Consider the following 71,216-nt stretch of genomic DNA (forward strand, 5'->3'; position numbering starts at 1 on the left):
GTCTGGGCTCTGACCCAACTCGGGAGGGAGTGTCCCCGGAACCCAGTGGGCTAATTTAAAGTATCACCTGGAAGGAAATAAACGTCGTGGCCGCAACATCAGAAAGAGGAGAGGGGCCTGGAGTGTGAGGATTAGTTTCAGAGGACGTGACCCCTTCACAGACGGGGCGGAGCCAGACCCCGGAAAAGAAGAGTCAATCAAAGTCAGAATGTCACCCCCAACAGGTCCCCGCTGGATTCTAACAAAAATGGCTTCTCACTTCGTGTTTGGCTCACGTAGGAAGACACACACAGGCTCGCTGGCGGGCGTCCCCGGGGAGGCCGGTCCCGAGCAGATCGAGCGCCAGGCCCTCCCCTGGGAGCCTCCTGCCTTCGGCTTCCCTTGTCCCCCGAGAGCGGGCATTTCCACCATCGCCGGTTTTCAGTCTCACCGGCTGTGTTTCTTCGAGGTCCTCCAGGAGCGGCTGCGGGGGGCCGTTTAGCCGACACTATCTTAAACTGGGAGCCGCACCCAAGTTTCGCTCCGTCCCATCATTCCGCTTCATCCGCGGGGGCGCCAGGAGCACTGTGCACCCCAAGCGCGTCCCCAGCACGGGCGGCTTGGGCGGGGAGCCTGCCATCATTTCTTGGGAAGGAGTCACATGTTTTCCAGGATTTCCAACAAGTTTTGAGAAAAGAGCTGTTCTTTTCGGTGAGTCGTCTCTGTTTGCACCCAATTTCAGGGGCTCACCTTTCTGGGGTCTGTTCACCCCTGGTTTCAAAACAAAGGAGATGCAGGGAACTAAGGCAAAGTGGAAATCCTGTGTTCCCGGCACCCGAGAGTTTACCAACAGCGTGCATGGCTGTTGCCCAGCCCCAAGCCCGGCTCCCCAAGGTTACTCTATCTCAGGGCAGCGCTAGAAAAGGCTTCATCTGATCCATTTTAATTATTTTCCAGAAATGATCCATTTCCCGTGAAAATGCGTGTAGGGTTTATTTCATTCCTGGAAGTCATTACTTTGTCATGAAAAATTCCAAGTATCCTGGCGCTCGAGGGGATAAAATTAGCCCTGACTCTAATCACAGAGCAAAGGCTAATATCACCTCCGTTCGTGCGTGTGAGCATTTGAGCTATCGGCCCGTGGAAAGCCTGTCTCAACGTCCTGGTACGAGGTCCCAGAGTCGGGGTCTGCCTGGAGAGACTTGGGGCACAGCCTGCTGTCCCTCGAAGAGTGAGAGCGCTTGGGGCCTGGAGGGTAGTCACGGCGCAGGGATCACGTCTCGGGAGCACCCGCCCAGCCTGCAGAGCCCTGGAGATACCCAGTCGCACACAGAGACTCAGGGAACTGGGGGTCTTGATTTCACCCGATTCTGCAATGTGAGTCCCCCTCCCCTGTCTCTCAATTCTCCGGCCCACGTGGAAAGGTCTTTATTTCATGCACTCAGGGAATATTAACTGGGCATTTGCCAGGCACTGAGCACTGGGCAGTGGACACAGCAAAGACAAGACGGGCGTAGTTTCTGCCCTCGCTCAGAGCCAGCAGCCTGTGACTATTTTAAATGTCACTGAAAATCCGTAATGTTCCTAAGTGGATTGTCAGTGACTCATGCACAATACCACGTGCCCATGCCACGTGACGCGAGCATCCACAGTGGCCCTGCCAGCCCCCCAGGACTTGCACCGTGTGTTACGCTGCGGAGGCACGTGCTCACCTCGGTGAGGACACGGCTTCAAGCCTTCGCGCGGGTGCAGGAAGGGATCGTCGGGATAACGGTTTTTCACCTCTATTAACAACTCACTCCGTGAAGACAGCGTCAGGGGGAATCCGGAGTGAGGACGGAGTGTGCTAGAGCAGATGCACAGGAATCCTCTCTGAAGCCCCAGATGCTGCTCCGGGAACACAGCACCGGGTCCCGGAAAAGCACAGAGCAAAGTGACACTTACGAGAATTGATGACAGACCTCGGAAACACCCACGCGCAATCACGGGCCGCGAGCGACAGCCCGGCCCAGGGGCTCGGAGGTCTGGCCTCCCCACCTCACCCGCCACTTGCCATCAGCCTGGCCGTGACTTCCCAGGGAACCGCTGCTCAGGACTTGGGAGACCCCGCAGAGGGACTGCCGGAGCCCGGCGTTCATTCACTCACTCATTCATTCAGCTCACGCGCGGCTCCCTCCGTGTCCAACACGCTTCTGTGTGCGGAACCCTCAGCAAACACCCCGAACAGAGCCAGTGTCCTGCTTTCACTCAACTTGCAGTCTTGTTGGGGAGACGCAGACACTGAGAATATTTTAAAACCTACAGAACGTGCCAGAAGGATGAAGACATTGAAGGAGAGCCGACTGGCCTCCCGCCCCCTTCTGGGGCACGGGGCCAGGCTGGGGGTGGCCGCGGGGGAGGGGGGAGTGAGGGCGTGGCCTGGTCTGTGCATGAAGAGCAGGTACAGAGGCCCAGGGGCAAGTGGGAAGCCCGAGGGAGGCCGGCCAGGTGGAGCCGGGGCATTTGAACCCCAGCGGAAGTGGGAGCCCATGAGAAGGCTCGGGCCCAAGAGGTTTCGGGGTAGAGTCTCCTGTGTTCTTGACCAGCTGAACATGAGCTCGGACACATGGGAGACAAGAAGGCCCCCTTGTCTGTGACTTGCAGGGAACGGACGGTCACTCTGTAGGTGTCGACGGTCCTGCCTGAAGCACTTCAGACCCGGCAGATACCGGGACGGACGGAAATGTCCCGCATCAAGGGCGCAGGAGGCCCCGAGGAGACGGAGGCCCTCGGGGTTGTGTTCAAGAACCGCTCTGTGACTTTCCCCTGTAAATGCGGGACGCCCCGTGGGCTCCAGCCCGTTTGCTCGGATGGAATTAAAGAGAACGATGTGCCCTCGGTTCCGCCTTGGCTTAGGAATTAGCTCACAGCACAATCACGAACAGATTCGGGTTAAATAGCAGGGACGCGAAGTTATGTTTATTGTTTTAATCCCAAGATTGAACTCTGCACTTTTCATTCTCCGAATTTACCAGGACGTGGGGACAAATCTGCGTGGGCTCATGAAAACACTCCTTCCGGTCATCAGGTTTCCCTCGTCCTGCGCACCGGCTGGGAGACACCCTACATGCAGTTAACCGAAATCGGCATTCAATGCTTATCTGTTTCCTGGGCCCTGGAATGACCCTGACCCTGAAGACACAGGAAAGCGTGAGACGAATGGCAAATAGCTGACATCCAGGTGCCCTCACCCCAGAGAATCGCCTTCCTTCACCTCCTCCTTCCCAACCCAGAGCTGCAGGTGGCCGTGGGCCAGGGGAGCCGCCTGTAAGGTGGCCCCAGCTCCCACGTGTGTCTCTCCCCAGCTTGGCCATCTCAGGGGACACCGCTCCCCGTCTCCCCGATAGCCTCCAGGGTGACGAGGACCAGAGTCTGTCCGAGATGCCCCCTTCTCCAGGTACCTGCTTCCTGCCTGATGAACACTCCTGTCCTCCCCTTGTCTGGCCTTGGTCAGTCTCCCACAGAGTCCCCTCTACATAACAGATGAGAAAACTGTGGTCCTGACTGGTGTTGCCACTGACCTAAAGGAAGAAAACAATGTGGGGCAAGAATAGGAATAAGACTGGACCGTTCTGGAACATTCCAGAACAATCCAAACCATTGCCACAGCCTCGTCTCTGTAGGACACGACTCTTCCAAGGACAGAAAGGGGGGACGTGGTTTCTCAGGTTCCACGGGCAGCCGCATTTCTAGCAATTCAGATGCCCGCGGACAAAATTCTGACTTAGAAATGGCTTCACTACAAACGTCTTTGGACGTTGCACCTGTGTCTCCACCAGCATTGCCAGCCACATGGCCCACGGAGCATGGTGGCTTGAGAAAGTCACCACGGCTGCTTGTTTTCTCTTTAAACTGTTGTGCTTTGGGGTAACTGTAGATTCACATGCAGCCACAGAAAACAATATGGAGAGACCACATACCCAAGTCCCCCTGGGTGGTGCCATCTTGCAAAGCCACAGCCGAGACCACAGCCACCACGGCCACCACGGCCACCACAGCGCGGAGGCCAGAACAGTGAGGAAGACGCCGCCGTCCTACCTGAACTTGCGGAACATGAACCCACTGTCCACTGCACAGCCGTGTCATGTTTCTCCCTCCGCGGGACCCAGGGAACAGGTGGGGGTTCAGTGGCCCCTGGGGCACCACTGGGACTGTGTCCCAGGCCAGGGCCCGAGGGCTGCGGACAGGTGGGGGCCGGGGGACGGGACACATCACAGCTTATTGCAAATACCACCCACGAGGCACGCGTCCTACCAGGAGGAGGCTGCTCAAGGCGGAAGCTTCCGGAACTACCGAGGGCGGATGAGACTGACTCTCGTGTTTACAGAAAATCGCCTCGTTGATCTGAGGAGGTATTTTCCAGGGTCTTGGTTTTTCTTTTTCTCTCTCTCTCACCTCAGCTCAGGCCCCAGGTTTGAGTTCCACAGCCGCCCGCACGCGTGCCACATGGGAGGGATGGGGCCTTGGAGGCATCTGGGGGTCTTAGGAGGGTCCCTGGGCACGAGGAAGGGGGTCTGGGCAAGGGGGACGAGGGAGGGATGGAGGAGGCCCAGGGAGAGAGAGTGGGAGGGGTTTAGGGGAGATTAGTGCTTATGTCGTGAAGTCACGTATCACCTTTGGCCAAAGACGTTTGTAGTGAAGCCATTTCTAAGTCAGATTTTCTCCGCAGGCATTTGAATTGCTGGAAATGCAGTTGCCCATGGAGCCTGAGAAACCACATCCCCCCTTTCCGTCCTTGGATGAGGTGTGTCCTACAGAGACAGGGCGGGGTGTGGGTCACAGGGCAGGTCCCTGCCAGACACGGGTGCAGGATCTGGTTCCGACTTCCAGGTGCGGGGAAGCGGGGTGGCCACAGGAAGGGGCGTGAAGCTCGTGCACCTGTGTGTCGGGCCCCCACCTGGCCTTGGCAGGCAGAGCGCAGTCTCAGGACCCAAGCCAGGCTCTCAGGACACAACGCCCAGCAGAGGACAAAGCGGCCGGCACCCCTCCCGTCAGCGAGGCCAGCTGGAGCATACGCCGTGCACCCGTGACCTGCCCCACGGTCCCCTCGTATGACCGCACGGTGCAGAGTTAACAGGTACAGCAGCACACGGCCTGAGGAGGAACAGCGTCATCCCATCAGGGACACCAAACACACACAGCCAAGGCGCTCAGCACAAGGATGGGGGTGGGGGCTGGTGCTGACCCCCCTCGTGGGCACAGAGCAGACCGCATCCCAGAAGGGTCCCCTGGAAGAAAACAGGGGCCACCAAGTGAGAAGAAACAGACTTGCACTCGGGCTTATGGTGCTGAGGGGCTCAGCCACCTCACTGTGCAAGCTGAGATCTGAGAGCTCCATGCTGGGATGTGGGGGGCACGGGGATGGCTGGGGGAGCAGGGGGACAGCTAGGGAGCATGGGGACAGCTGGCAGAGTACAGGGACAGCCGGGGAGCACGGGGATGGCTAGGGAGCACAGGAACAACTGAGGGAGCATGGGGATGGCCGGGGGAGGACGGCCAGGGCCACCCTGATGATCCTGCTGGCCGGGCCCTCACAGGAAGCAGGTGTCCCATAAGATGAATGCATTTGGGGCTTCCTCTGGTGGGTCCCGGGCTGGGAGCAGGGACACAGCCCTGGGCAGCTGCCGTCACTGGGCAGTGACGTTCCGGGCCGACGGCAGTTCTTCGGGCAGATGTAGTCCGTTCCCTCGCCCGCAACAACATCAGCTCTATTTATTATACGTCGTTTCTTAAATTGTGTTCCGTCTTTATAAGCAGGCGTACTTTCCACTTTATGAGACTCTCTGAATTCCGCGTCGCGAATCGGGGGTTTGCGAACGAGTCTGATGTGATACTTGGGTTGTTCCTAATTTCCTTTATTATAAACAACGCTGTGAGGAACATTCTCACACACCCTTATGGCTGCACGATCCATTAGTAGGCCCATCAATATCCCCTCGGAATAAAATTTCTCCTGCGTAACACAAGCGAAACCAGAATGGCGTGAGCCTTTCCGGGGCTTTCGTTGCATGTTTTCAAACCTCTTCTGTGAAAAAAAGTGCAAATCTGAACAGCACTCTAGGAGTTTGCTACTTTTCGAAAAGCCACGCTGTCACGGAGTTTAAAAACAAAGTGTTAGGAAACTGGCAGGTTACTGTGGTTACTGTGGCTGCTGGGACTGGGGACATCACAGCCCTGGCGCTCTTAGACCAGACTCCGCCACGGAGCACAGAGCAAGCCACCCTCCGGGAGCCTCTCCTCCCAGCCGGAAAAACACACGCCCTCCTCTCTGCCCCCACCCGTCCTCGCCCCTTCGGGGTCGTTGCACCGAGCCCTCCCACGCCCGTGCCGGGACCCCCACGTCCCCTCCTGTCACCTGCGCAGATCTGCGAGCCAAAGGGACAGCCGCCCCATGCACACACGTCCAAGAGGGTCTCCCTCGCCCTCCAAACCACTATTCCTGCAGATTTTTGTCCTTGACGTCCATCAAAGCCAAATGTTTTACGCTTGTCTACGTCCAAACCCCTGCCCGAGCCACCCCCCTGCTCCCGTGGAGGGCGCTCCGTCAACACCGGAAGCCACGGGGCCAATGTATGTGCCCCAAAGCCAGCACCAGGCAGGTGGGAGCTCGCGGGTGAATGGATGAGGAGGGGAGGGAGGGAGGGAGGAAGGAAGGAAGGAAGGAAGGAAGGAAGGAGGGAGGGACGCTTCGCTCACTTTCCTCTTAGAGCATCGACGTGCTGCCCCCTCTTGTCAGCCTCGAGGGCCCCTCAGGGGTCCAGTCACACACGTTCTCGGGCGGTGCGGCTTCCTCGTTATTTCCTAGACCTGTTATTCTAGGGCTTTTTGTTTTTTGTCTACTTGCTGTGCCAGAGTCAAATTCACCGGGAGCTGCGCCGTTCTCGGCCTTTGCTCTCTTTCTCCACGCACAGCCACCGCCCAGCTGTACCAGCACACGCGTACGTGCTTCTGTCAGAGTCGTTAAGCATCCCGGGATTTACTCTGGAGGCAGAGTAAGCGTGGACCTTGCCGTCTCGGTGCCGTCTTCCCCAGGATTCCCGTACCGGTCTTTGGGGGTTTCCTGCACCCGCCTAAGCAAAGCAGGTGCCACGAGCGAGCAGCCTGGGCCCAGCAGGATGGCTCCCGCTGCCTCTTCCTCCCCGCGCAGGCGTCTCCACGCACAGCGGCCTCACGTCCCGCAGCGGCCGCGTCTGTCTCCCTGGGACGCTGCGGGGCTTCGTGGGCGGCAATCCCCTTATCTGAGCAAAGGTGACAGCCTGTCTGCGAGCTGCCACATCCTTCTGGAGACCGGAAGCCCACGGCCTCCTGGGTGGCATTTTCCTCTTAAATGACAAACCACGTGGAAAACTTGAAACACGACAGCCAACCTGATAAAGTACCGGCCCACTCTTCACAGAGACCTCATGACCTTTGGGAAGAATCTTCCCTGAACAGCCTGGGGGGGTGGCTTCTCCAAGCACCTGGGGGGGTCTCCCCAAACACTGGGAGATTTTCCCCGAGCACTTGGGGGGTCTTTCCCAAACATCTGGGGGGGATCTTCCCCGAGCACCTGGGGCCCCCTTGCTACCCTTACATGCTGGGCCCAAACACTTTGCAACGGGCTTCGACAACTTCTGTTTTCCAGACCGTTAGATTTTCCTCATTTAAGTAAAACGTTGCACCCTCTTCGAAGATGGTTTGGGACCCACTTTGTTGAATTAATCGTCTTGAGGTCAAGCCCTAACACTTTTAAAACCTGCTGCATGGTAGTTCCCTCTTTTCTAGGGAAGTTTCCGGAAGATCTTGACACACACACGTCGACCAAACCCCCAGTGGAGACACCCCTGTTGGCCTCCGCAGGTCACCGGGGCCCGGGGTCAGCCAGTGGACAGAGGGTGCAGGCCTTAGAACGGAATCAGCGGGACACAGGCAGAGGGTTAGCTGTGGAGGAGGCTAAGGAGTCAGGCCCCTCGGGTCCGTGTCGCCCGTGTCTCGTGGCCAGGACCGCCCGGACGTGTCTTTGTGCCCTGCCACGTGAAGGCCCACCACGGCATTGACTGACCCCGCCTGTTGAGAAAGGGCAGAGGTGGGCCTTCACTTCTCTACGTGACCCAACTCTTTCTGAATAGACAAGTTTGGGAGCACTGTTTATACACCTCTTTCATAAACTGATGAACAGATGACTCATATTTGAGCCATTCTGTGTGTCCTAAGGGAGACCGTGAGAACATTCTAAGTCGGAAATATGTGTACAATGTGAGCGTCACCCAGCTCCTGCCACGGGCTTAGCAAACGTTCTGGACCGAGCCAGATCGACAGCGACAGAGCCGCATTAATAATAACCTGTCGTCGTTACTGTCACAAAGACCAAGCAGGACTGTCAGCCGAGTCCGGGGACGGTGAGGGCGCCCTGGGCTCGCGGGCTGAGCAGGGCAGGGCCGTCTGCGGCCAAGCACCTGCTGAGGAGACGACACCCCTAACTTTCCTCCGGGCTGGCACAGGTGAGGACCCCTCATCCCACGTAAGGCTGAAGCCCTTCCTGGCCCCCGAGATCAGGGCCACGACCTGGGAGGGGCACCCCATGGCCTGGGCGTCTTCAGTTCCCACCAGCTGGATTTCCACGTGCACAGAACACCACAGCCACGGCCTCACAGCCACCCCACTCCCGTGGGAGGGACATGCACGCTCCGGTCCCGGGTGAACAGACCCGCTGCCCCTCGCGGACCGATGCCCCAGGGCTTCACGGTGCGGCTGGACATCTCCCCACCACGGGTGGTGTTTCCACGGAAGGTTCTCCATCAGCCCATGGAGAGAACCCCACAGCAGATCTAGCCAGAGACCTAGCGAGGCCGGTGTCAGTGCATCAGTCAGGGGCTGCCATGACGATGCCGGGTGACAAGTTACCCCCAAACCCAGCACCGGCTCCCCTCACTCAGTGGGCACCGGCAGCCGCAGGGCAAGGTCCAGATAGACTGAGGCGGGAAAGCGCGTGCCGGGCCCAGCAGCTGAGAGGCGGGTCACAGACCTGCTGAGTAACAGTCACGTCCACGCCTCAGAAGAGTCAGGTCCGAAACGCCTGCACGAGGAGGCTTAGGTTAAAGAAACAATTACAGTTCAGAATCCGCGTCAGATGCCGGGCGTGCGCCCTTGGGACTCTTGGGGGCGGAGACGCTGGGGTCTGCGACCCGCTGAAATCTGCAGGGGTCATCAACTTCCTCCCGTCCGCACCTTCAAAGCCACGCGGCTGTACCCACGAAACAAACCTCTGTGAAAATGTGAAATGTTCATACAAACGGGAAGTGTTTGCTGTTGCTGTCGTCGATCAGAGGTTTGTTTTCCAGCGTGCACAAGAGTGTTGAGGTTATTGTTAATAATCTCACTTCAGTACCACCCGGGGTGTCACTATGACTTTTTCCACTTACAAACTACAGTGCAAATCAGGGGACAGTTGACCTCTAAGCAGGATAACAGTCAGCGTTGTTGGGGGGAAAATAGCTCAAAATCAATGACCGGCCACGGAAACGTTCTGGCAGAACGAAATCGGGCGTCAGCCCCTCCTTGATGGTCAGTAAACGCCAGGGCAGAGCACGGAGCCCCCAGCGCCTTGTGAACTGCACCAACTCGGTAACAAGGTTTGATTGTCACGAACAATCTCGTCGCTGTCAGAAAATGAAGGTCCGAGTTCAATTATTCTAAACCCAAAGCAGACATTTTTTGGTGTGAATCCTTCAGTATTTAATTGGACTGGGTCCGGCAACCCCATGTGGAAGGTCGCGGCCAGCTCCCGTAGAGCGACGTGCCCCACAGTGGCACTCACACCGCTGTGCCCCCTTCCTACCCTTGATGTTTACCGTTTCTCTCTCAGCAGACTCATTATTTGCCTCGGTCACTTTTGGAAGGGAACCTTGTATCATTATGAAGCTACAAACGTGATGACCTGGTTATGATCTTTATAATACTTGTGGAAATTAAGTTATTCAATTATCTCTTTAAATTGTCCCTGTGCCACCGAAGCCATCCCCCACCCCTCCAAGGGAGGGCTTTGGGTTCTCCGAGACCCCCAGCCGAGGAACAGAAGTCACGCCTTAAATACCCACCACCTCCTTGGGTATCCGTGTTCGTGGACGGAGTCAGGGGTTTCACCCAAGGAAGCCACGTGTCGGTCTCCCAGAGAATTGCTCTCCGTGTTGGTGTGGGGACCCCGCATGGGTACCGTAGGCTGGAGAAGGGGGTCTCCACTCTGTCCCCCAGCCTGGCCCACGGGGGAAACGCCTGCCGTGGCCCCTGCCCGGCTCCCCGCACGGGTGCGGGGACACTTCTGTGAGGCGTCAGAGACAGGACCACGGTGCTTCCCAACAGCTGTGCAGTCTGCCCTCGGGACTCACTGTTGGCGGTTCCTTTCTCGCCTCCGGTTTCCCTTCGGAAACTTCGACCCAGCGAGGGTCCCGCTCTGTCTGTTGACCTCCTTCCCTGTGACTCGGTATTTGCGACTCTTGCACAACACGTTCTCCAGGAAACATGTCCAATCCAGGGGAAGCACAAAGAAACAAGCCAACTGAAGGACAAGACGCAGAGTACAGGAGGAGGGGCCCTCAGGTTGCAGAGTTCATCTTTCACGTCTGACGGCCCATTTTCCGTTTACATGATGCCAGTTATCGATTTATCTGTCACGTAAAAGGTGAGACTTCCTGTGGGGGGGGGGGGGAGCTGTTCAATTTTATTTAATCCTGGAGGCTTGGGATTCAACCTCCAAAAACTTCACCCATTCGATCGCCACTGTCCCGAGCCGTCTCTGAGCTCCGCCGGGGGCCTCCCCCGTCCGTCTGCGGGGGATGGTGGCCATGCAGACAGAGCCCCCTCGTGCTCCCCAGGCTGCAGGAAGCAGACACAGGTGGGGAGGAAGCTTCTGGAAACACAGAACTTGCAGCGGGTGGCAGGGGATGAGCGGGGTTCTCATCCTTGACATCGGACGTGTGCGGGGACAGCGGTGAACAGGTGCTCCCAAGGAACAACCCCCAGAGTTGGCGTCACTCCTGGAGGCCGCCCACAGAGTCCGAAAGCCCAGGATCCGCCGAGCTCCGCGAGGGTCTGCTCGGAGAGCGGGTCCGGCCCCACACTCGGGGGTGACGCCCGCACGCGACTGGCCACAGCCTGGCCGTGACAGCCGCTGCGGGACATGCTTGCCAACACGAAGACCGCAGCCTCACGCTGTGCGGTGAAAGCAGAAAGCCCGACACCACCGGACGGGGCGCCTACCTGGCCCAGCTGGGGTCACCTGCCTTGGAACCTCTCACCGGGGTCGCTTCACGTCGGGGACGTGGCTCACGTAGCACCTGTGTCCCAAAGACGCCTGCCTCCCCGCGTCCCAGAGGACGAAACCCTAGGGATGAGCTCCTGTCCCCCGCGTCCCTCCGTGCCCCTCCGTGCCCCTCCACACCCCTCCACGCCTCCCGCACCTGGCCAAAGGAGAGAACAGGAGAACCTCATCTCCCCCGGTCAGCACACAACTGGCCACGAGGCAGCCGGCGAGGCGCCCGCGGGAGGAGAGGCCTCAGCATCTGGACCAGAGGACCTGGGGGGGGGGCACCAGCCCCCCAACCCCCTGTCCCGAAACGGGCCTCCGAGCCCTCGCCTGCCAGCCTGCGGAGCTGACGGTCGGGGAGACCCCGTCCTGGCGTCTGCCGCCCTTCCCACCGCCTGTGCACAGACCCGTCTGCGTGCCTGCCTCCGCCCTGCGGCTGGGCTGAAGACAGGCAGGTCCTGCCCGCGTAGGGACGCGGGGCCTGGCTCGCCCTGACCTGTGACGTGGCCACCGTCACAGGGCACAGCTAACCTGGGTCCAGCACACCTGGGGGTGCGGTGAGGCCCTCCCCTCGCGTTTGCTCCGCGTGAGGACACTGAAGGGCGCGGAGGGCACGGGGCTCCTGCAGGTGCCAGAGCCCCACGGTGAGGGAGCCCGGGAAACCCGCACCGGACGGGTGAGCTGGCGTCCTCTCACCCCTCGGAAACTGACACTTGGGGGCGCCGGGGGGGCTCAGCGAGGTCAGAGTCCACCTTCAGACCAGGTCACGATCTCACGGTTTGTGGGTTCAAGCCCCGCGTCAGGGTATCTGCTGTCCGCACAGAGCCTGCTTCAGACCCTCTGTCCCCGCCTCTCTCTGCCCCTCCCCTGCTTGCGCGTCCTCTCTCTCTCTCCCCATAATAAATAAATATTTAGAATTTTTTTTTAAAAAAAGAAAGCCGACTCGGGAAAGGAGGCGCAAAACCAGCAGCGTTTTTATGAAATTTGCGGATTCGTTGTCACCTGTCCTTGAAGTCACTGTCCCCTGGGACCTCCGTCTTCTGCATTAAGCCCGTTTCCCGTCTGGGGTCATGAGGGGGCGGGGGTGAGGGGGGATGGGTGAAGCCTCTCTTCACACGCTGGTCGGAGAGGATTTGGGGAGGAGGGAGAAACGCGGCCGACGGCGAGCGGACGAGCTCAGGCTTCACCCCTGCCGGCCCGGGTCTGAGCTTCCCCTGCAGCCCCTTCCTGTTTACCTGGAACACGGCTGGCTGGCCCCCTCGGCTCCGCTGGCTTCCTGCTGCCGTGGGGACGCCTGCTGTGTCCCCTGATCCGCGCCCCCCTCCCCACGGGTAACCCACCGTGTGCCGAAATCCTCACGCGGGATCCGGAGCGTGCCCTCCGTGGGTTTTCCACGTACGCTTCCGTGGCTCCACACTGAGCGTGGCTTACACACCTGCCTGCAGCTGACTCCGCCCATCACTTCATGGCACAGCCCGTCCCCTTGGACTCGTGCGGGGTCCTCTGGAACGGGTCCCAGGAGAGGCCCCGCTGGGCTCCCCGTTGCCGCGCTCCCGTGGCAGCCCGGCCCGACCCAGGCCCCCCCCAGCGCCAGCAGGGCCGTCCAGGGCGGGGTCGCGGCTTCCCATCCGCGGGTCCCGAGCGCGCCCGCATTTCTCTGATGGCGAACGTGCCCCACAAGGGGTGGTGTTGGGTGGACGGAGGCCCCTGACTTCTTCTGTCTCACGTCTGTCTCCGTCTTCTGACCATCCAGATACCATTGCAGGTGCCGGGTACGCCGTCCGCGGCCAGAGCACCGCGCACCGAGGGGCCGGAATACCCACCGCTCTCCCCGCTAGTGGCCGTGGGTCCTTCCGTGTCCCCAGGCCACACGGCCCCCCCTCTGGCTCCACGTGACCAGGCACCTTTCTCACTCAGGTCACACACGGGATGACACAGGGACCCAGCTTCCTCTTCTCCGCTCGGCAAGTCCAGATTCCCCACGGTGTTAACGGAGATGCCCCAGCTGTGACGTGGCCACCTGCTTGTGACAGACAGCACTTGCAGTGGCCGGTCCTCGTGGCCCGAGCAGTGTGTGGGCCAGTCGGGGGGGGGGGCATCAGAGAGGTGGGCGTTGGGGGCAGATGACGGAAGGAGCAGAGATCAGTCCATTCGCTTCATAAAACTATCCTGGGCAGCCAGGAAGCTGTGCACCAGGAAGACCAAAGCATATTAAAGATGAGAACCGTGCCCTCTGTGGGCGTGCCTTTGGTCCCACAGGGAGGCCGGGGTCCAGAAGTCACAGGTGCCTGGGGAGGGGACTGTCCCGTCTTGGAGATGCTTCCATAGACCTTCCAATTCCTTTCCAGGTTCCAGGAAGCTCCCTGTGCTAGATCTCCACAATTATTTATTTGTGGCTCTGACATTGTCGCTGGTCCGAACGCCTCCCTGGGGCAGGTGGCCGACTCCGTTTCCCGGGGCTGCGTGCTGTGGCCCTGCCTCATCAATAAGCGTTTTAAATGGCTTCTAAGCTGCTTCATTTATTAAATATTTGCCGTGAGAACTGAAAATAGGGTAATTCATTTTAGTGGGAGGGCTTTTCCTGTTCCTGGAAACTTTGCAGAAAAACAGCCCATAGGCACTGTGGACCTCACCACCGTCCGATGGGAAAAGGGAGAGATCTTTGCAAGATATAACGAGGTGCTCTCCAGACACGGAGAAAAGAGGGCGAGGAGGCATAATTGTTCGTTAACGAGCGGTCCCCGGGCCAAGGCCGTGCAGGAGCGGGGGTGGGGGCCGAACTGTCGCCCGCCTCCCGGCAGGATGAGTGTTCAGCAACAATCCATCAACTGCTCACCAGCCAGCGTGACGGGCCGCGTTCGCCGTCGGCTGCCAGGGACCCAGTTCCTGTCGGGGGGGCCTATTATGTACACGAGCTGCCGGGGCCCTGCGTGTCCTCTCTAGGGAGCATGTGGAAATAGAGTGGCCAGCGCTTAATTGCTGCTTCCGAGCTTCTGAACACGAGATTTATTAGCTGTGTGTCTGCAGCCTTCATTAGGAGTTTGAAAAAGGAAACACACCTACGGTGAAGTAATAGAAAACATACATGTTGGTCTCTGCCCCCAATTCCCGGCACAGAGCTCCTGACACCCTCCCGGGGGCCTGGAGTGTCTTCTGTTCTTTAAAAAAAAAAAAAAAAATTTAACATTTATTTATTTTTGAGAGACAGAGAGGGAGCATGAGTGGGGGAGGGGCAGAGAAAGAGGGAGACACAGGATCCAAAGCAGGCTCCGGGCTCCGAGCTGTCGGCACAGAGCCCCACGAGGGACCTGAACTCTCGAATCACGAGATCATGACCTAGGCCGAAGTCAGACACCTAACCGACCCAGCTACCCAGGCGCCCCAGAGTGTCTTCTGTTTTTTTTTTTTTAATTTTTTTAAAATTTATTTTTGAAGGAGAGAGAGAGAGAGCATGAGTGGGGGAGGAGCAGAGAGAAAGGGAGACACAGAATTCGAAGCAGGCTCCAGTCTCCAAGCTGTCAGCACAGAGCCCTACGCGGGGCTCGAACTCACGGACCGTGAGATCATGACCTGAGCCAAAGTCGGATGCTCAACCAAACGAGCCACCCAGGTGCCCCGAGTGTCTTCTGTTCTAATGAGGCGACTCTGGGTGGGCTCCCGGGTGGGCACTGGTCACCAGAAAGACCACGCCATGATTAGAAGCTGGGATTTTCACCCCTGCTCCCCATTCTCCAGAGAGGGGGATGGGCTGGGGGATCCAGTTAATAACTGATCACGCCGATGTGATAAAACCTCCATAAAAATCTCCAGAGTGTGGGCTCCAAGGAACTTGTCGGTTGGTGAGCACGTCCGTGTGCCGGGAGGGTGACACGCCCCAAGTCCACAAGGACAGAAGCTCCAGTGCGTGGGACCCTCCCCGCACGCACCCTGCACCTCTCTGTCTGCTGTTCGTCTGTATCCTTCGTCTAACCCTTCCCTACATGATCGACGGACGAATGGCACAAGCGTTCCCCTGAGTTCTGTGAGCTGCTCGAGCAGGTTATCAAACCCCAGAAGGGGCTCACGGGAATGTCATCTGGAGCCGAGTCGGACAGAAGTTGTGGGCAACCCGGGAACCTGCCAGTTGGGAATGGCGTCTGAAGAGGGGGGCAGTCTTGTGGGACTGAGCCGCTCCCTGGGGGATGGGACGCTGACTCCGGGCAGACGGTGTCAGAACGGAGTTCAGCTGTAGGACACCCCGTGGGGTCACGGAATTGCCTGGAGGGAACCCCCCGACACTGTCCGAATGTGACACTGCGAGACAGCAAAGTCAGTGCACAGGAGGAACACGGCATCCGGGTTTGCCCTCAACTACCAGGCAGAAATAACTGCTGTAATCATTGCCCCTGACTTTCATTTTAAATTCAAAACCGTGCACCAGCCCAGCTGTGTCTGGAAGCTGGGACAGTGAGGCTTCTCCCAGGTGTAGACAGGATGTGCCCAAACCCAGATGCTTGCTTGCCAAAGCCGTTGGAATGACTCACTGTGTTCCCGTGTGCAAGCATGATGCTTAAATGTTCACATGTCAAAAATGCCAACCAACTTGAGTTGGGGTTTTTTTGCAAAATATAATTCACACACCATAAAATTCACCCTTTTCATAAAGTGTGTAGTTCAGTGGTTTTTAGTCTACACTACTACAGTTTTGTAATACATTTAAAAAATGGGAACATTTGTTGGGGCGCCTGGTGGCTCAGTCCGTTAAATGTCCAACTTTGGCTCAGGTCATGATCTCGCAGTTCGTGGGTTTGAGCCCCGTGTCGGGTTCTGGGCTGACAGCTCAGAGCCTGGAGCCTGCTTCGGATTCTGTGTCTCCCTCTCTCTCTGCCCCTCCCCTGCTTGTGGTCTGTCTTTCTCTCTCTCTCTTTCAAAAATACATAAACATTAGGAAAAAAAATTTTTTTAATGGGGACATTTGAGTCTTTCAACTTTGTTCTTTGTGAGGATTGACTGGGTTCCTCTGATCACTTGATCTTTTTATAGGAATTTCTGGAATCAGCAGGCCTGTTTCCTCAAAGTGGGCAGCAAAGGCTTGGCAAGAATTGCATTGATCTATTGCTGGCTGTAGATCAACTGGGCAGATTTAGTTTCATTGATTTTCTTCATTGTTTTTTATTCCTTATTTCATAGTTTTCCTTTCCAATATGATTTCCTTCTTTCTGCTTATCTTGGCTACAACCTAATCTTTCAAAAAAATTTTTTTTAGTTTATTTATTTTCAGAGAGACAGAGAGAGTGAGTGGGGGAGGGGGGGGGGGGGGGGGAGAGAGAATCCCAAGCAGGCTCCGCACTGTCAGCACAAGGCCCAATGTGGGGCTCAATCCCACGAACCATGAGATCATGACCTGAGCCGAAACCAAGAGTCAGATGCAGCCACCTGAGCCACCCAGGCGCCCCTACAACATAATATCAAAGTGGAAGTTTGGCTCATTGATTGGGGGTCCTTCTCCGTTTCCTGGAAGACACTTGCAGCTGTACATTTCCCTTCAAACGCCACTGTGGCTATCAGCTGCTTTGAACACATGGACAAGCTTGTGTCCCCGGGCGTCAGTATGTGCAGCTTTTGCTTTCATTCATCTTGAAATAGTTTCTGATTTCATTTGGGATTCTGTCCTTGAACAATTGATTATGTAGGAATATGTCATTCAGTTTCCATGTATTTGTGAATTTCCTCATTTTCCCCACCTTGTTCATTTCTAGTTTTATTCCGTGCTGGTCAGAGAACACACTTTGTGTGACGCCAGCCTTACCCTCATGCTGAGACTTGTTTGTGGCCCGGCATGCAGGATGCCCCAGAGAATGTCTCCTGTGCTCTTGTGAGAGTTGGTGTGTGCTCTGCAGCTGCGTGGTGCTCTGTGGTGTCTACTAGATCTTCTTGTTTTATACAGGTGCTCAAGTCTGCCATTTCCTTGGTGACCCTCTGCTTAGTCGTTCTGTCCTTTATTGACAAGGGGCATTGGCGTCTGCAGCTGCTACAGGGAATTGCCTATTTCTTCCTTCAATTTTTGCTTCACGTATTTTGGGCTCTTTTTAGGCGCATATATGCCGGAAGCTGTTACATCTTTCCAATGGGTTTACTCTTTCAGACTTAGAAAGCGTCCTTTTTTATGTCTAGAAACAAACTTTCCTTTAAAGTGTACTATGATGCTAATATCGCCGGTCCAGCTGTCTTGGTTCTTGGCGCATGGTGTCATTTATTCTCTCCTGCTTTCAATCTGCTTGTTTCTCTGCATAGAAACAGTGTCTCCTGTAAACATAGAGGTGTCATGTTACTGTTTGCTTCTGTGTGTCTAATGTAATTTTTGTTCTTTATATACTGCTCTCTTTTGTGTTAAATATTTCTAGCATATCATTTTAATTTCCCTGTCATCTCTGTCTATGTTGTTCTGAGTTATTTTCTTAGTGGTTGCCCTGAGGATTACTGTTAATATCTTGACTTGTATGAATCTGGTTCAGAATGACACCAGTTTAATTTCAGTGGTATTAAGAGGTCTTTGCTCCTGGGGCGCCTGGGTGGCTCTGCCGGTTGAGCGTCTAACCTCGGCTCAGGTCACGATCTCGAGGTTCGTGAGTTCAAGCCCCGCGTCGGGCTCTGTGCTGACAGCTCGGAGCCTGGAGCCTGGAGCCTGTTTCGGATCCTGTGTCTCCCTCTCTCTCTGCCCCTCCCCTGCTCGCACTCTCTCTCTCAAAAATAAATAAATGTTAAAAAAAATTTTTTAATGAGGTCTTTGCTCCTATAAGGCACTATCCTTCCCCACACCTTTGTGGTGCTTTTTAGTCACACACGTTACATCGCAGGACATCTATGATATTGCTGCACGGAGTTGTCTTTTGAACCAGCTAAAAGAACAAGAGCTACAAACAAAACAATTACATTTATACTGTCTTCTATATTTATCTACATACCTCCTTTACTGTTATTCTTTATTTCTTCACATGGATTTGAGTCACTGTCGAGTGACCTTTTACTCCAGCGTGAAAAACTCCCTTCAGTATTTATTTTAGGAATGTTCCTCTGGGGATGGTCTGGTAGCAATGAGCTTTGTTTTGTTCTGCTTTCTATTCATCTTGGAATGTCTTAATTTCTCAATTATTTTTGTTTTTTTTTATGTTTGTTAATGTTTATTCATTTTTGAGAGAGAGACAGAGAGACAGAGAGCGAACAGGGGAGGGGCAGAGAGAGAGGGAGACACAGAATCCGAAGCAGGCTCCAGACTCCATGCTGTCAGCACAGAGCCCGACATGGGGCTGGAACCCACGAACCGTGAGATCATGACCTGAACCGAAGTCGGACGCTTAAATGGCGGAGCCACCCAGGCGCCCCATATTCTCCCTTATGTTTGAAGGATAGTTCCTCTATAGAATTCTTGGTCGACAGTTTTGTTCTTTGAGCACTCGGAAGATGTCCTCCAACGGCCTTCTGGCCTCCACGACTTCCGATGCGAAGCCAGCATATCATCCACTGAGGGTCTCTGACCCTGATCACTAAGGGTCCCTTCTCTCTTGCTGTTTCCAACACTCTCTCTTTGCAACTTTTGACAGGTTGGCGATGCTGTTTCTTGGTGTGGATCTCTTAGAGTTTATCTGCATTGGGGTTTTCTGAACTTTTTGGTTCTAGTGATCATTTTTTCATCAAATTCGAGACACTTTCAGCCATTACTTATCTGCATATTCTTTCTGACCCTCTATCCCTCCCTCTCCTTCCGGGACTCCCATTACTTCTCGGTGGTGTGCCACACATCTCCGAGTCTTCGTTTATTTCTCTTCCTTCATTTGTTCCCTTCCTTTCCTCAGACTGGATGCTTTCAATCGACCTACCTTGAAGTTTGCTGTTTCCTCTGCCTGCTCAAATATGCCATCGTGCCCCTTAGTGAATGTTTCACCGCTTGCACTTTTCACCTCCAGAATTTGTATCTGGCTCTTTGCATAGTCTCTATACCCGTATTGGTATTGTCCATTTGGTGAGACAAAGCTCTCATATTTCCCTTCAGTTTATAGACATGACTACGTTTGATCTTTAAAGTAGCTGATTTAAAGTCTCTGCCTCTGTCTGGGTTTCCTCAGGGATTATTTCTGTTGATTGTTTTTCTCCCTGTGCACGGGCCATGCTTGTCACTTGCATGCCTCAAAATTTCTGTTGAAAACTGAACATTTTAAATACTACAGTGTGGCAATTCTGGAAATCTGATTCTTCCTCCTCCCCAGAGTTTTTTGGCCATCGCTGTTTTTTCCTATTATTGCCGTCGTCACTGTTTATGTAGTGACTTTTCTTTTTTTTTTTTAATTTTTTTTTCAACGTTTTTTATTTATTTTTGGGACAGAGAGAGACAGAGAATGAACAGGGGAGGGGCAGAGAGAGAGGGAGACACAGAATCGGAAACAGGCTCCAGGCTCTGAGCCATCAGCCCAGAGCCCGACGCGGGGCTCGAACTCACGGACCGCGAGATCGTGACCTGGCTGAAGTCGGACACTTAACCGACGGCGCCACCCAGGCGCCCCTATTTAGTGACTTTTCTTAACGACTTCTGTGATGTCTGTATTCCTTGTCATGCTTAGCCACTAAAGTCTATGCTTGGCGAGCTTCACGATCAGCTAATGATTGGACAGATACTTCTTAAATGCTAAGAATCTATAAGTCTTCCAGTCTTTGCCAAAGGGTTCTATATGAATGTTGGCCATGTCTTCAACACTCAGCCAGAGGGTTGACCGCTCTGCCTTAGCCTTCACTTCCTGCATATACAGCCTTCACATCCTGCGTGTACAGCCTTCACTTCCTATGTGTACAGCCTTCACTGCCTGCATGTACAGCCTTCACATCCTTCGTGTACAGCCTTCACTTCCTGCGTGTACAGCCTTCACATCCTGCGTGTACAGCCTTCACTTCCTGCGTGTACAGCCTTCACTTCCTGCGTGTACAGCCTTCACTTCCTGCGTGTACAGCCTTCACTGCCTGCATGTACAGCCTTCACATCCTGCGTGTACAGCCTTCACTTCCTGCGTGTACAGCCTTCACTTCCTGCGTGTACAGCCTTCACTTCCTGCGTGTACAGCCTTCACTTCCTGAGTGTACAGCCTTCACATCCTGCATGTACAGCCTTCACTTCCTGCGTGTACAGCCTTCACTTCCTGCGTGCACAGCCTTCACATCCTGCGTGTACAGCCTTCACTTCCTGCGTGCACAGCCTTCACATCCTGCGTGTACAGCCTTCACTTCCTGCGTGTACAGCCTTCACTTCCTGCGTGCACAGCTTTCACTTCCTGAGTGTACAGCCTTCACTTCCTGCGTGTACAGCCTTCACTTCCTGCGTGTACAGCCTTCACTTCCTGCGTGTACAGCCTTCACTTCCTGCGTGTACAGCCTTCACTTCCTGAGTGTACAGCCTTCACATCCTGCATGTACAGCCTTCACTTCCTGCGTGTACAGCCTTCACTTCCTGCGTGCACAGCCTTCACATCCTGCGTGTACAGCCTTCACTTCCTGCGTGCACAGCCTTCACATCCTGCGTGTACAGCCTTCACTTCCTGCGTGCACAGCCTTCACATCCTGCGTGTACAGCCTTCACTTCCTGCGTGTACAGCCTTCACTTCCTGCGTGCACAGCTTTCACTTCCTGAGTGTACAGCCTTCACTTCCTGCGTGTACAGCCTTCACTTCCTGCGTGTACAGCCTTCACTTCCTGAGTGTACAGCCTTCACATCCTGCGTGTACAGCCTTCACTTCCTGCGTGTACAGCCTTCAATTCCTGCGTGTACAGCCTTCACTTCCTGCGTGCACAGCCTTCACATCCTGCGTGTACAGCCTTCACTTCCTGCATGCACAGCCTTCACTTCCTGCGTGTACAGCCTTCACTTCCTGCGTGTACAGCCTTCAATTCCTGCGTGCACAGCCTTCACTTCCTGCGTGCACAGCCTTCACATCCTGCGTGTACAGCCTTCACTTCCTGCGTGCACAGCCTTCACTTCCTGCGTGCACAGCCTTCACATCCTGCGTGCACAGCCTTCACTTCCTGCGTGTACAGCTTTCACTTCCTGAGTGTACAGCCTTCACTTCCTGCGTGTACAGCCTTCACTTCCTGCGTGTACAGCTTTCACTTCCTGAGTGTACAGCCTTCACTTCCTGCGTGTACAGCCTTCACTTTCTGCGTGTACAGCCTTCACTTCCTGTATGTACAGCCTTCACTTCCTGCATGTACAAAGCTCCAAGAGCAGTCAGAAATGGAAGCTGGGAGCCTCCTCAGTCTTTCCTGAGCATGCACGCTACCCAGGACATACACCCAGCCCCACACACACACGTACCTTCTAGCTTCCCAGGGATACCTCGCAGGTTTTCAAAACTCTGGTGGACGTCTCATCCCCCAGATTTTCCTTTTATACCTTTCAGGTACCCTACTGCTTGCCTCAAGTCTTATCTACCAACTCCCACAGCTGCAAAGCTAAACAACTCTCTGTAACTGTTTTTGACAAACACTTCCAGGGAAAAAAGGCTTTTTGCATCGTGCAAACTCCGAGTCGGGTGAAAGACAGTCTTGCACGGGGCGCCCTCCAGGCAGATCAAATCATTACATCCCACTTCTGCCCAACCCTGTTCTGCCCCTTCCGGTGAGTGCTGGACTTCTGGGTTTTGCTGTAACCGGAGGCTGTTGTGTTTTTAAGGCTACTGTGGAGCCGCAGAAAGGCGTAGGAGAACAGGCAAGATAAAATGCCTTAAAGCTTACTATCCTGACCGAGATTCAGCTGTTTTTATGAAATAAAGTTCTCCAGATGGCTGCCAATATTTGGTTAATTGCCAGGTTCTGAAAAAGTTGATTCTGATCAGGTTTCCTGTTTTTCTCATTGCTTTATGGGGAAGTTTGGGAGGTCCATCCTCCACCGTTTTTCATGGACCTCACTCAGCTTGACTTTTAGCATCCCTGCCCTGTCAAGGTGAGGCCCATCTCACAGGGAGGCCAGGAGCAAACATTCATGGACAACCTGAGTCCCCAGCTTGGGCGAGCCTTGGGGATGGTCCCCCCCATCTGCAGGAGATCTCTACTAGCTGTGGCTCCCAGGGGTCTTCTTCCTTCACCCCTTGTGTTGCACTTAATGACACGGGCCAGAGATAAAGCCCTGTTTGCAGCATGAGGAACTCTCTTCTAGAAGAAGACACGAACCCGGCCACATTGGCACGTGATCTTGCACATCCACCCTCCAGAACCGTGAGAAGGAAATTTTTGTTGTTTATACACCATCCGGTCTACAGTATTTTGTAGAAGCCCAGGCTGAATAACACAGGGGGATAGATGCAGCCTGCCCTGTAGGTTTGGGATTCGCCATTCCTCACAACGACCTGAGGTTCTTGGAAACAAATCTCTTTTGTACATGAATATCCTCCTGGTCTGCTCTGGGGAGCCCTGCTAGGCCGGGTGTGATGAATCCCTTCCCGGTTGTCCCCCTCAGGCTGCCTCTGGACTCGGTCAAGTAACGGAGGTGAAAGTCGGTGCAAATCGCGGAGAAAGGGCCAGAAGTTAGGGGTGATTTTCTTCACTTAGGGTTTGGCTGTCTTCTGTTCTCCATTTGCTTCCAGTTGTCGCACTGGTCTTTACCTGCCGCCGTCCTCACGCAAAGGGTGAGAGGCTCCAAGTCCGTCCCGGGAGCCTGTGCCTCGGGAGGGCCAGGGTCTCCGGCTCACACCCGGCTCCGGATCATAGAAACGGCACACGTGAAGAGGCGTGTGCTCTCCCTGGTCAGCGTGGGTGCGGAAAGTGAGGCCCCGAGAGCCCACCGCCGGGGCGTCAGGCAGAACGCCCTCCCCGCCACAAAGAAGCCTGTGCGTTTGTAGAAAAAAGAAGTGGGGACCGAAATTACAACTGACGACTCCCTGGTCTCTATCGAATCACGGGCTCGCCTGCCTCTAGAAAACTCTGAACGTGTGTAAGCACCACGGATCTGGAAACACCAAATCTGTGGAAGTGCAAATTAAAACAGCAATGAGATACCTGCTACACACCCGTCAGAACGGCCAAAGTCCAGAAGACTAACGCCCGATGCCGGAGTGGACGTGGACCCCCAGGAGCCCGCGGGACGGTGCAGCCCCTGTGGGGGTTTCCTCACGACACTAACCACACTCCAATTGCACAACTGAGCACGTGTGCTCCTCAGCGTCCACACCAAAGCTTGCACACGGATGTTTATGGCAGCTTTACTCGTAATTGCCAAAACCTGAAACCAACCAAGACGCCCTTCAGCAGGTGATGGATAGACTGTGCTCCATCCAGATGATGGAAATGAGCTGAGAGGGAATGAGCTATGGAGCCATGAACAGACAAGGATGAGCCTTAAATGCGCATCAGTGAGCAAAAGACGCCCACGAAAAGGCTATACGCCGTCTGATTCCTGCTCCACGTCACGTTCCGGAAAGGGCACGACCGTGGAGACAGTGGAAGAACCAGTGGTCGACAGGGGTTTGGAGGAGGGAGGGGTGAACGGGGAGCACAGAGGATGTTCAGGGCAGCGAGACTTCTCTGTGTGACATTAACAGCATTGGACGTGTGTCACTGTTTGTTCGTCCAAACCCATGGGACGTACAACACCCAGCGTGAACCCTCATGTGGGACTGCAGACTCTGGGTGGCCGTGATGTGTGGCTGTGGGGCCATCGGTTACGACAGCTACGCCCTCAAGGTGGGGGATGTTGATGGTGAGGGAGGCTTTGGGGGGGGGGCATATGGGAAATCTCTGGACTGCCACTCAATTTTCTTGTGAACCTAAAATTCCTCTGAAAAAATAAAGTCTGTTTTAAAAAGGAGGGATGATGGGGTGCCTGGATGGCTCAATCAGTTAAGCGTCTGACTCTTGATTTCGGCTCAGGTCATGGTCTCACGGTTCGGGGGATCCAGCCCCCCCCCCCACCGGGCTCTGTGCCGACAGCGTGGAGCCTGCTTGGGACTCTCTCTCCCCTGTCTCTGCCCCTCCCCCAATCACATGTGCTCTCTCTATCTCTCTCTCTCTCAAATAAGTAAACTTTAAAAGAAACAAAAAGGAGGGAAGAGGGCTGGAGAAGAGGAAGCTGGAGAAAGCCCTTTCCGGCTCTGACGATGGAGGGACCCGGAGCCCCGATGCCGGACGAGCCAAGGGAAGGACCCACGTCCAGAACCTCGGGGGAGGGCCCAGCCCCGCCCGCGCCTTGGTGTTGGCCCGGAGTGCCCCTCCCTCCAAGTGAAAGATAATGAGCTCGCGTTCACATCACTGAAGTCTCCGAGATGGCTGTGAACCGTGAGCCGGCAGCCACGTGTCACAAATGCCGTTTCACGGTTGGTGGCCACCACTTTGCTGAAGATTCCTACTTTTTTTTTTCCTTAACAATGTATCTTGGGGATTATTCCTGAACTCATTCTTCATCACGGCTCGGAGCCTCAGCACTTAATTTATTTCCCGTGTTCCTACAGGTGGACAGTCGGGCGGCCTGCGGTGTGTTCTTTAATTGCAAACGATGCTGAGCTCACACCGGGCGTGTCGGCCGCTCCCTTCCTCCCTGTCAATTCGTTTGGCACCGTAGCTGCCTCTCCCAGCGCTGTGGCGGGGTGGACTCTCACCCTGTAACTCTGGGACACTGCATACGATTCCGGAAAACTCCCATCAGGAAACCAAGTCTCAGTGTGACCTTGTTTGGGATTCTGTCCGTCACCTCATTTAAATTTGGATCCTTCCCTCCCAGCCCCGTCCCCCCCATCCCCGGGGTTGACAGGTGCACTATGGGAATGACTCTGGCTGCAGCCCCTCCCTCATGCTGCTCCCCCAGGTCAGTGTGACCTCTGGCCTCTGCAGCCCCCCCCACCCCCCCACCCCGAGACACCGGGGACCAGGTGTCCAGGAGTCACATCTGCAGAAGCAGCAACCCAATCTCAATCGAGGAAGAAAAACACACATTTCTCGGTCTCTGCCGATTCGGAGAGTGGAGAAAGTTGATTTCAAGGGGGCCTTTGGGAAATAAGAAGAAACAGGTTTTGGAATAAGTGAGGGAGGGAGGGAGGACGTACGCCCAAGACGACAGCTTCCTCAGGGGGAGGGGGGGGTGCGGAGGGGTGGGGGCTGCAGACCCGGGCGGGGGGGGGGGGGCGTGAGGGGCCAAAAGTGCCCCTCGGAGCAGGAAGGTCTGCCCGGGAGGCTGGTGGGAGGGAGGAGGGTCCACCATTTCCCTTCGCGGTCGCCAGGAGCCCTTGCCGGACCGGCGGAAACGTCAGCTTTCATCACTCCCGAATCCCAGGCAGCACCGGGCGTAAGGGACCTGCGGCTGCTCTGGTCACTGCTCGTGTGCACACTTTCCGGGGGGGGGGGGGGGCAGGCATAGGGGGAGGGTCCTGATGCTTTGTGCAGGGACCTGATGGCTTCAAGGACTTCGATGTCCCAGCTCCTTACCTGGGCCAAACCGTTCAGAAAAACCAACATTGTCAGAAAAGGAAGCCAGGTGGACGCTGAGAGCCGTCAGACCAAGATGCCACCGTCGTGACCTGAAAATTGTGTCCCCGGATGAGCCACAGAATGACCTCGGCTCACGCGCCCCGCCCCCCCCCCCCAGACTGCCCTACCCCTACGGTGTGCAGGACCCTCGTCCGATTCCGCACGGTCTGGTCGCGCTGTTCTCATTTAGCGCCAGAAAGTCCCCGAATCTTTCAGACAAAACTTCCAGATACGTGGGGCAGATCCTCGTTGGGTTTTATGTCCTTATGAGACGGACGGAACATTCCGCGGCTCACGGCTCTCGAGTGATGTAGCACAGGACGCAGACGCGCCTAGGACCCGGACGGCCGTGCGACTCGTGGGGACAGCTGCGGGGCTCCGTCATCACAGGTGAAAAACTGCACGTAAAAACCTGAAGGAGGCTAGAGGCGCCTGGGGGCTCAGGCGGTTAAGCGTCCGACTCTTGATTTCAGCTCAGGTCACCATCTCACGGTTTGTGGGTTCGAGCCCCGTGCTGGGCTCTGAGCTGACGGTGCAGACCCTGCTTGGGATTCTCTCTCTCCCTCTCCCTCTGCCCCTCCCCTGCTCACTCTCTTTATCTCTCAAAATAAACAAACTTAAAAAGAAATGGGGAAGCCACGTCAAAGGGCACAGGAGCTCCGAGGGCTGAAGCCGGAACATTGGAAGCAAGGAAATGCACGCCTGGTGTTGGATCATCGCCCTACGCACAGACAACACCCGTGAGTCCCTGTAACACGAGCGAGTGACTGAGGAAGTAGATAAACAGAGTGGAGACACAGGCTTTCCGTGGGGGCAGAACGCCCCCCCCTCGAGTGTGGGGTCCCCAACGTGACTCTTCCCACGGGGGCAGGGAGAGCAGGCGGAAGATCTTCATGGAGCAGACGCCTGACGTCCGTCCCGGCCAGGTGTGCAAGGTCAGTGCCCACAGTGAGCCGTCACGTGGAGGGCGTGCTCTCGACCGCAGGTGAGGGAAGGTCCCGCCTCCACGGTCGTGGTACCAAGAACCCAGCGCCCGGGCGCAGTCCCGATGGAAAGAGACCCAGATCCCCTCCAAAGGACCCTCTGCAAAGGGAATCCTCAACGCGGTCAAGGTCGTCACAAACTAGGAAAGTCTGAGAAGCTGTCCCAGCCGGAGGAGCCCACGGTCACCTGACCCCGAGCCCGTGTGCCGTCCCGGAAGGGGTCCCGGACGGAAAGAGGACAGGTGCTAACGACCACGGGCGCACGAGTCATCCTGGCCGCGGTTCATGACAACGTATCAAAGTTGTCCCTTAACTGTAACAAATGCCCCCCAGAAACAGTTCCCGGGGTACTAGACTCTTCGTTAACTTTTCTGTAAATCTAAAATCGTTAACTTTTCTGTAAATCTAAAAGCCACAGAAATTGCAACTTTGCTACTGTAAAATTGCGGAACAGTAAGTTCGGACGTAAAGTTAAAGGATTATTTTAAAAATTAAAAAGACAGCAAGGCCCGAAAGCCTGCCAAGGGTCCCGTGTCCTCGGCTGGCCTGGGGGCGAGGCGGGGTGGCTCCCGGCAGGATGCACGAAGGGGACGACGCTGGGGAGCCTGTCGCTCACGCTCGCACTGACTACTTTCCTTCAAGTCAAAAGAGTTCTCTGGTCAACCCGCTGCTGACTGTCCGCTGCCCGAAGGTCCCCCAAACGGCGTGCCCCCCAGGGTACCCCCCTCGTAAGCACTTTCCTGGGGAGGGAGCTCCCTACTTCTCTCCTTTCCTCTCGCTGTGTGCGAGTCACTGACCAGAAGAACTCGCCTTCCGCGGAGGCCGGTTGGTGCTGAGTTCGGGCCCTCCCCCTGCCGCCGGAGGGTCCGAGGCAGACCCAGACCTCTCCCAGGGGCCGCCCCCGAGCAGAGTCCTCAGGAGGAGAGGGGCTGGCCCCGTGCTTTGGGGGCCTTCCCGGCACGGGGAGGACAAGGCTGCTTCCAGACAGGAGGCAGAGGCAGGCGCCCGCGCGACCTGGCGCCTTCGAGGCCGCGGGCCGAGCTCCGAGCGCCCATCAGAGAGACGGGGGGTGGTCCGTCCGGCTCTGCCCCCACCCCCGTCCCTGACACGGGAGCCGCTGGCGGGTGGGGGCAGAAGACCCCGCTTCCTCTTTGGGCCAACCCTCCAGAAGGGTTTCGCAGCCCCTCCACAGGCCAAGTCACGGGAGGGGTGCAGCAGGATCACCCAGCAGGCGGACCTTTCCGGAATGTTCCTGAAGCCAGGCGATGAGGGAATCAGATGCTTCTTTCAAGACAAATTAATTGAAGGGGGACAATTGTCAGTGGGCCTTGTCCAGGGCAGACCCAGGGCCAGGGGTGCTGTGACGTGGGGACGTCAGCTACATGGGGGTCCCTGGGCGTACCGGGTGCCACCGTGTGACCAGTCAGTGTGACCAGAGAAGTCCCAGGTGGGGCAGGGCGGGCCTCCCGGGCTGGATGGACAAATTACATGAAGCCTGAACCCAAAATTACATGTGGATGTGGGGCTTTGGGGGGGAGGGAGACGCCCCCCCCAACACTCCTGAGGAGGAAACACCGTCCCTATGGCTCTGAGGGCCAGCATGAGGCTGACATCAGACCCCCCCTTACAGTCTCCCCTCTCCTGACTTCTGCCAGCAGCTGGGGTGGGGGTGAGCACCTGTGCGGCCGGGCAGGGGGAGGACGGGAGGTCCCAAAGGCTGCACTAGAGGCAGATGCAGCCCAGGGTCCCGGGCTCTCCCAGGCCAAGGGTCCTGTGATCATACCTGCCCTTTCCTTGATTCAGAAGCCTCCATAAACGAAGGATGCATGTGGGCAGGGGAGGGCCGTGAGCAGAGGGGAGGGTGTTCTGGAAGGTCTAGGGTAGGCTGTGGCAGCCTCTGCCCCCACCACCTCCCCACCCCCGGTCTCAAACCAGGCTGTCCTGGCCTGACAGGGACCCGTCCACTCACATCTGCCGCCCGAGGGCCACACCGCCTCCCGCCCGGTGGCTCATTAGCCCGAGCCTGGAGTCACGCCAATGAGACTAAGTCCGCGCTGACCCCAGAGAGAGGCTCCCGTGCAGGAGGCGACCCTGGCCTGCAGACGGCCACAGCCCCTGAGCTGCCCTCTGTGCCGGCCGCGCTCAGGTTAGCTCGGCGTGAGAGCCTCCAGCCTCCTCCTCCCGGGACACGTGCCCCTGTGCCCCTGCCTCGAGTCACAAGCCCCAGACAGGAAGAAGAGGTCACCCCTGCATCCACGAGGATCCTTCCTTTCGCTGGACAGGATCGTGGCAGACGCTCCAAGCATGACGGTGGCTTTGTGAGGACGGCCACTGTCCGTGTCCGAGCGCCCCCTCACACCCGCGGCCCCGGGAGGCAGGCCCTTCTCAGCCCCCACGACAGCCACGTCTCCCCCGGCCATGTCTCGGGCCCCAGTTCCATCCTTCCTGATCTCTGATTTCTGTGTCCCGTGGGACCCTCCCCTCCAAGCCCCGGTGGCCATCCTGGGGACGAGAGAGATAAATGGGGCAGCTCTGGTTGGGGCGGGAGGGGGCCTGAGGCACCCCCCCAAGGTCCCCCCTCGGACGGCACCCCCAGCCTCCAGCCGCAGCCCCCAACCCCCCAGGCTCCAGATGCTTCCCTGGTCCCCCGACCTGACATTGCGTTGCAGAGTCGGGCCAGGCTTCATGCACAGACACGAGGCTTCATGCAGAGCTGGGCTCCTCAGGCGGGGCGGGGGGGGGTGGGGGGGGGAACGCCACAATCTCATCAGTGGGGGGATGAGGAAGGTGCCCCTTGCTGGAAAACAAATGGCCAAAGCAACAGGTGTCAGAGAGGACACTTGGGCAGCAAAGTGCCTGTGCAGGGGCGAACACACCCTGCCCTCTTCTCATGAGCTCCCCTAACCTCCCCCCGTCCCAGGAAGCCCAGTTACCCACTTCCTGGGGAGAAGCCGAGGAGGCAGGGACTTGCCCGGGGTGGCCTCCTCCCACCCCTGCAAACACCCAGGTTCACTTCAGTTCCTCACCCCTGCCCGTCCCTCTCTCCTGAGAAGGCCGATGAGGTCCGTGTGCACGGGGAAAGGAAGGTTCCGGGTGGACATGCCTGAGTCATGTTTGAACCCCAGAGGGCGGCCTCCGCCGCAGTCTGAGGAAAGCCTGTATCGAGGAGGCTGGTGGTGCTAAAGGGCCCCCAGCAGCGCCCCTCGTGATCAAGGGCGGCCAGGCCACACGGTGCAGGTGGCGGGGGCCAGACAGAGGGAGGTTCAGGGCCCGGGTCCCCGGGCACTGCCTGCCACCAGCACTGAACAGGGCCCCTCAGGGAGGTCGCTGGAGAGCTCGGACCCCCTTCAGGGTCAGAAGACGGCTGGCGGCGCTCAGGGGCCCCGTGGCCTCCCCTACGGGGGACACACCCCCTTCCTCTCTCCCGGCAGACGTCTGCCCTCTCCGGCTCCTGCTCTGTCCCCTGCACAAGGGGGACCGTCCCTCCCTCCCACAGACAATCGGGAAAAGACTCCAGAGGGTCCGAGCAAGGACTTAACGACCACCGGGTCTGGGAGAGAAGTGAGTGTGGGGTCCGGCAGGCCGAGCGAGTGCTGCAACTCACGGGAGAGAGAGAGAAGCAATCAGGGATCGGGGACGGGGACGGGGGTCGGGGGAAGGGCTGTGAGCGGGCGCGGCGTGGCCGCAGCTCGGCACCGTGGGGGGACCACTCAGGCAGGCCAGGCGACGGAGCGAGGGAAGGACTCTGACCTCAGCTCTGCTGCCCACGGAGGCGCTTCGGAGAACGGAGTGGTCGCCCCGCTCCGTGGATCCGCCCCTGTGAGCTCGGACCTGGGAGCCCAGGCAGAGAGAGGAGACGCGGCCGGGGGGAAGGGACTGGCATGGGTTTCCAGAGGCTGTAACCCCTGGGGGGGGGGGGGGGAATGCACACACGCACACACACGCTGCAAGATGCACGGGAACACGTGAGTGCACAGACATCCACACACACAAACACGCATGCGCAAGTGTGCATGCATGTCCACCAGCGTGAGGGAATGTTCAGGAACAAGCACACGTACGTGTGCACGCAGACACAGGCACAGCGCATGGAAACTGGGCACATGGACCCATAAGCACACGTGTGCATTTATACACGCGGATACAGCACACACGAACACAAACATGTTGGCGCAGAGGGCCCACAAGCAGGCGCACACACGCACAGACTCCCACGAGAACCCGGGATGGCGTGAGAAGGGACGGGGCCCTCGGGCGCAGCAGGAAGGGGAGAAGTCCCAAGGGTTCTGACTGTGACCTTCGAGTCAGGACTGACGGAAGGGGCGGTGGGAGGGAGAGGCCCGGGGGAGCCCTCAGCCTTGCACACCGTGGGGGGCGCTCCACGCTCCCTCCAAGCCTCCTGGAGGCCCCGGGGCCCCTGCCAGGACGTGCACATGTGTGCAAAAGCGTGCTCCCCCAGCAGCTGGCCCGTGTGCACTGGCCGCGTGGCAAGGGCAGCACAGACCCTCTGTTCACAAACACTGAGGAGGAATAAATGCGCGGGTGAGTCAGTGTCTGATAAAAACACAGATCACTGGACGTGCAGGAGTGAGGCCCTGACAGAGAGGGCAGCCGGTGTGGAGCTGGGGGCAGGGGTGGGGGGCCCGGTCGTAGAAATGAAGCGGGAGCCTGCAGGGGTGCTCCGCGCGCAGAGAGCCGGGCCCTTTCAGAGCCACGGGCCGGGGAACGGGCTGGAACAGAAGGGAGGGCCCGGCGGACACTCAGTGACCGGTGTCGGTCTGGATGCCGCCCGTGGTGAGGGGGCGCCGGGACCGCGGTGCCAAGAACACGCAGTCGTGCCAGCGGGTGACAGGCGACGTTCCCTCATGCAGAGTCTACGCGTGTCCCCGCGTCCAGGCCAGCGGTGGGGGGCGGGGGGGGGAGTCCTAACACCTGGCGTTTGTAGCGGGCTCTCGGGGCCCTGCAGGTAAGGTAGGTGCCCGGGGTCCCACGTGGCCGCGGGCAGATGAAGGGAACGTGTGCCCCAGGTCAGGGGGGGCAGGACAGGGCTGGTGAGGGTGCCGTGGAGCCTGCAGGAGTGATGTGGGTGAGGGGCTGGGCAGCGGGCACCCAGAGTGCAGGCGAGTGGGGCTGGGGGCCGCTTGTCACTGCCTGGACAGTGGGGAGTGGGCCTCGCCCGAGGGACATGGTCCCAGCCACCATACGCGAGAGAAGGCAGGACAGGAGGGACCCGCCGGGAACCACATAGCCCGGGGGCATTGGGGTAGCAGCCCGGGGTACAGCCTGCGGACCCCAAGACCCTCGGCACCTGCTCAGAGCACCGGCCCAGAAGGGGCCCCAGCCTACACGGCAGGGACCAGGGGCGCAGTGGCCCAGGCTGGGGGTGGCTGGGACGTTGTGTCATCACGCACCACAGGCCGGGTGCCCCGGCAGTGAGGTCCACGGGACATGTTGGGCCCCAGCTCACCCCCTGAGCTTTGCTGGGAGCCAGCGAAGCCCAAACGCACCCCCAGGTCCCCTGCCCAGTCTCTGCCGGCCCCTCGGACAGCAGGGTCCACAGCACTCAGGGTCCCCGGCTGCCGGGAGGGGCAGCGGGGACAGAGGGGCAGGGGGGCAAGAGGGATGTGAAGCCGCTCCCGGCCTCCCAGCCACCCAGCACCCCCAGAGGCAGTTCTCCGAGGCCCCGGCTCCCAGTCCCCTTGGTCCCTCCGTCCCCCCCACGGAGCCCCTGGGCCAGCACCCTCCAGCAGCACCCAGCAAATGAATCAGGCAGAACGAACGGGGTCTGGCCAAGCCCGCCCAAGCGCTCCGCGAGAACTGGCCAACAGTGCCCCCTGGTGGCCACCGCCGTCTCTGCCACCACAGCGAGTCCCGCCTCGGGGTGGACCCTGGGTGACCCAGCAGACCTGCAGGAGCCACGAGGCTGGTTGCTCCGCCACGTGCCCACGTGTCCATCATGTGTCCCGAGGGTCCTGCTGCCAGCATCGCAGGACGACCTCGGTGTGTCCGCTGAGGAGCACCCTTGAGGGGCATCGAGCCCAGACAGGTGAGTTTAGGGAGGGCTTCCCGGAGGAGGTGGCCCCCACCCTGCCGAGACTGAAGGATGACAGTGGCCTCGTCCAGGGAGAGATGTCAGCTGCGGGGACCGGGGGCCCCGAGCACAGAGGAATCAGGCACAAGGCTCAGGAGAAGGGACAGAAAGTGGAGGGACTGGCCCAGGAGCCGGGGGCCAGGGCAGGGCCAGCCGTGGCAGACGGAGGTGCGGCTGGTGTCACAGAGCTGATCACTTGGCCACGAGAGTATCAGACCAACACCGCCTACGGCGGTCTCCGTGGCTGGAAAGAGGTCTCTGAGGGGCATTACGGGAGAGCGGCCGAGCCACACGTGGGGTCTGGGGACCGTTCACGGTCACAGCCAAGGCCATCCCTTCGTCTTGACAAATGCACTGTGGTGGCGAGAGACGCTGGGGCGGGGGTCTCGGCCAGCAGGGCAGGGACTCCGTACTGCTTTCTAAATCGAAAATTATTCCGAAAAAAAAAGCTTATTTAAAAAAAAAATCAACCTAACATGTGTCCCCCCTAGAGAGTCTCTCCCCCCGAAAAGCCTCTAGGGAACCCCGGAGGATTCGCGGAAGGCTTTGGTCCCGCGGGATTTGCGGGAAGCAGAGTTTGTGATTCCCTGGCGAGGACGGGAGGCTCACCCCCAGGGCGGGAAGAGAAGCAGGAGCTCGGGGTCACCTGCCGTGGCGTGCCCAGGGCCCCGAGCACCCGTACGAGCTCTCGCACGTCCGGGCGTCTCCTGCGCAAACTCGCCAGGGCACCTGTCCGGGGCCCCCAGAGAAGCCGCTGTCGCCCAGGCGAGAAAGTAAACGTTCGAGACAAATTCGAAGTGAACTTCCTGCGGGGACTGGGGACAGCGCGGGCCCTCAGCTTGCTTCCGGGGGTCAGACCCCTCGATGACTCCGGGCACCCTGGAGGGCCGGGCCTGCGACAGCGTGGACGAGGCATCCACGGCGTGGACGAGGACCCGCCGGTCGCCCCAACGGCGTCCATGATGGGCGGGCGTGGGTGTTGTCTGAACCGCACTGAGGGTCAGCGGACAGTTGTCCTACCGGCCGTGAAAGTCGCTGCCGTCTGTCTGAGGCCAGACACGTCCCCACTTCGTCCACCAGGAGCTGATGCGTGGTGACCGGCTCTGTGACCCCGGCTCCCGTAGGACTCCCTCTGGCCCCCGACATACGCATCAGTGGCAAACGTGACTCAGGTGGGGCTCTGCCTCTCCTGGGCCACATGGGCAATCGTGGCCGTCTCTGGACGGGAAGGGAGCTGGTGAGAGTGTTGGGGGCATCATCCGGGGAGAGAGTGTCTCCAGGTGGGGACAGTCCTGCTCCGGGGACGGGCAGTGGCTGGAAGCATTCAGGTTTGGGTGCAGGAGGCCCCACCCCATTGAGGAACGGCGGGATCTGCCCCCGGGGAGGGGGCTCGCGTTTGCTCCTGTCACGGGACAGGTGGAGGCACCTGCTGGGTTAGGCAGGCCAAGGTCAGGGCCCAGGTCACCCTCCTGGGGCAGGAAGTCAGGATGCTGGGGTCCGGGCTGCTGCTACCGCAGCAGGAGAGTTTCTCCAATGACATTGCCCGTGAGGGGTCTGGCCTGCCCCGGAAGATCGGCCCTGCCTGACCCCGTGCTGTGACCCAGGGCTGCCCCTACGGCCTCCGGGGCAGGTGCAGGCCGGAAGCCGGCCACTGCGGTCCACGCTGCAGACAGGCTGGCTCCCCCCACGGCCTCACAGCCCAGGCACCTGCCCCTGGCCCTGCTCCAGCCCGAAACACGGCCCCAAGGTCCCGGGGACGCTCCTCTCTCCTGAGCCCCAAGGGCGCACCTTCCGGCCACCGTTTGCTGCCCCCGCCCTGTCCCCACGCTTCTCTCCATATGCCTAGCTCCGGGTTCTGGTCCCGCGCCCGCCCCCCAGGGCCGCCGTGCGGAGATTCACGCTGTCCTCTGCCGAAGCGTTGGCCCTCGCTCACCCCGTTCCCACCTCCCGGCTCTGGCAGGGTGCAGAGCATTTAATAAATGTTTAATCGCAACAATAAAAGATCAGCTTGGCATGACTGGAGATTTTTGCTCAGGGACCCGGGCTGTGCTCCGGGTCAGCAGTAAAATGCATCCTGGCAGGGCCACGGCGATGCGGGGGAGTCGGGGGGCCGTTTTGAGGCCCCCCTGGCCTAGTTCAGGGAAGAGCCATGGCGGCCGGCAGCAACAGCCTGTTAGCCCCCCCACCCCCACCGCCCTGCCGCCCACCCACCAAAAGCTCCGACCATAAGCCCAGGCCATGCGGACAGACCAGGACCACGCGGCTGCCTCTCGGCCCAGGGTCCTTGCCCCCGCATGGGCAAGAGACGAGCATGCGGGAAGGGCTCACCACACCCCAGCCCCAGGGCCGCAAAGCGCGCGGCCCCAGCTGTCTGTCATCTTCAGATGGCCCGGGAGCAGCTCCGATCCAGGCAGAGCTCGGGTCTGGGGTCCCCACAGGCGGGCTGGCCCTGGAAAGTTCCACCGAGACCCCTGAGATGTGGGATCCTCCAGAGTCGTTGCCCAGAGCTCCCTCCCCACCAGAACCCCGTGTGTCTTGACATCTGGCCCCCACAAACCGCGGGGAGATGGGGAGCAGGTGGGAGGCCCCGCGCCACAGGCTGACTGTCCCTGCTCCACTGTCCCCACCGCCCGACGTCACCGCTGCCCTGACCTGCCCCACGATCGCACATCCCGGGGACCTGGGAACCCGGGACGGGAGGCACCTGCCTCCAGACAGGAAAGGACTGCCGCGTCCTGGAGACCAGTGAGGCGAAGCCTGAGACCGTCTAGCCTCGAAGACGACCTTCAACTCGTGTGTTTAAAGGTGAGGACGCAGTGCGAGGTGAGAAGGAGGCTCTGTGGGGAAGCTGGGAGGCGGACCGTGACCCGTCCGACCTGAGTGGGAGAGGACGAAGGGACAGGTGAGTGGGCTGAACAGACCACCTCCGTGAGCCCCGGGGCGGGGCTGCGGCTCAGAGGGACAGATCGCAGCTAGTGGTGGCCGGGGCTCCTGCTCCAGGCTTCCCCCGTCGAATTCCCAGGCAGTGAGGGTGGAAAGGAGGGCACGCGGGGGGTGGACAGAACGAAACACAGGCAAGGCGCCGAGCAAGCTCTCATCCACCCAGAGGTCAGAGGCAACGCCGGTCATCTCCGGGCCCCCGCAGCCCTGGAAAGAGGGGCCTCTCCCGGGACCCCAAACCTGCCCAGGGGACATCACATCAGCACAGAAGACCGTGTGCAGCCTCGCCAGTCCCCACAGGCCCCAACCACTCCCTCCCTCGCGGGAAGACGCTCACGGGTCCCAGCGAACAAGGGAGCAGGTCTGAGAGCCTACGAGCCGCTGCACCTGCTTCTGTGCACAGGTGCCCCAAGCAATGCTCATTCTGCAGTGGCCTGATCACACACTCACCTAAAACCCTGAGCCCTCTCCAGAAATGAAACAAAATAGCAACATTTTAGAGACATCCAGCCGCACTCTGCTGTTTTCCCTTAGAATTCCACCTAGAGGTATTTCTATAGAAGATACGGAAGCTTTCTAGCAATGTTAATAGCTGCACAGAGTTCAATGGCACAAAGGCACCACAATTTATATAATCAGCGTCCTATTGGTGGACGTTTGGGTCATTTCCAGTAATTAAGTTCTGCTAAGCACGCTACAGTGAGGATCCTTCTTCCTACCTGGTTCCTTACACGTGAGCGTATCTGTAGGCTACATAAAAAGGAACACAATCGCAGACGAAAACGGAAATTCTAATAGCGGTCCAGAAATGAAAAGATTTTACCCGATCTCAGCACGACCTAGGAGGTGGAGGTGGAGGAGGCGGAAAAACTGTCAGAAAGGTCTCGTGAGTGGGAGGGAGTCGTGCAGGGAGAGACAAGTGTAGCCGAGGGGGCAGAAGACCGACCACAGGGAGGGAGCGGCGTCGTGTTTTCCAATCGCGGAAAAAAATCCCTGATAGAGCACGTCGATTCTAAGGGAATAACTGCAGAGAAGCTTTCAAATAAAAAAAGGAACCATTGGGGGAGAAAAGGGAAAACAATAACTTGATCAAACCTGCAAATTCACGTAAGTGAAATGCGTCCCGACAACGTAAATCGCCAGCTCCAGAGTCGAACGCGTCGGCCGTTACGCCAGCGAGAGTGGAGGGTCCCCCGTAGAGACTCTGTTCGCAGCGTGGCGAACAGCAAACCAGCCTGTGCGGAACACGAGAGGAGGGGGAGCAAAGCGAAGCCACAAGAAAGTGTCGGAAAGAAAGGAAAAACGCGAGGCTGAGACACCCGGAGGCACGTCGGCTCCAGCAAAACCAGCGGTGTTTGCTGATTAAAACTCGGGTAAATGAGGAAGGGACGAGGCACTCGCTGAACAGAAGGTGGTTCACAGAGGTGACACAGAATTTAAGGCTGAGAAACTAAGTGACCCGCGACGCCTCACAAACTTACCAATAAAACCACCCTTCTCTCCCGGAAGCAATCCCACTTCTGGGTCTGTATCGAAATAGATCTCAAGGTCGTATCTGCTGCCCCACGTTACTGCACATTATGCACAAAAGCCAGGACGTGGAGGCAGCCGACAATGTCCATCAACAGACGAAGGAAGAAAATGTGGAATATTCACACGGGGGACCAGATCCAGGTCCTGAATGGCATCACACCAAACAAAGAAGCGGGTCACAGGAGGAAGATACCACATGATGTCCGTGATAGGAGGCAGTCTGAGCAGCCAAGCCCACGGAAGCAGAGGCCAGATCCAAGGTCCTAGCACTGGGCAGTGGGCGAGCTGTGCAGTGGGCGTGAGGCTTCAGTCATGAACGAGCCCGAGACGGCGTCCCGCGTTAACGACACAGTACTGTGCCCTTGGGACTTGCTGAGATGGGAAATCTCAGGATGAATGTTCTTACCGCAGAAAAGCGGGAAGCTACAAGGAATCTTTGGGCAGGGTGGCTTGAGTCCGCTGCCTCCGCTGTGATGGGCCACGGGCCTGTGCGCGCGTCCAAACTCATCACATCGTGTACATTAAACACGCACGGTTTCGTATACCAATTATATTTCAATAAAGCCGTTAAAATTGCTTCTTAAAAAAAAGAAGCACTAAGTGACATACAGAGGGCCGGATTTACACGCGCTGTGCATCGACGGGGTGGCCCGCGGCGAGGGGTGGCCGGGGACGGTCCGCCAGGCACGAAGTCCTCTGTTTTCATCCCGACACAGGTGGCTCCTACAGGGACCACAGGAGTTACTCCAGAAATCACTCGGCTCATGATGAATGTGACTGATTCTTACAGCAAGAGCTACTAGAAATTCGAGAGGACTTGATAAAATCGATATTGCAGTGAGACTTCCCTGCACCTGTTTTATGATCGTGCAGACCTAGGATATGATGAAACACCAGTAAATAGAGACGTAGAGAAATCTCGGTGAATAACCACTAAACTTGATCAAATAGATTTATGCCATCTCAACAGCCGTCACACAGGCACGCGGCCGTTCGCACGTTAGCATCCTTCACAGAGACACAGCGATTCCACTTGTAGAAACTATTTACAAAAATTGGTAATGTGCTCAGCCTGAAATAAAACCTTTTGAAACAATTAAAATGGAAGTGGAAAATTTGCTGGTCCTATAATCTGATCGTTAAAATGTAAAATCAGTCGTGATAATGAACAGAACACCAAAAATATCTTAAGTGCTTGAAAATAAGAAATTTACTTATAGATAATCCTTGGATCAGAGAATTAATCATAAAAAGAAATGAAAAAGTACCCGGGGAGCTTTGAAAAGTAGAACATTTCATGCCAAAGTCGGTTGGACGCAGGAAAAACTCTATTAAAAGAAAATGCGTTGTCTTAAAACAGCTTCGTTACTTTTGAAGAAAAATACAGATAAAGGAATTCAGTGCTCTGCTGAAAACATTAGGAAAATAACAAAACGAACCCATAAATTAGGAGGAATGAATTGAACAAACATGAAAGCGAAAATATTGACATAATAAACCAAATAAGGAGAAAGCATGACTTAATTGCTTAATTCAAATCTGATTCTTTGGAGTTAAACCTTCACAAGCTAATTACGGGGGAGAGAGAGACAGAGGCAGGGGGTGAGGAACAAACACGAGAATCGTCACTTATAAAGGGAAAGTTAAGATAATTATAAGGTAATAATGTATCTAACTCTATGGAAGCATTTATAAATGTAGAAGAGACAATTTCTTAGAAATATAAGAATGACTAAATGTATACCAGAAGAAGTGGAAAACTTGAATAGGCCAATTACCATAAAAAAAATATTAGAACACTCATCGAAGATCTACCATTGGAAAAAATCGTGAGGAGTGCATGCATTTAAACTGAAATTCAAACTGATTTTCCTCTAACCTACTACAGTAAAAAAACAGGTTAATCCATGTTATTCAAAATATTCCAGCACACGGAAAGTATTTTGTAAGAATAACTCTCCTTTGAATTTTATGTAATTAGTATAACGTTAAAAACGTAACTGAATAAAGACATAGCAGCACCGTGAAAACTACTAACATTATTTATGAACATCGATGCAAAATTGTATTTACAATTAATGTCAATCAGTGTATCAATAATAGTGCATTATGACAAGTAGGGTTCAAGGAAGCTTGGCCATTCCTACCCTCATGGCCACTTGGCATCATGTTATCAACAGAAGGGATCGGGGCTCTGTTCGGCAGGAAACCCAGATGATCTATGTACCTTCCGGATCTATTTTGACAGAGAGCAGTCGAGTTAACGTAACCCTGAACAATACAAGATAAATGCTTGTCACATAAAGACCGACTGCTCTGATCCTCCCTACTGATGAAGACTGGGGGGGAAAGAACGAGGCACATCTATACCGCGTACCAAGTAGATGGCTCGTGTAGGCAAGCAGCGAGTCCCCGGAGAAGACGCCGTGAGTGGTTGTAAACATATACACCGAGTGTGAGAGAAGGTGTTGTTCTGCTTCAATAAACACAGCTGTTGGGAACCTCTGCCATGAGGACTATCGTTTAGTTGAGTTGATGATCCAGCCGTGATCCGCCAGCGTTAACATTGGGCAGAGTGACTGAACGGGGAATTCTGACGGTGGCCGTGGGCTCTCTGGTCTTCCCCGGAACAGGCGCGTCTCTGTTGGCAGTCGCATGGGGACTCCCACGAGGTATCCCGGTAGAAGAGGGGGAGGTTGCAAGCCTTCTGCTCGCTCCCTCCTGTCAGACCAGCCTTCGCTCTGCAAGTCACGGAGTCACAACCGTTTCCCAGTTGCTCCCTCGGGACAGATCAAGAGGTGTGGCCGTGGATCCACTAAGCCACACGAAGCAGGCGTCGCACCAAATTCCATCCACCTGCGGGCTCCTTGGGCCGCCCTGCAGCTGGAGGAGCACAGCGGCATTCCCCGTCCGCTCAGATTTGTAGGAACCCAGGCTCTGTTACTGGCAGGGACACTGGAAGACAGTGAGTGTCTCTCTTTGTTGCAGAAGGACCTGGCAAGTATCTACCAGACCTTCTGGAGAAGTCCTACGAAAGCACTCACCACGTATGGATGCGGTGGGCGTTCTGACTCCTTCCTCAAAGGGAAAGCCCCTCCTTCCGTCAGCTGGATCTGGACCCGGACCCGAGAACTGATTTAGGTACATATCCCCGGAGGATCGTGACTTTCCACCGTGGGGCCAACCTGATCCTTCTGTACGCGAGACATCAACGTCCACTTGTTAGTAACTTAAGCAACACACAAGTAGACAGCCTATCTGCTACTCCTAGGAAGACCACTGTTGATCAGTGATTCCCAGCGATGACCCCGATTGCCATTCTGGCTTTGCTGTTGACATTGAGAATAACAGTGCTGTATGGAGCCCAATTTGACAATTAATCTGACATTAAAAAAGAGAGAGAGATGGGACGCCTGGGTGGCGCAGTCGGTTAAGCGTCCGACTTCAGCCAGGTCACGATCTCGCGGTCCGTGAGTTCGAGCCCCGCGTCGGGCTCTGGGCTGATGGCTCGGAGCCTGGAGCCTGTTTCCGATTCTGTGTCTCCTCTCTCTCTGCCCCTCCCCCGTTCATGCTCTGTCTCTCTCTGTCCCAAAAATAAATAAACGTTGAAAAATAAAAAAAATAAAAAATAAATAAAATATCCGGACTTCAACAAAAAATTATGAGACACACGAAGAAATAGGGAATTATGGCCCATACACAGAGGGGAGAAAACAGTTAGTAGAAACTGCCCCTGAGGAAGCCCAGACATTGGATTTACTCAATGAAGATTTTAAATCACTTATTATAAATATGCTCAAAGCACTAATGGAAAATTTGTCTAAGAAAATTGAATAAAAGCATGAGAATTCTCTCATCAAATAGAGAATATCAGTAATGACAGAGAGAGAAACTAATGAAAAGAATCAAATAGAAATTCTGGAGTTGAACTACAAAATGACATCTTCTGAATATAAGATAAACATCACAATACGCTATTCAATAATTCTCCAAAGATCGTGTCCGTGTTAGGGGCTGATTGCGCCCCAGGGCTACGGAAACAACTCTTAATTATGAGACGAAAATCTCTTAATACTTCATGGGCTTAGGAGATTAAAAAGTAGAAAATTACTGTAAAAAATTGTAAAAACTCAGTTCTTTTGAAAGTAATACTTTGATAGCATATGATGCTTGACATGGCTTGTCCCCTGCCATTGGAAACGCCCATATTTGTAACCAGTTGCTGAAATGCTAACCTCTGAAAGTAAGATGCGGACCCGACTGGAAACACTTCACACACACACACGCACACGGGTGGAATGCATTCTGTGCACCCTGTTCAGAAACACCTAGTTTTGCTGCGAACATTCAAGGGACTTTTCTCTGCCCAGTGACCTTTTCTGTGTCCAGCTGGCAATATTCAGGCTTTCCTAGAGAAGACAGATCCTTTTCTTTTCGATGGTGCTGTGAAAATGCTCGTGCCGGGGGTGGTCTGCATAGCGGCTTGTACCCCGGGACCTACAGCCCCCTCGGGGAGCCTACCTCCCGACGGAGCCCACCCCGCTCAAGGATGTGACACCTCAGAGCTGAGGAAGGGGAGACCCCGGGGGGAGGTGGCATTTCCAGAGCCCCATCTGGCCGTGGGAGGACAGTCCCAGGGAGAGACTTAGAGGAAGTTGGATTTGGGGCTGTGACAGTCCCCTGGGCAGGCAGGCGTGGGGCCCAGAGAGCCCCCCACAAGCCGAATTTGCCTCCTCAATGTGGGGACGGCCCGCCCGCCCCAGATGGAAAGGATGTGGGGTGCAGGTGACACACGGGCCCCCGTGCGCAGGCAGCTCCTTCCCATCCCACTGGACGTCCACAAACGTTGCTCCCCGACCCAGTCCGGGGGCTGGACGTGTCCGACCAACAGGTGTTTTCCTGGATGTTCTCCCCCCGTAAGTCACCCTCCGGGCCCTGGCTGGCGGGGTTCCCATCACACTCTCTGCGGGACGGGGCAGGGCTGCACCCTCCTTTGTTCAAGCTGCTCCCCCCGCAAGGCGGCGGCCGGCGGGTTCAGCGGCGGCGAGGGGTCCCCCCCGGAAATAAAGCCAATTGCCTCCAGCACCCACGGAGGCCCAGAAGCAGCTCGATTTCTGCACAGAGCCCGCCTTCCTTCCATCTCTGTGTTCCTGGATGCTCTCCTTGTCATGATGACCGAACCCTGCCTTTCCAAACTCATCGTCCAAAGTGGACCGCGGGCGGGACTAATTACAGAGGTGCTCTACTGGGCTGTGTGCCCAGCCTTCCCCCGGGCCCCCCGCGCCCCCGCGCCCCTGCCTCTGTTCTGGAGCGACTGCCGTTAACAGCCCGAGTGGCTTCCAAAAGCACAGCAGCACAGGGCGCACAGCCTTATTGCTGCTTTATGCCGATAATCCCATGACAAACCAGATTTCCACACTCCCAGTGTGCTTGCTGGGGGCCAGGGGTGGCCCTGTTCCAATAAGCTGTCCTCCCCACGGCGGAGCCTGAGTTATTACCAGCTTTCCATCTGCTCTGGGAAACCGCGGGCCTCCGCACCTCATCTGAAACAGGGCCCGTCGCCCTGGAAGCTGGCTGTTCCCGCTCCTGGACTCCGGGCCGTGTTGACCGGGAGGCGGCATTTGACCTGTGACTTGCCCACCTGGTGCTCGTCGGAGAGGTGCGCGGGGATGACGGACGGTCTTCAGGAGCCGGAAGAATTGGCGCCTCTGTGCACGTGCGCGTCCCGCTAAGTCACAGGCGGGAGCTGCCCAGGTGCGCTGCTCGGAGACAGCTCTCATCGCCACGGCTCTTCTCAGGTCCTACTTGAAACCAGAAAGATGCCAAGGGCACCGAAGAGCGCCACACTTCCCTATGTGCACACGGGAGGCATGACTCAGTTTTAGTGGTTTTGTTCCCAGGACACGTAACCGTGATGACAGGGATCTTGTAGCGTCCCCAAACCCGCTGGGTGACACAGGGCACGCCAGGAACAGCCAGCAGGACCCGGGCCTCGCCCACCCCTTCCGAGAGCTCGGCTCGGCGGCGGGCACATCTCAGGCACGTCGGGATCGTCCTGTAAGCGAAGGGATGAGCAGCACGTCTGTGGCACCAGGGCGCACGGGGTGGCGGGGGGAGGCCACCGGGCCGAGTTTGACGGGAAAACGGACATGGCATCGGGGGCCACGGTGGGGCACTGACTAGAGGCTGGGCGGCCGTGAGGACAGCCGGCCCTGTGTTGCACTTGGGGAACACGGATAAGAGCGGGGGTCTGGGCGATCGCACCCGTCTCCACCGTGCCCTGGGGGGACCCCCCGCAGGAGGTCAGGGGGCACACAGGTGTTTGGAGGTGAGCTTGGAACCTGTGTTCCTGGTCTCTACTCCACAAACCGGTCCTGCCAGGCCACCCCGGTCACCTGCCCTCACCCTCTAACCTGCCTGTACCCCCTCACCTGCCCGCACCCCTCACCTGCCCACACCCCCTCACCTGCCTGTACCCCCTCACCTGCCTGCACCCCCTCACCTGCCCGCACCCCTCACCTGCCCGCACCCCCTCACCTGCCTGTACCCCCTCACCTGCCCGCACCCCTCACCTGCCCGCACCCCCTCACCTGCCTGCACCCCCTCACCTGCCCGCACCCCTCACCTGCCCGCACCCCCTCACCTGCCTGTACCCCCTCACCTGCCCGCACCCCTCACCTGCCCGCACCCCCTCACCTGCCTGCACCCCCTCACCTGCCTGCACCCCCTCACCTGCCCGCACCCCTCACCTGCCTGCACCCCCTCACCTGCCTGTACCCCCTCACCTGCCCGCACCCCTCACCTGCCCGCACCCCCTCACCTGCCTGCACCCCCTCACCTGCCCGCACCCCTCACCTGCCTGCACCCCCTCACCTGCCTGTACCCCCTCACCTGCCCGCACCCCTCACCTGCCCACACCCCCTCACCTGCCTGCACCCCCTCACCTGCCCGCACCCCTCACCTGCCCGCACCCCCTCACCTGCCTGTACCCTCTCACCTGCCCGCACCCCTCACCTGCCCACACCCCCTCACCTGCCCGCTGTAGCAGAAGGGAAGGTTGATCCCCTGTCATCACCCAGGCTGGTCCGTCCTTCCAGCTCTAAGAACTGTCTTCATTACGCACCCCTGCCCGACCCCCCCAGGGCAGATTTGCTGTGCCCCCACAGCACCTGCTGGCTGTGCTTTCTCACCTCCCCCCGACTCTGGAAGGAGAAGAGCCATTTGCCCAATAGGCTGAGGTTTTACCCATTTTCTCCACATCCTCACCAACACTTGTAGTTTTCTGTCTCCATAGCATCTCTGGAGAGGGCATGAGAAACAGCAGGGCCTTCCCAGGTGGAGAACGAGGAGGGGGGTTCTGTCAGGGCAACAGCAAGGTCTCGGGAGACAGGCTGGGGTCCCTCGTGCCATCAGAGAGCAGGTGAAAGGGCAGAGCAGGAAATTCAGCTGAGGTGACACCTTAGAGGAAGTCCCCAAGTGCCAAGAAAGGACATAGTATGAGTGTGTGGGGTCCAGGCGAGGGGTGATGGCGCCCATGGCAGGGGGGTCCAGGCGAGGGGTGGTGATGCCCACGGGGGGTCCAGGCGAGGGGTGATGACACCCACGGGGTTCCAGGCGAGGGGTGATGGCGCCCATGGCAGGGGGGTCCAGGCGAGGGGTGGTGATGCCCACGGGGGGTCCAGGCGAGGGGTGATGACGTACACGGGGGGGTCCAGGCGAGGGGTGATGACGCCCACGGGGTTCCAGGCAAGGGGTGATGACGCCCACGGGGGGTCCAGGCGAGGGGTGATGGCGCCCATGGCAGGGGGGTCCAGGCGAGGGGTGGTGATGCCCACGGGGGGTCCAGGTGAGGGGTGATGACACCCACGGGGTTCCAGGCGAGGGGTGATGGCGCCCATGGCAGGGGGGTCCAGGCGAGGGGTGGTGATGCCCACGGGGGGTCCAGGCTAGGGGTGATGACGTACACGGGGGGGGTCCAGGCGAGGGGTGATGACGCCCACGGGGTTCCAGGCAAGGGGTGATGACGCCCACGGGGGGTCCAGGCGAGGGGTGATGGCGCCCATGGCAGGGGGGTCCAGGCGAGGGGTGGTGATGCCCACGGGGGGTCCAGGTGAGGGGTGATGACACCCACGGGGTTCCAGGCGAGGGGTGATGGCGCCCATGGCAGGGGGGTCCAGGCGAGGGGTGGTGATGCCCACGGGGGGTCCAGGCTAGGGGTGATGACGTACACGGGGGGGTCCAGGCGAGGGGTGATGACCCCCATGGGGTTCCAGGCAAGGGGTGATGATGCCCACGGGGGGTCCAGGCGAGGGGTGATGACGCCCACGGGGGGTCCAGGCGAGGGGTGATGACTCCCACGTCAGGGGGGGGGGTCCATCAGCGTCCAGGTGAGGGGTGTCCAAGCTGGGCGCCCTCCGTGGCAGTGTGCAGGTCTGGGGACTGTACATGAGCAGCGGCCCCTCCACCGCAGGGCAGCTGGTTCAGGCGCCCATCCCTTCCCTCCCCCGTGGCCGCCGCTCGTCTGGGCGAGGGCTGCACACGGTCACCGGCGACTCCATGGCCCTGAGAAGATGCGCCTGCGCAGTGCCCGACGGGAGGAGGGCACGGTGAGCGCCACCGCGGGCGGCACGTTGCCAGTCACACCTGGACGCCTCTCGCGTTGATCAGCCATCGGCTCCCTCACAGGGGAGGCGAGGGTAGAGGCGACACTCGCTCCTCTGGCTTTCCGAGGGGACCGGGGCCTTGGGCTCACCTGCGCCCCCCTCTCTACAAGGCAGTTGTATACCACGCAGGTGAACATCCACAAGGCTGGGGTGTCACCAGTCTGCTCGTCTTATAGCAGGACTGCAGGGTGGGAGCCTAGAGAAAGCTTCGCCGGGTTACGGGGTTCTCACGTGGCCCCCGGGCCGATGTGCCTGCTGGGACCGCTCTGCATGGTGCCTCGGGGGAGCTGCCCGTGCGCAGAGGCCCGGGGTCCCGTGCCCGGAGCACCTGCTTCTCATCCAGGTGCCAGCCCGGCAGGGGCAGGACGCAGCGGGGACCGTCCTCGTGCCCCAGGGGCCCCCAGGCTGTGAGAGACACAGACATCACACAGGAGCCCTGCCATGGCATGGACCAGGGAGGCTGACCCTAGCACACAGACCTGAAGGCAGGTGGGAGGCGAGAGGTCCTCCCGGGCAGAAAGGCACGTGAGTCAGGGAGAAAACTGTGCTCTGGAAGCTTCTAGAAGCCCCCCTGGGCCCTCCCGACGTCACAGACGATCACCCTCCCGGAGCGTAGGATTGCCCCTGTGCCTGGAGAAAGCGACAGAGTCGAGCGTTTGTCCCCAGGCCTCCTTCCCTCCGCCCCAGAGACCACGCAGTTTCCCCCGGACGCTGCCGCGGCCAGTTTACTCCGGAGACGGGAGTGCACACGGTGGACTTTCCAGCTGTCCCTGCGGGAGACGGGCTGCTCACCTGGGCCAGCTAATGGCGGCCATAAATCCCCGGCCAATCGTCTAATGAGATTTAATATTTGATGTCAGATCATTAGAATATAATGAATTTGCCACTTTAATATTGATGAATAATCAGTCCTATTAAGGCTATAGGGACAAGAACTTAGTGCAAAGAGAAAATTAATTGCTGAATTAATAGCACGTATCCCTAAGCAGGACGGCCTTGTAGCACGGTCCTGGAGCGCAGCGTTCAGACCTCCCACTGGAAGGCAACATCCTTCATCAGGTTCATCCGGCCGTAATCACGCGGCCTGTCCTTGGAAGAGGCAGGAAGCAAGGACCGTATGGCGTGGGGAGACTCAAAGGCAGCGCAGCCCAGATCGTCTTTATGGACGGAATCGTGCCCCCTCCCAGAAGCCTCTCTTGGAGCCCTGTCCCCCGATGTGACTGTGCTTGGTGACGGGGCCTTTCGGGGGTGCGTCATGTTAAATGGGGTCGCAGGGTGGAGCCCTTGTCCCGCAGGACAGGTGTCCCCACCAGGTAGGGAGGAGGCTCCAGGGTTCTGTCTTTGGGGGAAGCCCGCAAGGGAGGCGGAGAGGCCCCAGGTGCTCCCCACACTCAGCGGAAGACAGAGGATGAGTCCGTGTGGAAATGAAGGCGGGAGGGCAGCCTAGAAGGGGCCCCGCCGCTTTCCCACGACCTGGAGGGCACTCGTGGTCCCCGTGCCCGGCAGTGTCCCCGCGTACAACACAGGGTGGGTATGAAAGCCCGTCCTTCGGGGCGTTATCGTGGTGTGATGCACCAACAAGGGGAACGATCTGAAATTTCATTTCGTTTTTAATTTGAAAAGTAACGCCCTGCCCAAATGTCCCCAAGTTCGGCCTGCCTGTGGCGGCTTCACGGGACACGTGGGGTGTCCCTGATGTGCGCACGTGCCCTGGTCACGGACGGACTTGCCCGGAGAAGGAGCAGGTCAAAGCCCATCCCACGGGCTTCTGGACAGGCGCGCGTGGGGGTCGGTGCCCGCGTGGGAGTCAGGACCCGCCCAGGGCCTCTGAGCGCCCGTCCGCCTACAAGCAGCCGGCTGGAGCCGTGGGGAGGCCGGGTGCCGCCCAGGGAAGCTGGCAAGGCTGAGGGCCCAGCCCGGATGGGCACGGACCGACGGGCGCATCTGGTCAGGAGCCGGTTCTGTCCTCACTGGACTGGTGTTTGGATCCCACCCCAAATGTGGCTCATAGAAACCCATGAGCTTCTAGGAAGGCCATTCTGTCCTCGCCTTACTGGCCGTGTGGCCTGGGGCCCAGGCCTGCCAACACCTGACACACGGTCGGTGTAGGGGGGGTGAACTGTGACCCCCCACGTCCTGACCCCGCACCTACAAACCCCGGAAGCGGGGTCTGTGCAGAAGGAACGGGTTAGGATGAGGCAGGGCTGGAGGCCGGTGGACACTGAGTCGGGCAAAGAAGACAGGGTGTGGACAGACACGGGGAGGAGCCACGTGAGCCCGAGGAGGGGCTGGAGGATGCGGCCACCAGCCCAGGAGCTCCAGGGGTTCCCGGGCCACCGGAGCTGGAAAGGGCAGGGAGGACCGTCCCCAGGAGCCGCAGGGGAGTGGCCCTGCCACCCTGGGATTTAGGACTCGGGTCCAGGCTGAGGGGACAGGTTCTGCTGTTCCGGGCCCCCCTCTGCCGGTGCCCCCGGTTCTGCCCACAGCTGGTCCCCTGCTCTCCCAGAGGCAGCACCTTTGTATCATGGATTTTATGTTTGTTTTCAGTAACCTTTCCACAACTTTTAGGACCGTCTTAGGTCTGCAGAGACGATGCCGAGACAGAGCAGGGTGCCCTCCACCAGGCCGCTCGCCGAGGCCCGCGTTCCTCACGACGGGAGCCTCCGTCCTGCCTGTGTCTCCAGGTCCACTCCGCCTGGGCCTCCCTGGCTTGGCCTGATGTCCCTCCGCCCAGGGACACGTGGGCCCAGGAGGCCTGATGTCCCCACCCCCGCCCCCGGGACACGTGGGCGTTAGCATGTCCTCGCGACAGCATCCCCTCGGGCTCTTGCCTGCATTTCTCAGGTTTTCCTTGGTTTTCGTGACCTGATGGCTTTGCCAGCTGCCGAGGACTTTGCGGGGAGGCCCCTACTGGGACGTGTCCCGTGTCATCCCCCACAATGCCACTGAGGTTACTGGTTCGGGAGGAAGGCCCCAGGCGTTGTTCCCGCCACACAGCCTGGGAAGGACACGTGCTGTCACCCGAGGACAGCAGAGGACGGGCTGTGACAAGCAGGATGGTCACCCCTGCGGCTGGGGGGCACCGTGTCCACAGCTGACGGCGAGGACACCCGCAGGGGCAGGGCTCTGCTTATGGGAAAGCTCGGACCCTGCACCGTCTCTGGGAGGAGAAGAGAGAGCCCCAGGAGTGTCCTTGGCCACGGGGCCCCGCTGGGTCGGGGACTGAGCAGGTCAGGCCTCGGGCTGTTCCAGGTCACCTGGAGGTGGGGGCGTGGCCGTGTCGTCGGGGATCCGTGCTGCCTCTCAAGAGCGACCCGAGGCTTCAAACCGCTGTTCTGTTACGAGCCTCTCCCAGAATGCCTGCTATCACCCGCGTGCACGTGACCGTTCGATGGGAAGCAGGAGGCGGCCACCGTTGGTCTCGGTCACCGGGATGCGGATGCGAGTTCTTCCCAAACGGGCCCGTCGGCCTCTGTGTTTCCACTCAGAACCCGTGGACCGAGCGGGGTTGATGGAGGCGTCCCGACCGCCCATTAGGGAAACAAACAGCTGAGTCCCCATCGATGGCCGTGTGCTCACTGGTGCCCCACGGAGCTCGAGGGGGAAGGCCGGCAAAGCCCGGGGCCAGCGGGCCCCCCGCACCCGTCTCTGGGACCACCCTGCTCCACTCACACCTGACCCAGACTCCAGCGTCCCTTCAGACGCCACCTGCTCCCGCCAGATTGGGTGCATGACGAGAGAATTTGTGCACAAAGGCAGCGGCGAAGGGGGGAACGCCCCGGCCAGAATCTGCAAGCGTCTCCGAAACAGAAACAGGGAGAGGCAAACAGACACTCGTGAGGGAGGCAGCATGGGAGCCGGGCGGGGAGGCGGTCAGCGGGCCTCGCACGCACCCTGGTCACAGACGGTCCCCCGTTTCTGTCCTGCTCAGACTCGGGCGCCGGCCCAGCCCAGCCTGGGTTGGGGAGGAGTCCGCTGACGTCGGGTCAGGCAAGGCAGACGACAGCGCTGACGCCTCGGGCACGGGGTCAGGTTCACGTCCCCCTGCGAGACCCGGGCTGCCAGCGGGGGGCAGCGGCGCTGTCCCGCCTTAGGGGCGCTGGTGGACGCGGCCAGGAGTCGGGGCTTCTGGGGGAAGTGGCACGGGGAGCAAGCAGCCGGGCACCTGCAGATTTACATCCTCGATTTAGACTGAGACGGAACATTCGGGGAGAAAATAAGCCATATCAGAGAAAAGAAAAGAAGCCGTTCGGCCTCACTTATAAAGCGCGTGTGACAAGAGACGCGTCCGGAGAGCGGCCGGCCAGGGCTCGGCCGTGACGGTGCCCCGAGGGGCCGGGCAGACGCGGGGCCTCGCGGGGGTCACACTTGGGCAGTTCCGCGAATGAAATACGCGTCCCGAGCAGCACGGCTACTGGCAGGCGGCCAGAGACATAAAGCGAAGCTATTTCCCCTCGTTGCGGGAATGAGAGTTATCAGTTCTGATCAGAGTCGCCAGCTCTGAGGCCGCCCTTCACATTTCGCTGGTCACCTAACAGCCGTCGGACGCGGGCCCCCACCGGCCGGGCCTAATTACTCCGCTCGGCTCCAATACGAGCAGGCGGCGACGTGCGGCGGGGCGGCCACGGCTCTCGTGCGCGCGGCCTGCGGACCCGGCTGGCGATATAGTGACACAACAATGTAACCAGCCGGCCAATCGGTCAACCCCAAGCAAGTGTGGGAGCTGAAATCGGCAACTGACCGGGGACGCGCCCCGAATGCCGCACGCTTACCCTCCCTGCACGACGTCCAGACCCATGGTCTCAGGATGCCGGCGGGGGCCCCCGGGCCTCCCCAGAACCGGACCGAGGGCGGACGTCGGGGCCCCCCGGGCCCGGGAGCGAAGCGAGCAGGTCTGAAAGGGACGTGCATGGACCCAGGCCTCTGGCAGGCTTTTCCCTGTCGGGGCACAGATTCTGACCGCTGTGTCCAGCCGTGTCTGCGGCCAGACACGGCTCGCTGCTGGGGGGGGGGGGGGGGGGGGCGCGTTCTTTCCCGCTGCTTCGAAACAAGTCAGCACAGAGTTAGAGGCTCGGAACAGCACACACAGGGGACCTCACGGCTTCGATGGGCTGGTGTCCGGGCACGGCTGCAGTTCCCCAGGCCGCCACCGCCCCCCCTCTCCGTGTCCAGCCACGTGGCCTGTCCACGGGCCCTCTCCCGACGTGGCCAGTTCTTCCCAAACCAGCCAGGCAGAGAGCGAGCAAGATGGTGTGTAGGTAACATAACGACATCACGGGAGTGAGAACCTCCCCTTCCCCGTGTTCTGTGTGCGTGGAGCACTCTCCTGCCCACCCTTGGGGACAGGTCACCGCCCTCGGGGACGGGGACCGTCCGCGGGGCCCCTGTGGCCTGTACGTCTGCACCGAACACGGAAACACGTGTGGAGCACACACAGCTGAGTGAGCACAGTCACGTCCCGGGAGAGGTTTCTGTCCCCAAACGGGCTGTGGGCGGGCCTGGCCCAAGGGCTGTGGCTTATGGGCCCGTGGGTTACATCTTACCTTTAAGAATAAAACTAAAGATTATGAAACGAGCACATTTTACCTTCCATTTAATGAAACGTGGGTCATAACCGCACCCAAAAACATCGTTGTCAGACTAGACAAGGGATGGAACACAGGCTGATGCCGACCGTGGGCGCGGACGCACGGGCCGCGGGGTCGCGACACGCACACCCAGGTCTGCGGGGCACCAAACATCGGGGCCAGTGTTACGTCCCCCCACTCTGTGGACCCTCCCTGCGCCCACCCTGTCCCCACAAGCGGGGCGCTCACGAGGCGGGCGAGGCACCCCCACCCTGTGCGGGCCGATTTCAAGCGAGCGCGTTGCCGTGCGGGACCCGGCGCTGGGTGGGGATGACGGACGTCTGCGTGAGGACCACCTGCGTCTCAGGGAACCTGTAGCGCTGCTGTCCAGCCAGAGCGGAGACCGGAACGGGGACAGCTCTTCCAACTCGACGAGAACCGGACTCGCACCTTCCGAACTTTGAGATTAATCGCAGAGCCAAGGAAGCGAGCTTGTGCTCCACGGCCTCTATTCGTACCACCACCGTGTCACTCCCGGTCCCGTTTTGGGGTCCGGCTCTGCGGGGAGAGGGCACACTCGCCAAAGGGAAACTGCTCAAGGGGACTCGGCACCACCCGCGCCGACCCACGCGGCCCAGCGGTGTCGCCTCCCGGCTGGGCTTCACGAGCCCCGTGGGCGCTTTGAGGTCCACTCATTAGTAGGCCTCCAGCCGGACGACAGGGAGCCCCTTCCTTCCTCCCAGGTGCGCGATCCCTCCAGGCTGTCCCCGTCATCGCACGGGGGCCTCCTGACGTCCCCATGTCCCTGCCCAGGACCTCCCGGGGGATCCCGCACCTGCCACGGCCATGGGTACGTGGATCCCAGTCCTGCTGTTCCCTGGAGGGTCCTCAGCACCTCCAAATCCTCTGAGGATTTCTTTATTTAACTTATGAAATAATAGGTGGGTTTTTAATTCAAGTGGCACGATTATTGTGCCCTCTAACTATGCGGGAGAAAAGTGAGGCATTCACGGGAGTGCCCACCCCAGCCCCAGGTCACGGCTCTGCACGCGGGATCGTCATATCCAGTCTCGGATGTTGTTGGGAACAGAGCGGACCAGTGCCCGGTGTACAGAAGGTCCCCACCGACGGCCATCTATGCCACTGTGAGGGAGGGATTATTCCCAGAGGAAGGCACCGTTGCCCCCTGAAGGCCAGCATTGCGTCTACACGCACGCGTGGCTCCGACCAGGGCTGGTGGACGGACAGCTCTTAACTCACTCAGGAAACAGGGCTCTGGGGCAGGGGCCCGACTTGTCCAGGCACAAAGATAACGCCAAGGTCTGGGCTCTCCACCCCCTCTCCCTGCCCGCCAGCCAGCCTGCTGGGGCCACCGAGTGCCAGAGCCCAAGGGATCTGGAGCGGCTTGTCCCTCGCTGCCTTTCTAAGGCCACGTTGCCATGGAAACCCCACAGGCTCCGTGGAGAATCCCCAGCTGTTTAATTTTAAGCTGGGAATCTCCAGCAAATACCCAAGTAAAATAACCTTCTGTTTAAAAAGACCTTTGCTCCCATTCGCAACACAGTGAAACGTTCTTTGAATGACTGTGCACGCTGCGGGGGAAAGCCCAGACGACGCAGACGTCGACAAGTTAATTCAAGGAGCCAGGCCCTCGGGAGGGAAACGCTGGATGAGCGCATGTGGGGGAGGCCGCTGTGTCTACATTCAGTGCCAAGCCCAGACTCCGGCACTTTCTCAGGATTCTGGGCTTGGCGTCCACGTCCTCCACACACGACAGCGTGCCAGCCCTGGGGACGCGAAGGTGGAGACGCAGTTTCTGCGTCCTAGATGTCCACACTACGGAAATTAGCTCAGAAGTAAGACAGTGTTTGCACACACTCAACTCTACATCTGGGAAGGTCACCACTTGTCCATGGTTTAGTCATCAAATATTTATTGAGGACCTGTAACATGCCAGGAGCACCATGAGGCTCGGGGGAAGCCCAGGCTGCCTTCTGGGGCCGTGGGGGAGGATGTGAGGGGACCCTGTGCCCATCCCAGTCCCAGAAGGCTCTGGAGTCTGGGAGGGGGGTACGGGTCCAGCCAGGTGCGGGGTGGGGGTGGGGGTGGTCAGGATGCAGGTAATGAGGGACAACTGGGATGCCCTGCGGAGACTGACGGGGGCAGGAATGTGGGCCATGAGGAGGGTGACCGTGTGTCCGGCTTGTTGGGACACCCCGTGGTCTGGCTCCCAGAAGTGGTCTGGTTGGATGAGAAAGTCTGGTTGTCTTCGCCGTGATGGAATTAATCCCTTGGTCTAGTCACCTGGACAATCCGTTCTTGCGAAATTTAAAAATCTGCACCTAATAACAGAATGTAACCGCGTAAAGCTTGATGGTGTTTAACCTTAAGAGAGCCCAGAGCCAGACTGTAACCGCAGAATTTTTAAATTAAACACGCTACCCCCGTTTTTGTCACATCTTTAAGCCAGCTTTCTCGAGGGGAAATTGACGTGTCAGGTCCTGCACGTCAGGTGTGCACTTGCCAAGTTTTGTCACACGTGCGCATCTGTGGAACCAGCACCACAAGCAGGACAAGGAGTGCGTGAATCCCCCCAACGTTTCTTGCGGATTTTCCTGTTTCTTCCTACCGGTCCTTTCTGCTTTCCTCCCGCCCCTCTCCGTGTCTCGTCTCCCTCCCGGCTGCTCTGTTCCTGACGTTAGTTGGCATTTATTGCAATTTATAAACTACCTACACATGTTCTCCTGTCCGCATGCTTTCACCCTGCAGCAATATCTTGAGATTCACGCGTGTCATTGCGCGTGTCAATACCTCGTGCGTTTGCCGGAAAGTGTATGCACACACCAAAGGTCCTTTATCCACTCCCTCATTGATGGGCATTTGGGTTGTTTTCAGTGTTTGGCCATTACGAAGCAAGCTGTCGTGAATGTTCATATTCAAGTCTTTCTGGGGACACACGGCGCCCTTTCTTCTAGGGAGACCCCTAGGGCTGGATCATGCGGGACAGCTCGCTGCAAAGTAATGGCGGTTTTCCTAAGTGGTTACAACTTTCTTCTTCCCCATCAGAAATGTCTCTGCACCCTCCCCACTGATGAATGTATTTTGATCTTGTGCCCTGCAGTCTTTTAAAATTCACTTATCAAGGGCGCCTGGGTGGGTCAGTCAGTTGAGCATCTGACTTCGGCTCGGGTCATGATCCCACAGTTCATGAGTTCAAGCCCCGCGTCGGGCTCTGTGCCGACGGCTCCGAGCCTGGAGCCCGCTTCCGATTCTGTGTCCCCCTCTCTCTCTGCCCCTCCCCCACTCATGCTCTGTCGGTCTCTCTCTCAAAAATAAATAAACATTAAAAATTTTTTTTTAATTCACTACTAAGTGCACCCATTGCTTCTAGTCGGTCTTTGGAAGATTCTACTGGATTTGCTACATAGATTACCACATTGTCTGTGAATACAGTTTGCTTCTTCCTTCACAAAACGGATATGTTATATTTCTTTTATACTTCTTATTCTTGCCTTATTACACTGTCCAAAGTCTCTTGTCCAAAAGTGAACAAAAGTGCTGAGATCAGACACCCTCTGTCACTCCTGATCTTGGGGGGTGAAGCATTTGCTTCCATTATTTAATATGATCCTAGCTGTGGATTTTCTTTTCCTATTAGTTTAGAGAGAGAGCATGCCTGGACAAGCAGGGTAGAGGGGCAGAGGGAGAGAGAGAGAATATTAAACATTTCCGCACTCAGTGCAGAGCCTAACACGGGGCTCAATACCATGACCCTGGGATCATGACCCGAGCTGAAATCAAGCATCGGACATTCAACCAACTGAGCCACCCAGGCTCCCTGAACTGTGGGTTTTCATAGGAAATAGGTTGCTCGGGCTGAGAATGTTCATCTCCGTAGCTGCTCCACTCAGGCATTTTATCAGGAAATGTGTGTTGAATTTTGCCAAGTGTCTTTTCTGTTTTTATTGAGATGATCATATAGTTGTTGTTGTTGTTGTTGTCGTCGTCGTTGAAGTTTAGTAATAGGGTGAATTATACTGACTGATGTGGAAAAAGAAAGTCCTTGCATTCCTGGCCTAAATTCCACCAGTCGAGATAAAACATCCTTTTTATATACGGTTGGAATCAGTTGGCAAAATTTGTGTTTAGAATTTTGGTCCCTTTGCTCGAGAGGGACATTGCCTTCTTTTACAGGAGGGCCTTTGTTTTTGTATCAGGGCAACAGTGGCCTCACGGCATTAATTGGGGAACACGTTTTGGAAGAATGTGTGTGGCATCCGTATTTATTTCTTCCTTGAATGTTTGGAAGAATTCCCCATGGAAGTCATTTGAGCCCACGCTTTCCTTTGACGTAAACATGTTTCGCTTCAATTCAACATGTAAATTAGCTGTCGGGACACTCAGGCATCTAGGACTTCTTGAGCGATTTTCCGTCTGTTGTACATCTGTCAATTCTATCAAGGTTGTTTAACTTATTGGCATAAAGTTGTTGATAATACAGCCTCGTGACCTTTCCGCATTTGTGGTGTCCCTCTTGTTCCCAGCAGTGGTGATATACGCCTTCTTTCTTTTTATTATAAGCAGCATGGCGAGAAGCTTATCGATTTTATCGCCCTCCACCACGAACCAGCTGTTAGCTTCTGTTATTTTCTCAATTATTTCCCTGTTTTCTTATATTTCATTTATTTCTACTCTATTATTTTCTTTCTTCTGTTTACTGTTTTCTAATTTCTTTAGGTAGAAAGAGAGGTCATTGATTTGAGATCTTTCTCTTCTCAAATATAGCTTTTAGGGCCATAAATCTCCTAAGTCTCCTTTGGTGACATCCCACACATTTTGATTTTTTTTTCACTTTCATTCATTCCCAAATATTTCTTAAATTCCCTTTTGACTTATTCTTTGATCCATGAGTTATTTAGAAATGGCGTATCTGTCATTAATTTCTCATCTAATTCCGCTGTGGTAAGTACACACACTTTCCGTGACTTGAATCTTTTTAAATTTTTTTGAGATCTGTTTTATTTTTTGAAAGTTTATTTTTTGAGAGAGAGTCAGAGAGAGAGCACGCCCATGCACAAGTGGGGGAGGGGCAGAGAGAGGGAGAGAGAGAGGATCCCAAGCAGGCTCTGCATTGTCAGCATGGAGCCCGACGCAGGGCTCAAACTCACAAACCCAAGATCGTGATCTGAGCCAAAGTCAGACACTTAACCAATGGAGCCATCTAGTCCCTACTGAGATTTGTTTTATATCTCAGAATATGGTCTTCTTGGCAAATGTTTAATGTGGACTGGAAAATAATGTGTGTTTTGCTATTAGTTGGTAGAATGGTCTACACATGTCAATTAGATCAAGTTACTTGATAACGTTGTTCAAATTTTCTGTATCTTTACTGACTTTCTGTTTATTTGTTCCATGAATTACTGAAAGAGGCATATTTAAATCTCTGATTATAATGATGGGTTTTTCTATATTTATCGACCTCTTGCTGTTCTATCAACCTTTGTTTTATGAGTTTTGAGGCTCAGTTTTATTGTTGGGTGCATAAAGGTTTAAGAGTGTTACGTTCTCAGGGGGCCTGGGTGCCTCAGTTGGTTGAGTGTCTGACTTTGGCTCAGGGCATGATCTCACGGTTCATGGGTTCAGGCCCCGCATCGGGCTCTGTGCTGACAGCTCGGAGCCTGGAGCCTGCTTCGGATTCTGTGTCTCTGTCTCTCTCTGCCCCTCCCCAGCTTGCACTCTGTCTCTGTCTCTCTCTGTCTGTCTCTCTCTCTCTCTCTCTCTCTCAAAAATGAATAAATATTTAAAAATTTTTTAAAAAGAGAGTGTTACATTCTCTTGATGCTTTAACCCCCTCTCTCATCACAAAATGACCTTTTATGTCCTTTTCTTCTAATTCTAACATCTGTGTCTTTGGGGAATAATTTCCAATTAGTTTATTTTTCTCCTCATGAATCATATTTCCCTGCATATGCCCATTTATCTTTTACTGGCTACCAGACATTGTAGAGTTTTCCTTGTTGGGTAATGAATATTTTTGGCTTCCTAAAAATACCACCAAGCTTTGTTCTGGAGCGCAGTTAAGTTTCTTGGAAACAGCTCCGTCCTTTTGGGTCTTGCTTTTAGGATTTGTTGAGCAGAACAAAGCAGCGTTCGATGTGTGGGCTGTTCCCACCACGAGGGCAGGCCCTTCTGAAAGCTGTGCCCGTGGCCCGTGAGGCTGGGGTTGGTCGGCTGTTTTGTGGTCTGGCAGGTGGGACAGGCACAGTTCGTGGTCATTTGTGGGCTCCAGGCCAGGTAGTCCCTTTCCTGGCTTTGGGCACCTGGCTGAGCTGCAGGTGCTGACTGGGACTCACACGGCTACTGGGGGGGGGGGGTGGATGGCCCTGCAGGTCGACGCCCGCCCTTCCTTCTCCTGGGGGGCCCCAGCACACTCTGTCCTAGGACTCTATCTGCCTTGGTCTCCCCAACTCTCAGGTCCATCTCCTCAGGTCAGGGCCTCCACTGGGCTCTGCCTGGGGCCCCCATCGTCCCCCCTGGTTGTGCCCCACCCGTCAGTCATCACTGTCTGTGTTCATCTCACGAGCGGTGCCAGAAAATTCGTTGGCTCAAGCTCTGTCCACTTGAGGTTGTATTTGGTCTCTTTGGCCCCATCTTTTATGAAGCAAACGTCCCCACGCAGAAACTTCCAGTGGCCCTCCACTGCTTATCAGAGTTACCTTTTTCCTCCTCCCGCTCCTCCCCCTCCTCCTTCTCCCTTGCATTTTCTCCTTGTTCGGCTTCCTCCTCTAATAACTGCCCTGCTCTTATCTCCTGAGAAGGTGGCTTTGGAGCCACAGGAGAATCAGCCCGGCTTCTTCCTGGCCCCGCGTCACACGTGATCTTTCTCCAGCTTTTCCTTCCGTCCTGCGGCTCCGCCAGACCCTCCCATGGACACCCTGGCCCACCCGCAGCCCCGGGGCCAGGGCTGGTCTGTCTCTGCAGCCACCTCTCTCCAGGGCCTTCGTGGCACCACCACCCCCCGTCTGCCCAGCCTAAGGACCCCGGGCCTCAAATTCTCTTCTATTTAGCTCTTTTTTAAAGATAAATTCCGTAACCCGTCTAACGAGCTATTCGTTATTGCCCGCAGTGCCAAAGGTAGGCGTGTGTGTTGTGTGAGCGTGTCTGCGGTCAGGCAGGAATGACGCCCCTGGCCCGGGAGCCGTGTACTTCACGCGCAGGGCTCAGTGCCAACTGTCGTGTGGGTGACTCAACGTGAAGCCAATCTGCCCAGGAAAGACACCAGCGTCCCTGCCGGCGATCCCTCGGTTCCTTCCGGGGCCCTTGCCGAGTGCGGTTTTAGGGCTCTGACCCCCGCGTGTTTCTGGGGTAAATCGGCAGCCGCTGCTGGCCGGGGCTGCTCAGGGGCACGCCAGGCTCAGAGAAGCTTCCTCTCCGTGGGACTGGCCCAGCACGGCTCCCGGCCCCCCTTGGCTCGCGCGTGAAAACCCCAGGACGGGCGCGCCGCCCCACACGGCAGGAAGCACTTCATTCTTCCCTCTCCAACCTCCGCTCAGGGCCAACTTTACGACTTTTATTATCCTCTACTGTATGAGCAACCGTGAAACTTCACCGCGGCACATGCCCCCTGCATATATTTGCGCGTGAGGCATCTTGTAAAAACCCTCAGCCAGAGGCTCGGGACGCGGCATTAAACCCACCGCACCCTCCACGCATTCATAAGAAAGCGTCCCGTTCTTTGGCAAGTGTCGTCACCAACGCTGACTCTGGGGCACAGGACGTACGGCGTGGGAGCGTTTTGCCGAGCAGAGTCCCACGGCCTCTGCCCCCACGGCACCGAGCGGGTCGCGGCTCCCGACCACGCGCCTGGAGGGCCAGCCCGGTGTCGACAGTCTTTTCTCGACGCCAGGACAGCCGCGAGGTGGGGACTAAGGGCGGCGGCCTCTGCTTCTGTCTGGGAAACGAGGTGTCACTTCAGAAATGACATGCGGTCATTTATAATCAACTGGAGACTTCCAGCAGCGCTAGAAGGAATGGAAACAACCCCGCCAAGTAATTCTAGCCCTTTCTGGATCAGCATCTGGTCCCAGGAAAGCCCTGTAAACCAGGTGATCCCGACGATTACAAACTGGGGGGTTTTTCCCTCGGTCGACACCCAGATTTATCTTGAGATCGTATCTGACATTTTGCGTTGGATTTGTAACGGGGCCCCCTGTACCCGCCAAGGGCAAAACAGTCGTCTTCCTCGGGTGACTTCACCCTGTCCCCCAGATGCTGGGAGCTGGCCGCCGGCCACACACACACACACACACGTCTGGCCTTAAGGGCTTATTTTCTAGGTTCACAACCTTCTTATGTGAAATCATGACAAACTATCTGCTGATATTCGGAATGCGGCTTCTCTTTCCCGCCAGGACCTGCTTTATTGGCTTCCAGAGGAGCCCAGGGCAGGCACGTGCACCCGCACGCACTCGTGTGCACACACGCACGCACACACGCACACCCACGTGTGCACACGCACACACGCACACACCTGCGTCTCAGGTGCTCCTGTGCACTCGGGAAAGCCACACTCCGCTCTGGCTCACAGCTGCCCGGGGCTCCCCGAGGGGCAGCCGCCGGCGGGAGCCCACACGGCCATGGAAAAGGCCGCGGGTCCCCACAGGGTACCCTCCACACTCTGTCCACGACTTTCCACCCAGCTCTGTTCTTCATGGCACTGGGGGACAGAACATCCTGAAACAGCAAACACAAAAACGAGCATGTCACCGCCTTTGCGAGGAGGCTTTTGGACAATCTTGGTTGCACACACAGCGTGGTGCCCGGCCGTCCAGCCTCACCCTTGCTCTGCAGTGGGAGGGGCCCCCCCAAGGGGGGAGAAAAAGCCTCCAGGCAACCTGGCTACCCGCGTATGTGACAGCATCCCTCACGACCTCGTGACAGGAGGCCACTCAGTCAGACTGCGTGTTTGCGTGTTACCAAATACGGGAGGCAAAGAAGTAAAAAAACACACGAAAAACTACGCCACGTGGAGTTTGGGCTCAGTTCTTCGGGTACGAACCCAACTGAGCGGCGCCGGCAGGAATCAAGCTGCTTCCTGGAAAGAAAAGCCTGGATGTCACGGCTCTCTGCGCGAGAATCCCGCTACACGGTGACCTCACTCCCTTGCGTCCGACGGCCTCCGGCCTGTTGCCGGTCCCTCCAAGCACAGGCCGACCTTCTCCCTGCCTCAGGACCTTTGCACTGGTAGCGCCTCTGCCTGGAAGGCCTGTCCCCCACCTCCCTAATCCTCCTCACCTTTGAAATGTCACCAGACATGCCAAGCAGCCCTCTGTGACACCCAAGACCAGGTCGGATGCCATCCAGTTATCTCTGGCTGGGAAAAAACTTCCACCCTGACACTTGGTGGCTTACAAGAACCATGAATTAGTGTTTCCATTGATGTGGCAGGTCGACAGGGCTCAGCTGGATGGTTCTCGCCGGAGTCCTGCTTGGAGACCCAGCCACAGCGTGTGCGCGTGTGCGTGTTTGCACATATGCGTGCATATCGGCAGCTGGGATGGGAGTCCTCCCAAGTGTCCGCTGGGCTGGACGTCCAAGACGGCGCGTTCCCAGGGAGCCGAGCTGGGCCGTCAGCTAGCGGGATGGCCTGGGACCTCTTCGTGGGGCCCTGGCTGCTCACAGACGGCAGCCAGCTTTTGAGGTGGGACGATCTGAGAGCGAGCACTCAAGGGACCGCACAAACAGGGACGGTTTCCACGCTCTGGCCTCAGAGGTCCCGGTGCCACTGCTGTGCTCTGTGGATCCAGCAAGCCCAGACTCGTGGGAGGGAACGGGACCCACTCGAGATACGAGCCGCACTTGGTGTGCGCACGGCGGCGGGGGGGGAAGGGGGCGATGCACCCCTGTGGGGGTGACATGCTGAATCCCCACAACCCTGTTCATCTCCCCAGTACCACCCACCACAACGGAAAGTCGGAGACAACGTGTAGTGTCTAAATTGAAGCCTCCACGGGAGGAAAGGCTCTGTGATTGCGCTGCCCACCGTCCCCGGAGCCCAGCCCAGGTGGCCGCTCGGCCGCCGGGCGCATTTCTGAGTGACCCAGGACAGCGCACCTGCCAGGGGGAGGGGCCTGGTGACAAACCGTTTTTCCGTCCGGGTCCTGATGACGGAGAAGCAGTCACTCGCCACCATTTCGGGGATAATGAAAACACACAGGAAATTGAAAACTCCACAGCGTTGATATAAATCAGCGAGTCAGGCCACGTGTCCTCTGTGCCACCAATACCCTCACTCTTTCCGTTACCTTTAAAACCCCTTCCCGTCACTAATAGTTTCTACCATTTAGCCTCCTACGTGACTGTCGTGTTCTGTGGCCTAAGAGGAACTGTATATTTATTACGCTGGACATTAACTACTGGGAAAAATAAATAATCTGACAACCTTTGCTGCATGTGGGTAGCATTTCCTGGACTGTCTCTGCATCACACAACTTCATGCACACACACATGTGCACATGCACAGGCACACGCACGCACACTTGCTTACACACGTGCACACACATATATTAGATGGCTTGTCACCAAATTTCCCAGTTATAAAACGTGGCTAAGAATACATTTTTAAAATTTTTAAATATTTATTTATTTTTGAGAGAGAGAGGCAGAGCGCGAGCAGGAGAGGGGCAGAGAGGGAGGAAGACAGAATCCGAAGCAGGCTCCAGGCTCCGAGCCGTCAGCACAGAGCCCGACGCGGGGCTCGAACCCACGAACCGCGAGATCATGACCTGAGCCGAAGTTGGATGCTTAACCGACTGAGCCAGCGAGGCGCCCCGAATACGTGAGTTTTTAAGTTGACTTGTGTAATAGTGGTTTAAACTGCAGAGATTGTGTGGATTGTTAAGGAATTGTTTGTTTTTTCTTTTGTTTTTTTTTTTCTGACTTTCTGGAGGTGGAACTGACACACGGTGTCATATTCGTTCCAGGAGTACAATACGGTGACCCAGCACGTCACCAGCGCGCATCCCGACAAGTGCCCTCTTCATCCCGTGACCGGTCCCCGCCCTCCGGCAGCCACCTGTTCGTCCCCTGTAGTCAAGCCTGCTTTTTGTTTGCCTCTTCGTTTGTTTCCTTTCTTAAACTCCACACATGGGTGAAGTCATGCGGTATCCGTCCTCCTCTGACGACTGATTTGCTCAGCATCGGTGCTCTCTGGTCCATCCGTGTTCTTGAAAATGATGAGATTTCATTCTTTTTTCATGGCTGAGTGATGGTCCATATATATCTTATATATAAACCACAGCTGCAAAGATCCAATGACTCCACTACTGTGTAGTCACCCAAAGGAAAGAGAAACGCTGCCTCAAAGGGACACGTGCGGCCGCGTTCACGCCAGCAGCCTCTACCACCGCCGGATTCGGGACACCGCCCGTGTCCGTCCACCTGGAATGGATCCGGAGGTGCGGTGCGCTGTGGCACTTTCTCTGATTACAAGGTGCGCGCTCACGATGAAGAACTTGGAAGAAGAGAGAACAGAGGGAGGAGAGACCTGCCGCGATCCCACCCTTTCTCTGCGGAGGACCCCCCTCCCCCAAGGCCCGCCCACCGCCCACGCGCTCACTGTCAGCACCGGGGGTGGGGCAGGGGGCAGGGCCCGCCCCCACACGGAAGCCCGCCCACACAACCCATAAGCCCACGGGCCGCGGATCCAAGGACGGACCCCCTGCAGGGGCCACGGCGCGGCTTCCTCCTACCGCCAGGCTCAGCCCCACCCGCGCCTGCGGAGCCTGGGTCCCTCAACCCAGCCAGGTGGGCGCCTGGCCCACCTCAGGGTCCAGCCCATCTGCTGAAGGCAGAGGCTCTGGGCCCTTCCCCAGCCGTGCTTCCCACGGACAAGGGAGAGCGGGAGGCCGTCCGCCTTGGCCATCCACAGGCAGGGCCCAGCTCTTGCTCTGGGACCAGTAATGGCCGGACAGTAATGAGGCCCAGAGACTCCCCAGTAACGCCTGGTCATCCGTGTCCCTGTGCGCGTCCCCTCCCCTGGGGCAGAGAGGGGTAAGGGGTTTTATATGTGCTTCCTGGGGGTGAGGAGGGCTGAGAAATTTATCAAGAAATGGGAGGGAAAGAAGTGTTCCCTATAATCTTGCAAATTCTTTCAGATCCGTCAACTCTTTGTGCTTTCACACACGTGTGCACACGTGTGCCACACGTGCCTGAGGCTCCGAAACCGTTCTCTGCGTCCCTCCCTCTTCACCCCGGACTTGTCCCCGAAAGCCGGTTTGTGCGGACAGCTGCTCCGAGAGCGTCAGGGATTTGCTCCCAAAGGTGGAGACCCGTGAGGGCCCTGACCCACCGTCCTCGCAGAAAATTAAGCACCATTTTGGGCAGGGCTGAAGGGGGGAGGCTGGGAGCCTCCAAGGACCAGCCGCACCAGCAGCCCTGAGCTCGGGCCAGCGGTTTTGGGCGATGCAGATTCTTCAAATGGATGGAGAGAAATGGAATAAGGGAATAAGGGAATAAACTGCTGTGCAGTTTGGGACAGCGAATTCCCCACGGTCCCCACTGAACCTCCTCCTGTCTTCTTACTAAGATATTGACAAATGACACAAAATTCAGTTTTTAGAAAAAAGCAATCAAAAGCCAGTGTGACAGACAGTCTGAAGTCATCATCTGGGGATGTCACAACAATTGACAGAGATGAACAACTAAGAAAAATTCCCTCCAGCTTGAGCATTTCTTACCTCACGTCACTCGTTCATTCATTCATTTACGAGGTCTGGGGTCTGCTGAAAGCTGGGTTTTTAATGCAAAGTCTGGATGAGAACAGGGCCAACTTCCTGACGTGACAGGTCTGCCCTGGCCAAGGCGACGGGTTTCCAAAGGCATCTTGGAGGCCACAGCTGTTTGAGGAGAGGACCATCGTCCCCAGCAGGAGCACGGGAGCATCGGCTGTGTGGTCTGCTGTTCAAGAGGAGGGGGTTTGGGAGACGTTTCTGGAACAACGATGCATATATCTGTAGCTTCCTCTTCCTGGATGAGAACCCCCTGGCACAGTGGCTATGCGGGTGTAGACAGCTGAGTGCGTGTGGACACTGTCATCCTAAAGCCAAAGTAACAAGAGACCACCGGCGAGAAACACTGAGAGCTCTCAGCAGACACTGGCAAATCCAGGGACTGGAGAACAACGCAGGGGGGACCCGAGGCGCTGCAGGGGGGTGGGCAGGGCTCCAGCCCAGGCGCCAGCGAGTCGGGAGGCGTCTCTGCGGGTCGGAGCAACCCCACGTCCATCAGACCAGCACTGGTGTCACCAGGGACTGTTAACCTGAGGGATGAGCCGGACTGGAATTCTTCCGACAGCCATAAAGGGAGGACACAAGGACAAGAAAGTGATGACAGTGACATATACAATCTGCGTGCCCATAAAGTAGACCATGAGGACGCCAGGTAATAACCAGCACATATCATATGCCACATGCACCTGTGATATCAGGAATACAGTGATAACACACGCCCTAAATGCTTCAAATGGGTGTTACCTGTGCAGTCGGGTGTCGACACAGAGCTGTATAAAAATCGCCTAGTTTACACGTACTAGAAAGGTCTGCGTATGCACACGTACGTCTGTGTGCTCTGTATGTCTGTGCCCGCACGCGCCCTCCAGGAGCGAACCAACAGATGGCTCCGAGTTCACGTGATCTCTTTCAGAGGATGGAAGTTCGTTTGATGAGGCCAGCGGAACCAGAACCCCCACACCAGACGACACCTCCGTGGGGCTAGCCCCTCCCACGCTGACGGCAGAGTCACAAACAAAACCCTCGCGAACCGGCGAACCGAATGGAGAAAGAAGGACTCAGGGTCAGGTGGGCTTTACCTCAGGAAGGAAGGTCGGAGAAGGAACACATGGGATTGAGCAATGAAGGAACTGAAGTTAAAGCAGCTTCCGGGCATGTCAGTCGATGCAGAAAATTCCTTAGAAAGGTCAACGTTCATTCGTGATAAAAGTTCTCCGACACCTGGGATTAGGCGGGTGCCTCCTCTACCCGGTAAGAAGCAGACACAGTGCCAAATGCACACACGCAACCTGTGAGGAGGACCACACGCCTCCCCCGTGGATGGTGGCCACGTGGAGGTGGCCTCTCCCAAAGGTGTGGCCAGCAGGGTCCCGGGGAGCCATTCAGGGCGGTCCTGGCTGTGCAGTGAGAACCAGACCAGAAAGAAGAAAAATAGGCATCGTGTGTGCACGGCGGGGCGATTCTTAACAGACTGTCTTGAATTAGCTGCGATAACCACAGCCTATGAAACAGCGAATAAATGTAGGATCTGGTGCACAGGAGGGGACGCCGTCACTTCCTTGGAAGACCGGAAGGTACGACAGAATGCGTGGCCGATAGAACGCTCTCCCACGGGATGACTCAGGGGCACGAAGGTGTCAGTCGTCTGGAACAGTGTCCGTTGACCTGACACAACTTCAATCCAAATTGTCACAGGGAACAGGTGAGTCTGAAGTTTAACTAAGATTGCATTTCCACCACACAGCGCACATAAAATCTGTCTCTGCCGGATCAGACTTGCGTGTGAAAGGCAGAGTCAGTGGCCACTGTCTTCGAGACACTAACGATTTAGGGGAATGATGGCATTTCCGAAGACGCGGAAAGCGCGAAAGCTGACCCAGTTGGCAACGTTAAAATTAAACGTGTGTGCTCGACAGCGACGGGAAAGGCACAAAGCTTCTGGAAACGCTGGCCACGGTCTGTGGACACATCTGCCGTGACACTATCAGAGAACGTGTTCCTTCCAGTTGTCGGAGGAAAGCAAAAGAAGGCGGGAACGAGGCAGCACCTCACGCTCACTAGCCTGGTGAAACCTGTGCAAAGGTGGTGGGAGCTTCCACTCGCTCCGTGGGATCGGCCCCCACCCTGGGAAGTGCCTGCTGCCTCACAAAGTGAGACTGCAGAACAATGGCCCCGCGTGCGTCCAGTTGCTCGTCCCCAAACCCAGGGCATCGGTCAGGCCACGCGGCGGACCGCAATTTGGGCAGCGTTCACGGTTGAGGTGCTTTTAGTTGCCAGCCGAGGTTAAAATGGGGAGAGTGTCTGGGTCATCCGGGCAGGTGCAGGGTCATCACTGATGCTCGCGTGTGGAAGGGGACTCAGAAGAGTGTCAGGACCCTGAGTGGACCCATCCGACTGGCTGTCTCCGGCTCCGCGGACGGACAAAGGGCCACAAACCAAGATACTCGGTGGCTCTGGACGCTGGAAAAAAAGTGAGGGAAGGGATTCTCCCCAGAGGCTCCGCCACCCACAGCTCGTCAGCCCGAGAGGCCTGACCTCCAGGATCGCAGGGGAGTAATTGTGGGCCGTTTTAAACCACCAAGCTTATGGAAATTTGTAAGAGCAGCCACACGAAATTAAACTTAATTGCGCAAAAAGGCGACTCCTCCACTCCCAGGAGGACGATGTGGGGAAGGGGGGGGGGTGCAGCCAAGAGTGTTGAGAGCCGTGATTCCGTACCAGCTTTCTGCAGGTGTCGCCGAAACGAGGTAACGTGCGCGTAACTCAAAAGGGGAGGTTGTGCTCACCTGTGAAGTCACCTGCTGGAGGAGGGCAGAGTCCTATCCAAACTCCCCACACGCTTCCTGGGGCTCCTTTTTTTGTTACTGTTTTTATTGTCTTTATTTTTTTTAATTTTTTTAAGATTTTATTTTATTTTATTTTACTTTGTTTTTTTTTAGTATGAAATTTACTGTCAAATTGGTTGCCACCCAACACCCAGTGCCCCCTGGTGCTCCCTTACATGCGCCCCGCCGCGGCTCCCCTGCCAGCACTGGCACACGCTGATCGCTGACCCTCTCCCTGCTCTGGAAATCAGGCCGCGTTTCCTCGAGTTTCCCGTCAACGGCACCACGTGGGAAGCACTTGTTCAGGGCTGGCTTCTTCCGCTCGGCGGAATCACTCTCAGGTTCATCCACGTTGTTTCCTGCGTCGGCAGCTCCCCGCTCGATGCCGACTGGGGTTCCATCCAATGGACAGACTCACTTACTGGTCCCCTCACCTTCTGTTTTCAGTTTTAGCAATTCTAACATGCGTTTCCTGGGTTTACTTCACATTTCCCTAATGACTACTGACCTGGCGCGTCTCCCCTGTGCTGAGTGGCCGTCTACAGACGTTCCCGGGACACTCGCCCATTTTTTGTGGTTGACTCTTGTTTCCTTATTGGTTTTTGAGGGTTCTTTGTATATTCTGAATCGAGTTCTCTGTGAGGCGGGTAACTTGCAAGTATCGTCTCTCAGTCTGTCGTGTACATTTTCATGCTGCTAATGGTATATTTCAAAAGTAGAAGTCAGTGTTTTTGTATGAATCTTTCTTATGTCAATCACGCTTTGGCTTCACATCTAGGAAATATGTGCCCAACCCAAGTACGAATATCTTCTCCCGTGTTTATCTCTGTTTTACAGTTTCAGATTTCCCCTTTAAGAAGTCTGTGACCCACTCTGGGTGGATGTTCCCATGTGATGCGTGCTGTGAATGGAAGTTCACCTCTTTGCACAGTGATGTGTAGTCAACGGTTACGCACCATTCGTTGACAAACCCGTCTTTAATCTACTGGATCATCTTTGCACCTTTGGCTAAAGCCAGTTATTTATTTCTGTGCAGGTCTACACCTGCTCCTTGGGTCCACTTCTCTACCTTTATGTCGAGACTCCATTCTGTCCCACTGACCTACTTGTGTATCCTGAAGGCAGCATCATGTAGCTTCGTTACTGGAGGTTCATAAAAGTCTTGAAACCCGGTAGTTCTATCCCTCCAGTGTGTCCTTTAAACATTGCTTTGGGGGCGCCTCAGTGGCTCAGTTGGTTGAGCATCAGACTTTGGCTCAAGTCACAATCTCACGGTTCATGGGTTCAAGCCCCCTATTGGGCTCTGTGCTGACAACTCAGAGCCTGAAGCCTGCTTCAGATTCTGTCTCCCTCTCTCTCTGCCCCTCCCTCTCTTGCGCTCTGTCTCTCTCAAAAAACAAAAACCAAAAACGAATAAACATTTAAAAAATTGTTTCGGTTATTGATTGATTTTTCTTCTCATCATATGTGCTTTTTTTCAGTTTTTTTTCACATGCTCGGGCACTTTGTTTGGAAACCAGGCACGATGAGTTTTATCGTGTTGGATGCTAGGTATTTTTGTGTTCCTATAAATATTTCTGAGCATTGGTCTGAGGTGCACGTGAAGTACTTGGAAAAGTTCAATCCTTTGGGTTTCACTTTACGACGTATTCAGCAGAAACTTCTAGTGCCTGGTCAGGAGGCTGTCCCAACGTTCGTAGTTTGATAAGTCCCTGCATATCTCTGCACACCTCACCTCTCTGGGGGCCGTGTCCTGGGAAGCCACGTGCGTTGGTCTCTCCAGACCCTCGGCCCTTTGCTCCACTCGGGGCAGCCAGGTTCCACCGGACCCCTGTCCCAACCCTTCCCCGGGCCTTCACCTGAGCTGTCTGGGACCCACCTCGGGTCTCTCCCTTCGGTGATGATTGCCCCTCGTTGGTTCCCAGCGTCTGGAAAACTGTTGTCCCATATGTCAGGTCTGTTCCTTGCTCTTGTCTGTGATTTCAGACTTGAGAGTAAACCCGGTCTCTGTGATTCCATCCTGGCTGGGCACTAATTTCACGGGCACAAAATCTGGGACAGCCAAAATGTCCGTCAACAACAGCGGAATATCAAAGTGTAGCAAGCCTACCGATGAGATGCTACGTGACAGTGAAAACGCTTCATTCTATTCAACATGAATGAATCTCAAAAAAAATAATGCCGGGTACACGGATCAAGTCAAAGAATGATAAACTAAATTCTTCCACTTAAAACCCAAGGAAGACAAGGTCAGGAAGTATGTTTAGGGATGGATTGATGGGAGCAGGACCATGGAGAAAACCCAGACGATGGTTAGCAAGAGGTTCAAGAACGCATTGACTCCGGGGCCGAGCTGGCGGTGTGGTGGGAGACAGGTTTTCGAGCGATCAGATGCTTCCAAGCTGGGTGATACCCTGCACAGGTATTAATTTTATGATTAATGTTTCAAAGTGTAGACACAATCTTGGTACTCTTGTACATATCCAAGCACATGCTGTGTCTCACAAGTGAAAACAGTCTTTCAAAATGTAAATGACCTAATACGCATTAGAAAGAAAATCTGCTCCAACTGTAACAAAACAAAGTGTACCTGTTTGCTACTTACAAGGGCCATGCCTGAAACAAAACACCAACATTTTTAACTTCCAATATTAATAGGCCAATAAATGCGAGAAGATGGAGACACACACACAAACACAAGATTATGGGAGACAGTAGCCCATATATTTCTGGGTTTGTTGTAACAAGCAGAAATGAGATTGTACATGTTCAGAACAATGTAATTAAAAAGTAATTCATTTGGTTCAATTGCACTAGAAATACTTTGAAAAACAGACAATATGTCGTGTCACGTATACAAGACACAGTTCAGTAACTTGCAAAATCAGGAATTACATGGAAAATGTTCCCTGATAATGTCAAAATAACTATAGAAGACATTATGAACAAACTGAAAGTGAAAACGACAAAAACCTGGGCGAGAAGAAAATATATCTCTTCCTCCGAGCCCTGGGTTGGGGCGGGGATCAAATCTGCAGCCGTGATTTGCTAAGGAAACAGTTCCCCCGAGGGCTTCGGGGGGGGGGGGGGGGGGAAGCCCCAGGCAGGCCAGATTTCGCTGCTACCATAACTATTTCTGTTTAAAAATAACCACAAGGAGGGGCGCCTGGGTGGCTCAGTCGGTTGGGCACCCGACTTTGGCTCAGGTCACAATCTTGTGGTTCGTGGGTTCGAGCCCCGCATCAGGCTCTGTGCTGACAGCTCGGAGCCTGGAGCCTGCTTTGGATTCTGTGCCTCCCTCTCTCTCTGCCTCTCCCCCACTTGTGCTCTGTCTCTCTCTCAAAGATAAATAAACATTAAAAAATTTTTTTAAATAACCACAAGGATAAACAAGGAGCATCGAATCTAGGAAACGAGGAAGACACCAACGAATACTCAGAGGAAAGCAGAAGTCACGGCTCGGGGGCAGCGATGGCGGCGTCCCGGAATCTTCTCTGGGAAGATGGTCGGTTCCAGCGGCGAGCAGGGTGCCGGGCGGAGAGAAGACGGGCCAAATCCACAGGCACGGGAGGGAGGTGTCTCCATTTATAGACCAAAATACGGACCATCTGGTTGAAATGGGCCATTGGGGGAGGAAATGCTAATTGTCAAAATTGTCAAAGAGAGGAACAGATCGGCGGCCAGGCACTGACACCAGAGTACGTTCTTGACGAAGAGCCCAGCACAGCGTGATGGGGAGCAGCCCCCGACAGCAGGTGCACCCAGCAGGGGCAGCGGGGTCCTCCCAGGCTGGGGAAGCACACCAGCTAAGGCAGCGTCTGCAGGCTCAGAGCCGGGCAGGGGTGAGAGAGGAGGGGAGGCAGGGCTTCTAAATCCGGATTGAGGGGTGCCCGGGTGGCTCAATCGGTTAAGCGTCCGACTTCGGCTCAGGTCATGATCCTGCGGTCCGTGAGTTCGAGCCCCGTGTCGGGCTCTGTGCTGACAGCTCAGAGCCTGGAGCCTGTTTCAGATTCTGTGTCTCCCTCTCTCTCTGACCCTCCCCCCTTCATGCTCTG

This window comes from Prionailurus bengalensis, chromosome B4, assembly GCF_016509475.1.
Source record: "Prionailurus bengalensis isolate Pbe53 chromosome B4, Fcat_Pben_1.1_paternal_pri, whole genome shotgun sequence".
NCBI classification, from domain to species: Eukaryota; Metazoa; Chordata; class Mammalia; order Carnivora; family Felidae; genus Prionailurus; species Prionailurus bengalensis.